General features: G+C 36.8%; 2 protein-coding genes across 2 annotated transcripts; both read right to left on the bottom strand.

Moving 5' to 3' along the window:
• Positions 1-5,199: 5,199 nt before the first annotated feature.
• LOC149244039 (protein WEAK CHLOROPLAST MOVEMENT UNDER BLUE LIGHT-like 1) lies at positions 5,200-6,138 on the bottom strand. Its single transcript, XM_089371385.1, has one exon. It carries the CDS (start codon positions 6,136-6,138, stop codon positions 5,200-5,202), a length of 939 nt encoding a protein of 312 aa, XP_089227511.1.
• Positions 6,139-6,432: 294 nt separating this feature from the next.
• Positions 6,433-51,767, bottom strand: LOC149244040 (disease resistance protein L6-like). The gene is made up of 6 exons (XM_089371386.1): positions 51,392-51,767; positions 50,992-51,146; positions 50,782-50,891; positions 36,064-36,602; positions 35,462-35,945; positions 6,433-6,870 (listed from the first exon to the last, which is right to left on the bottom strand). The coding sequence occupies exons 4-6, from the start codon at positions 36,537-36,539 to the stop codon at positions 6,433-6,435; spliced, it is 1,398 nt and encodes a 465-aa protein (XP_089227512.1). The 5' UTR covers positions 36,540-36,602; positions 50,782-50,891; positions 50,992-51,146; positions 51,392-51,767.
• Between the last annotated feature and the right edge of the window lie 20,322 nt (positions 51,768-72,089).

Genomic DNA, 72,089 nt, shown 5'->3' on the forward strand with positions numbered 1-72,089 from the left:
GGAAGAAGGGGAGGAAGAAACAACCGATGAAGAAGGTAAAGGGACAACTTTAGGATCAACTGTGGTTTTTTCTAGGTGGAGGAATACTTGATTGCGGAGGAATCCCGACATTTTGAACCAAGGAGGTTGAAAAAAACCATACTAAAAAACCAATGGTAAATCCCGGAAGGGATAATGTAGCCATATATGGAGCACCAATATTTCTAAAAGGAGGAAAAGGATTAGGATTCCTATCAAAAGAAATTCCTTGATCGATGGACTTTGGAGTTGTTGCCATATGTCTCAACCTAAGATCAACTACGATGTGACATGGAGGATGTTATCCATGGTCAATTAATTTTATTTTAATCAAAATAACATAATGAAACAAAAGAGGGATAATCTAGGCAAAAGGATTACCAATTAACTGTGAACTACAATATACTGCCTCAGTAAACCAAGGACTTAACATACGTGCAGGAAATCTCCCCGAATGTTGTTTACGGTGTATCACAATATACAAGGTGCCTGACTCAGTTACCTATGGATGGATAGAAACCTAATGTAGTCCTCCCATATATACCTGAAAGTACATGGAGGCCCAATCCGTGTTAGCGCTGTCTAATGCGAAACTGCACAGTGAGAGCATTCCTTTATACTTTTTGTACTATAATACCGCCCTATATACCCGAAGGTACATGGACAAACTATGATATACTTACGTACATGGAATGAGGTATCACACTCAGAATGTATCGCAGACAATTAATGACAGCTGCTATGTTTTACGATGCCGGAACACGTCTCTAGCCTAGAACCTCTAAATGTTATGCGTTAAGTTACAATGCTCCATTAGGTTAATTGAGATAACTTTTAAGTTGATCTTGTTTAGGAGTTTGTCTTTCAAGTTCATCGCATGATGTCTTTGAAATTCCTAGAATGCAACTATGATGAGAAACATTCTTTTCATTTGATTTGAATAATGAAAACCTTAACTACAAGGGATAGAGCAATCATAATCTTTAATCAAAAAGCATAGAGCACATATAATGAAACTTTCCCTATACTATTCCTACAAGCACACACAAAACTCTAAATGCATAATGCATTTTTTTCTTTTCATTTCCCTTAATGTTTAGATGAACAAAAGGAAACTAAATGTACATACAATCAATTAATATTTTTCGCAAGAAACAAAAACTTTAGGACAGTTCCTTTTTCAAAGAAATGAAGACTTTACGTCACTTCCTTTTCAGAAAATACTAATTGATTATAAGCTATCTTTGACAATGAATTGATAATGATAAAGAAATCATTTAAGAAACACTAAACAATCAAGGCCAAAGTAGGGCTAGGAGGAGAAATACAACTTGATTTCAGAACCATAAGAAACATTGATCTTTTAGCAAACAAAAACAGAAGCAACTTTGGAAAAATCAAGCCAAAGGTGGGGTTTTTAGCCTAAGAGGGATCAGCGCAGGCTAGAGTGGGAGATAGTGCACTGCAGTGCATTGTCTCTAAGCTAAGGCTGCTTTGTAGTGCACTTTGTCAAGACCAACACTGTGTTAGTTCCAGAGAATCAAATCAAGAGACATTCGAGCACACTTTTTGACCAAAAGCACTTCAAAATGACTAAAATAAGATCAATGAAATCCAAAAAAGTCTACTAGGGTGTAATATGATGAGGGTAAGCTACCCGGAACGACAGTTGTTCCCTAGTATGGTCGCCATTTGTTATATGGAATTTGTATCTACGGATAAACACATTTTCCCTAAGTAGGTAGCTACACTTAGAACAAGAAAAAGAATGTAGTTTAACCTTTTCCTATAGTCGATAGATGAGATGAAGGAACTTACTTGTAGTCTTTCACTTCCTTGATCTCCTTTGAATTTCTCTTGTTGCTCCCAATTGAACTGAATCCGCTCAATTGGTACCTATGTCAATAGAAACAGAAACGACAATGATCAAAGCATACATGATCTATCTATTATAAATCAATGGAATCGAAGACATTGAAACACATAATCATAATAAATATGAACGAGAATATGAGAAAAGGAATAAACACTTTATTAATGTATAAGGAAGAGTTTCACCCAATACAATTCAATCCTGTGCCACTCATCTAGCTTCAGTCCAACCCTCGCCACATCAAAAGCACACCAATCTAGCAGCATAACATTACTTGATATGAACTCAAATCTCAAACCAACAGTATTTCCTTACAAACTTCAGATTCTATCCCCTTGATCACTATGATGAGTGCTCAATTTATAGGGAAATGAAGGTGGTTTTGTCATAAATGAGGGTATTGAATGGCTTTCCAAACTTGGAGTTAGTTTCTATGGAGCAAGGGATGAGAGGATAGGAGGTTAATTAATCCTTAGCCTATCCAAATTGGAGCTCATAGGAGGAGATAAGAGATGGGATCCTTCTATAATGATCTATAATTAAGGAATATTCCCATAACACTATGCAAATTTCGCTCAATCTCGCCCAGCGTGGGTCAAAGAGGGCCTAAGTGCACTGCAGTGCAGGCCTGAATGGGCCTACTTGCTCTGCAGTTCAGTTACCCCTGACCAAGGCTGCGTTGGTGTCCCAAGGAGGCATTTTAGCAAGGTCTCCGGCTAGGAAACTTTCATGGATGGAAGCATTCAATGAGATGATTTGTCCAGGGCATGTAACAACTAAATTAGGGTTTGATGAGCCCTAATTGTATTGATATGAATGTTGGGAGTGATGTACCCAAATAGACCTGTGACACTATGAAAAATGGAAATTCCTCAAGGTTGGATGGTTTTCCTTATGAAGTCTCCAAGTTCACGTGGGACTTTATTGGGGATCATATTTGTTGTTTAGATGTAGATTTTTTTTTTTTTTTAAGGTTCCTCTTTGAGTTCCTCAAGTCTCAATTATGGCTTAATGAAGCCTATTCCTAAGAATGAAATGAGAGACTCTATAGGTGTTTGGTAGCTTATTACTTTTCTTACCATTGCTTACAAATTTGTGGCAAAGGCTTTTTCTTTGAGGATCTGGTGAGTTTCCAAGTATGTAGTGCGACCGAAGTGGACTAGGTTTGTCCAGGGGTCTGGTCAGCCTAGGAGGCAATGGAGTGGGCTAGAGAGATAGGGAAACAATGCCTTAAGTTGAAGATTGACTTTGAAAATCCTATGATCGAGTTGGTTGTTCTTTCATCTTTAAGATACATTGATGTTCTTAGGTTATGATTCACAGTGTGTGGGTATAATGAGTGATCTTTTCACCAATTCCTTGGCCTTCGTTTTGTCATAAAGCCTTATCCCTATGGATAGTGTTACATTAGTTGATTCAATAGGGCCATCCTTTGGTGCCTTATGAATGAGGTAAAATTCTTCCCCACATAAAACTTCAATGTGTTAACAAGAAAAAATAAGGAAGTATATATATACCAACATAGGAGCCCAAATGACACATATCAGAACTAGGAACAGACATATGCCACTGCAGAATTTCCTTGCCTTACTTTGCTTTTCACCTAGCTGATGCTCTACTCTAGAAAGAGTTATATCACACTTGACCAGATACAGACTTGCATAAATATCTTCCAACTGAATATCACACACAAATTCATTGTGTCATGTTTACAAAGTAATACATCAAACTTTTGCATGATCTGTCATGAATCAATGAGATGACAAATGTATAACATATAGAAATTTTCATGACTGATATCAAAATATTTAAGGAAAATCTTTGCATCTTTTAGAAATAGGAAAAGGTTGTCTCTGTAGTGAAGATGACTTGTGCATAGCATAAAAACACTTCAAAATCTTATATGGGGATTACTTTTGAGAATATTTTTCAAATTTGTGTAACTATTTATATAGAAAACCAAATGTGATGAGTAGCACCAATGTGATGGAATATGAAATCTAATTTATCTTCTGTAGATAATTATGTCCATTTTTCCCAAATATAATATTTTACAAGAAACACAAAATTGAGGAAAGAATAACTAATGAAAAAATTAAAAACAGATGTTTTTAAGTCATGAAGAATTTATTATATGGAAAATAAGAAATGAATATCCACAGTTAAAAGGCAACATAGTTTTCCTTAAGGCTAACAAGCATGTTTCCATGTGATCTACACTATCTATAAAAATAAACACTTGAAAATATATGAGTGTTTATAGCATCAAACATTGTGCTTTTCGAGGTATTGCATGTGTACATGTAGTTGATCAAAGAACACAAAAATTGGGTGTGAGCCTTTGAAGTCATGTAGGCTCGGGAATCATTCTAAGCACAAGATTATATTTAGTAGGGACCTACAAGCTCTCACTCCTTGAGAAGGACAACCATGCTATAACATAGCTTGCCTACTTGGAATATAGATCAACTGAGCAAGTTTGATAGGAGGAGATTGAATTTCTTATTGCATTTTATGTTAGACTCAATTCATAAGTAAAATACTTCTCTTTAAAAAAAATGAAGTATGTTTACAGGAATGGCCAGTCAATATAAAATTTGGAAATTTTGTAAATAAACACCTGTGACCATCTGCTCTTGGTTTTCCCCAACAGGTATAGACCTTAATGCAAGGGTTAATAGCCTTATTACACCATGCAAGCCTTGAGACAAAAACTTATAAATTTATAATGTTTATGGATTGGGGTGTTGTATAAAATTATGGTCTGTAAGGAATCAATAGATATTCCATAAGACCTGTAATACATATTTCTTGTTATCATGTTTTAACTACCCGAGTATGGCAGAGAAGGGTATCCCATTCCTTGGGTTGTGTAGGTTGAGGGGAAAGAGAGATGGTGGGTTAGAATTGTTGTAGGAGTTAACATATTGTGATTTGCTAGGAAATTGGGCCATGTGAGAGGACTATAGCCAGCCATAGGATAAATTTGTCCTTGTGGACTCACCATCCCATTTTTACTAAAAAATGCATCCGTGACCAAATGAAAGACCCAGTGACCTTGATGGCCCATGCAACGAATTAAATATAAGTAGCCCAATTGTGCTTCTAAAATAGGCAAACTATCATTTTATTTCAATGGATGTTTTTTCTGCTTTCCCAAAGATAATGCAAACCGTGGTTTCCATGGAAGCTTTCATGCTCAACACTTGACCCAATGATGTTATTGGCATGACAGGAATATTTTCTTGCTCATTGCTATTGTCCAGATCATTTGGATCGGAATATGCATGGTTTTTCCAATTACTGACTCAGTTGTGTAGCGCACCATATCTCTTCACTGTGGTATCTAAATCACCAGCTTTTATATGCTCTCCCTTTTGTGCTCTCCATTTTCTGAGTTGATCCTCAACTATCAATTTCGATGCATTTTCCCTCTTTGCCTTCTGTGAGGAAACTTGAAGAGCCTCCCTCCTTTCTATTATCTCTTTATTTGCTTCTTCCAATCTCTTCAATATTTCCCATTCACTATCCTTAGCTGCATCTATTTGGGCTACAACAACTGCCACTCGCTTGTCAGCAAGTTCCTTAGCTTCACATGCCTCATTGTTCAGTGCAAAGTACTCATTAAATGAAAGTGTAATTGATAGAGTCATGGCCTCGGAATATCCAACAATTGACTCACTCTGATTCATAGCATCAATCCTAGCAAGAGCCAATACTTCTGATGCCCAAGCTGCTTCTACCATTTTTATAGCTGCTTGTAGCCTACTCTCTGCAGTTCTAGTACCAGCCTCTGATTGTGCAGCTTCTTCCTTTGCTTTGCGCATATCCTCTCTAGTTGCTTCAGCTTCAATCTTGGCTTTATCTGCCTCAGCAGCTGCTTGCTGTAAAGCTCTTGAAAGCTCTGTCATAGCTTCCTTGGATTGCCTCTCTCCATCTTGCCGTGATTTAATTTCTTGTCTTGTTTGATTCAATTCAGCCTCCAAAGAAGCAACTACTGCATAAGACTTTTCTACCCTTTCTCGTGTTTCTTCTAGCATTGCACTTTCCCTCTCCAACTCTTCTCTGAGTGGCTCAATGGCACCTGCTAAATAAGTTACCTCCTGTGTGGCTTTGTTTAGATTTTCTCTCATCTTCTCTAGTTCTACTAGAGTTATATATTCAACTTTAGTTTTTTTAACCTCTTGACTCTTTGCAAGATCCAGGTCATCCACTGCTTTAGAGAGGGAATTTTCAACTGCATGCATCTCTTCTCCTAGTTTAAGTTCTGACTCTTTAACAACTGCTAATTCTAGTTTCAAGCTCTACAATAAAGAGGATGAGGCATCGAGCTTTAACATCAGATCCTTAACAAGAACTACTTCATGATTCATCCTAATCAGTTCCTGGTTGACATGCTCTATTTCTTTCCCCTTCTCCTCAGACTCTCGGTCTTTGGCCATAGCTACAACATGTTGCTTTTCTTTTGTTTCCATATATAAGCTCTGAGCTATATCCAAGAAATTCTTTGTGGTCATAAATTCTATGGTTAGTGCATCTGCCTATTTCTGCACCTCTTCAGAAGCTGCCAATGCATCAATTGCATTTTCAAGAGCAATGTCCCTCAATTTAACTGAACATAGGTATTCTGAAATATCATGCTCAAGCTCCTGTTTGACAGCTTGTAGTTCTAATATTACTGATGCATTTCTTTCCTTTTCAACCTCTAGTTGTGTCTTCGTAATGATATTTTCTTCATCCAAATCAGCATTGTCCTTCTCCACAACTCTTGGCCTTGCAAATTCAGAGTCAACTATTACTTGCCTTTCTAAAGTGTTAGCACTCTCCAAATTTAATGTTAATTCCTTTATGAGACACATTGTTTTGTCCATCTCCAATATAGCCTGTGATTTTTCATATTTTGTTGCAATCAAAAGTCTTTTTAGTTCTATAAGCTCTTCCTCCGTCTTTTGAAGCTTGGCTGCTACATACTGGCATCTCTGTACAGACAGTTTTTGTGTTATTTTGTACCACCTAATATAAAGACTAGAATCCCATCTTGTAAGTCAAAATTAGAATAGTTGCAAGAAATAATGTTGAAGAAAACATATATTTCATGAAGTTCTTTTTTAAAGTCATAATTGTATTCACTCATAACTACCGTATTACAGGTTACATGAAGAGTATGAAGTGATTTCTTATCTATAAGATACAAGCTCTATTCCAGTCAAAGTGTTAATAACAATAATACCAACCATGATCAATAGTGTCCCTTTATATGGGCTTAATAGAAAGGCTTATACTAATAGATAGTGTGATTTCCTAATATAGCTTATCCATATTTTCAAGGTTACAGCTATGTTAACTATGTACAAACTTGTGAATACGGGTTGTGGGTTGTGAAGATCATTGATTATGGAAACTAGTGTACTCAATGCTTATAGTGGTAAATCAATATGGCATGATTGAGCTAAGTGTATTGAGCTTGAGCTATACTATCATCCATAAGGGTACTAATCCCATGCCTATGACTACTCTAATACGCTACCATAATTGTGTCACAACCTTACCATGATTGACTAATGATAGATACCCATATAGAATAAGGGAAAGCATAGGATGGCTTGTACACAATGTAATAAGTATTAGTACTATTCAACAAGGTCATGATTATTCCATAAGATTAAGTGCATAGATTTATATCATTATAGTTGTTAACACATAGTCTAATATGCATAAGCCACTAGCTTGATCATATACAAGATATCCTATAGGTATTGATGATCAAAGTGTATTCTATTATGCTTATATTTTCATATGCCTTCTTGTCACATGCATTCTTATATTCATGGCAGGGTAGTGGAGAAATTGGTATCAGAGTAGTATAGAAAAATGAAAAAAATGTAAAATTCAGAAGTACCCCCTATCCTCAATGGTTGATAGAGGGTGTTGGGTATGTTATAGATGCAATTTTAAGAAGCAACAATGAATCATACATTTCTCTTGATTGTTAGCCACTTGCCCAACAATAGGTTTGAAAGAAATAAAATGTTTTTCATTCAAGAATGGGATGTCCCCTGCTTCACACATACGTGGGGATCATTGACACCATCAAAAGATCCCCATGCCATATACAAATCTATTTCTGAAATTTTCAGAGTTCTAGGAATCTTTATGTTAACAGGTTTCCAGATTCCTCCATAGGAAAATCTAACTTGAAGACACACTTGGATTGGAAGAATTTCATTGCTTTGAAAGGCCATTTCATTAGACTTCTCCCTAAGTTGATGGTACCAATGGGAATAGATATTTTTCAATCTATCTATGTCTTATTTGTTCTTTACTACTATTAATTGTCACTAGTGGTACCTATTGATAGTTCTTTGGGTTGACATAATCTCTTATTGGTATGCCAAGCATGGAATTTAAAGCATGCAATTCAGTCCATATAAGCTGGGTGTATGTGTGATCAGCGTGGGGAAGGGAATTGTTTGTGAATGTTTAAATATGGGTTGCCAGGCTAGAACTAAAGACTACTTGCAATGAGACAATCCACAAGATGGAATCTTTGGAGAAAATGAGTTTGGATTTTGGAAAGATTATTATAGACATGTAGTGTGAAGGAGAAAAGCTACAGGAGAACAAGAGGATGTGGTTGTTTATTACCTATTCTTTTGTTTGGCTATGTTTTGAATGCTTCAGGAACATGGTTGGAAGGGTAGAGAATCAATATGTTTTGGGAATTTCTTTGTTATTAATGTAGATTTTAATAAGATTGTTTGAACATATCAATTGAAATACATCTCAACCTCTAGTTATTTGTCTTAGAGGCGATTCCTCCTGTAATCATAAGTGCTACCTGTTAGGATATTCCGACACATAGGAAATAGTTAAGTACAACTTGGTCTAGTATAGAGTTAGGTATAGAGTTAGGTAAAGTGTGTTTCTTTACCTTGTACATTTTGTAGCTTACAATCTGACGGTCACGATATGTAGTGATCCAACGGTTCATTCTCTCCTCGGTATTACCGACACTTGATCCGTGGCTTAACACCCGATTGGTCCATGATTTCTAATTAAAGCGCATGGAGGGTCATTTGTAGGGTAATCCGTCTATGAGAGAAGCATATGTAAATTTTCATTCTTTTATTAATAAATTGCCTGAAGTGGTCGCGTTGGCTCAGGACGTGGACTGTTTCCCTCTTTGAGGGTTTTAACCACGTCAAAAATACTGGTGTATTGATCTGCGATCTGGTTGTGAGCGGTGTCCTTTGGTGTTCTGTCTGAGGAACTTACCCTGTAAATTCCTACATGGTATCAGAGCTATTTGAGGGCCGCGTCCGTTGGTGATCCAAATCTGAAGCCAGTAAAATTGCATCCGACTGTTGTTTCCCATATTTATTGTTTCTGACTACTTTCAGGCCGAGAGGACTGCTCTATTGTGTTGGAAGCATCTGTTCCAGTGAGGAACCCCTTATGTTTCACGCGAAAAGGTTTTCGGTAGCCCTAGATGCGTCATTTTTAAGATCTGTAGGTATACAGTGTTTATTTACAGTTTACAGTTATTTTCTCTCTGTTTATTTTGGTTTCAGTTTATTTAGCTTTTTTTTATTACCGGATCTATACCTTTCATTTTTGCATATGCTCTTTGCCCTACGACTCTGTGCGATCTGGGCAAATCAGAGACAGAAAGGAAGGATTTTTCTCATGCGTATACTCTTTTCCCTGCGCCTTAGAGTGATCTCGGAAAATCAGAAACATTGAGGAAAATATTTAGTTTCCGGCTAAAGCTAACTTTGAGCCGTAAGGTTCATTTTTGAAAATATTTAGTTTTTCGGCTAAAGCTAACTTCGAGCCGCAAGGTTCGTTTTTTTTTGTATGTCCGTGTTGGGTTTTGTGTTTTTTGTTTTGTAGGGAAAAATAGCCTTCTCAAAGCAAGCACGCAACCCAAAGCATCAACCCCCCCCCCTCTCTCTCTCTCTCAAATTGTTTGTATAGCTCAATTGGTTCAAAGCTATTTTAAGAGAGTAGAGGTCTTGGGTTCAAATCTCCTTTTTGTGAGGGCGGATTTTTCATTTCTGCACAGTCTCGCACTTCATCGGCATCTTCAACAACGTTTTTTCAAAAAGCCATAACTTCTTCATCCGGAAGCCATTTTTTTAAACCAGCCTAATTTTTCGAGATCTATCCATTGGAACACTTAGTTTCAGCATCTTTAGCTTCAGTTTCCATTGAAATGGAAAGTCAATACCAAGTTACCCTTGACAGCACCAACTACTTCCAATGGTTGTCCTACATTGAGGATTTACTTAGAAGTAAAGGTCTCTACAGAATAGCCTTAGGCCAAGAAAAGAAACCAAAGGATGAAGATAAGGCTGCTAAATGGGAAAATAGGCAAGATCAAGCACGTGGATTGATAGGGATGTCTATTTCTCTAGATCTTAGATTCCATATTGTAGAACTTGATACTCCTGATGAAGCAATGAAACAAATCAATAAAGTTTTTGGGAATAAAAATGAACTTAGAGCCCATCAACTTGAAAATGAGCTGCTTACATTGGACCCTAATAATTTTTCTTGCATTGAAGATTTCTTGTCCAAGTTCAAGACCCTTAGATACCTCTTGGAAGGTGTTAAGGTTAAGAAAGAAGATAGTAACCTTATCTATTCCATTATTACTAAGTTGGGACCAGTCTACTCTGTGTTTGTTTCCACCTTCCATTCTACAAGAGAAACCTTCATTTCTCAAGGAACAGACTACAAGTCCCCTTCCTTTGACTCTTTTTGTGATTCTTTAATAAGAGAACAAGAAAAACTCTTACACATTGGTCTTCTTAATCTTGGAAACTCTTCCAAGAAAGCGTTAGCCGCCCAGCAGCAACCAAATTCAAAGAATCCTAAGAAGTCATATCCTAAGAAGAATGGTCCTAAACCAAACAAGGGTCCTAAGCAATCTCAGCCTCAAAATGAAAAATCATTTCAACAAAATGATAAGACAAATAAAAGCAAATGGAAGAAGACTGATAGACATTGCAACTTCTGTAATCAAGATGGCCACTTAGAATCCAAATGCTTTAAGAAGATGGAAGCCTTGGAAGCAGCGATGAAGAAACATAACATCCATTTGGAGCAATCTTCAACTTCAACTTCATCTTCAGGAATGGCACTTTCTGCATGTGGTTGTCAAGCATCTCGGTCTGGCTATGCACTAAATGTATCTTCTTCTTCTCATTCTCATGAGTGGCTCATTGATTCTGGAGCTTCTTATCACGTGGCCAAAAACAAAGCCATGTTTTCTTCTTTAAATGATTGTAACACCAAAAATATATATGTTGGTGATGATAGATCTCTTAGTGTTGTAGGGACTGGAACTGTTCATCTAGGCAATGGTCAGTTTAATGATGTATTACGTGTTCCAACCTTATCCTGCAACCTTCTATCTGTATATCAGATAACTCATTCAGGTGAAGGTAAAATCGTTGAATTTTAACCTCATGATGTTGTAATCAAGGACCTAAGAGATCCTAAACAGATTTTAGCTACTGGCATTGCTGATGATTCTACAAGGTTGTATAAGTTTCACAACTTTGGGTCATCAAATCTTCCCTCAGTATTTGTTGCTCATAACGATGAAGTGAGCAAACTTTGGCATGAGCGATTTGGTCACTTAAACTATCGCTCCCTTCAGCATCTATGTACAGAAAATATGGTGATAGGTCTTCCTATGGTATCTTGCAGAGATGGTGTTTGTTCCGGATGTGTACTCGGAAAACATCATCGGGACAGTTTTGAAAAACGTGCCTCTTAGCACGCCTCAGCCCCTTTATAGCTTGTGCATAGTGATTTATGTGGTCCACTTCCAGTTGTTTCATTCTCTGGCTGCAAGTATTTCTTAACTTTCATTGATGATTTCTCCAGACGCACTTATGTATACTTCTTAAAACTCAAGAGTGAAGTATTTAACACATTTTTGGCCTTCAAGGCCTTTGTTGAAAAACAATCTGGACATCAAATTCTTAAGCTAAGATCTGATAATGGTGGAGAATATGTTAAAAACACATTCATCAACTTTTGCACTGAGAATGGAATTCAAATGCAACATACTGTTCCATATACTCCACAACAAAATGGTGTAGCTGAAAGGAAGAATCACACCTTAAAGGAAATGGCTAATTGTATGCTACAATCTAAAGGACTTGGTCTTAGTTTTTGGGCAGAAGCAATTAACTGTGCAAATTACATAATAAATCGCACTCCTACTAAGGATTTAAAGAATATCACTCCAGAAGAAGCATGGAGCTCAATCAAACTAGATGTAAGTCACTTTCGTGTTTTTGGAAGTGAAGCATGCGCCCATATTCCAGATGAAAATCATAAAGCTTTAGAACCTAAGAGTGAAAAATGTACTTTTGTTGGATATTCTGAAGATGTCAAAGGCTATAGACTTATTCCATTTAAGTCCAAAAATGTTATCATTAGAAGAGATGTAAAATTTGATGAAAATATATCGGCCTGCGAGCCTAGTCCGGCAGATGTGCCACCTCTCCCTATCTCTTCTACTTTTGAAAACATTTCTTCGTCAGATGATGAAAGTGAGGATGACAATCCTCCCCCACCATCTCAGGATCCTCCTTCAGCTCCTCGACTTCCAAAATGGGTTCGTGCTACTCGAGATGCAGCAGGTGATCTTGCCGGTGATCCTACAGATCAGTGACGCACACGCTCTTAGTTTGACAGAGCCTCTTCTTTACTGGCTCAAGCTCCAGTAAATTATGATCCTGACACCTTTGCAGAAGCTTCAGGCCATCCAGATTGGGAAGCAGCTATGAATGAAGAATATCATTCATTATTGGCAAATGATACATGGGATCTTGTTCCTCTACCAAAGGGACGAAAACTTGTTAGATGCAAATGGGTTTACAGAACCAAGTATGGACCAGATGGGAAAGTTGATAAACATAAAGCTCATCTTGTTGCTAAAGGTTTTTCACAGGTTGAAGGCATTGACTACACTGAAACCTTCTCCCCTGTTGCCAAAATGAACTCTATCCGCCTTGTTCTTTCCCTTGCTGCCTCGTTCAAATGGGAAGTCCGTCAGATGGATGTTAAATCTGCCTTTTTGCATGGGGACTTGCATGAAGAAATCTATATGGAACAACCTATTGGCTTTATACAAACAAACTCCAGCCTTGTATGTCGGCTTAAGAAATCCCTTTATGGTCTCAAGCAAGCTCCTCAAGCTTGGTATGCCAAAATGGATAACTTTCTTTTAGAATCTGGCTTCTCTAGGTGTCATTCTGACAATACTGTCTACACCAAGAAAGTGGGCAAGTCTCTTATCATTCTTTTTCTTTATGTTGATGATCTTATCCTGACTGGTAGTGATCCCAACCTTATAAACCATGTGAAGTCTAGCCTTAAAAGGAAGTTTGAAATGACAGAGTTAGGACACTTACATTATTTTCTCGGTCTTCAAGTCTTGCAATCCAAGGAAGGTATTTCCCTTTCTCAGTCCAAGTATGCCTGTGATATTCTACGCCACTTTCACATGGAAGACTGTAAGCCAGCCCCTTCTCCCTTTCAGTCTGGAGTCAAACTTTCAGTCACTTGTACTTCTCCTGAAGTTGATGCTACCTTATACCGTCAACTTGTAGGAAAACTTTTCTATCTAACCCATACTCGTCCTTACCTTTCCTTTGATGTTGGTCTTGTTGCTTGGTTTATGCAAAACCCACGTGAAAGTCATTGGAAAGTAGCTAAAAGAATACTTCGTTATGTTCGAGGTACAGTTCAGTTTGGGATTCATTACAGTGCCGAAGCAGCTCCTCTATTGGTTGGTTTCATTGATTCTGATTGGGCTGGTGACCTTGATGATCGGAAGTCTACTGCCGTTTATGTGTTCACTCTTGGTTCAGGACCTATTACATGGGCTTGCAAGAAACAAGGTGCCATTTCTCTTTCTTCAGCAAAAGCAGAATATCGTGGCGCCGTAGAAGCTAGTAAGGAAGCCTTGTGGCTTTGTCAGATCCTATCAGAGTTTGGCTTTCAGCAGCAGCATCCGACTACACTTCGGTGTGATAATCAAAGTGCCATTCAGCTATGCAAAGATCCAGTCCAACATCAGCGCAGCAAACACATTGAACTGCACATGCACTTTATCAGAAAGCTCATTCATGACCATGTTCTTGAAGTGCAATATTGTTCAACAGATGATCAAGTTACAAACATCTTTACAAAGGCTCTCACAGAGGCGAAGTTCACTAAACTTCGATTTATGGTTGGAGTTCAGGAAGTTGTCACTAAGGGGGGATAGGCTCTAGTGCCTCCTTCCTTCTCCTATTGTGTCATATTTGTAAATCCTTCAATCCTATCCCAAGTTGTTCTTAAGGGGGGATGTTAGGATATTCTAACACATAGGAAATAGTTAAGTACAACTTGGTCTAGTATAGAGTTAGGTATAGAGTTAGGTAAAGTGTGTTTCTTTACCTTGTACATTTTGTAACTTACAATCCGATGGTCATGATATGTAGTGATCCAATGGTTCATTCTCTCCTCGGTATTACCGACACTTGATCCGTGGCTTAACACTCGATTGGTCCATGATTTCTATTTAAAGCGCATTGAGGGTCATTTGTAGGGTAATCCATCTATGAGAGAAGCATATGTAAATTTTCATTCTTTTATTAATAAATTGCCTGAAGTGGCCGCGTTGGCTCAGGCCGTGGACTGTTTCCATCTTTGAGGGTTTTAACCACGTCAAAAATACTGGTGTATTGATCTGCGATCTGGTTGTGAGCGGTGTCCTTTGGTGTTCTGTCTGAGGAACTTACCCTGTAAATTATAGACATGTAGTGTGAAGGAGAAAAGCTACAGGAGAACAAGAGGATGTGGTTGTGTATTACCTATTCTTTTGTTTGGCTATGTTTTGAATGCTTCAGGAACATGGTTGGAAGGGTAGAGAATCCATATGTTTTGGGAATTTCTTTGTTATTAATGTAGATTTTAATAAGATCGTTTGAACATATCAATTGAAATACATCTCAACCTCTAGTTATTTGTCTTGGAGGCGATTCCTCCTGTAATCATAAGTGCTATCAGGCGTGACATGTGGGTGTCTATATTATGTAAGAAGCTTAAGGATTGATGGTACCAAGTAGGTTATAACAATAGGACATGATTGTTGTAGTTCAACAACATAATTCTAAAATTTGTTATTCCATGTTGAATGCAATCAAATTTTTAAATGTGTTGTGACTAAAGTAGCTTATTTACTTTCATAAATAGGTAGCTGAAGGGAAATTTCCAATTATTGTAGCCTGTGGGTGAGTGTTTAAGCCTCAAATATTTTTGTGCATGTATGGATTTTATTTGTCTGCGATCTGAGGCTTCCCTTCTTGTGTAGAGAGGAGAACATAGCATACAAGGAACTCGATCCTAGTTCCCGGGTGTTGATTTTGAAAGCACTATGTGAGATTCGGGTTGAGGCATAAAACATATTTTCATTTCTATTTTGGTGATTTCATCAAAATGAAATGATTCCATTCATCATACGTTGTGACCAAGTGTAAAGAAAGGCATGAATTTTCCGGTATTTTACCTTTAGTGTACTTTTGGTGATAATACATATTTTTAAATATTTTTCCTAAGTAAAATTGTTCTTGGTTGCCTCATAATCAACATCACAGTTCTGTTGTAGTGCTTCCAAAATAGTTCATAGATAACAAGATCTTTGTTTTTGCATCAAAAAAAACATTGGGTGCCTATTTGGTGGTGTCAATACTTGCAAACAATTACATCTATATCCGTGTTTTTTCATATTCTCTTTAGTTGCATATTTTTCTTACATTTAATCTTTTTTAGAACAACTAATTAATGTGACCATTATCTTTTGGCCTTTCATACATGATAGCAAGAGGAAATTCAACCCCATATCTATAGTTCCCTTAAGCATGGAGTTCATATCTCAGCATTTCGTAATGAGCAGATCGAGGGGGATTCACATGGAACTTCCTACTGGTAAAGATGTAGATATTATGGAGTCTTTGATGTTGCATTATTGTTTATAGAAATGTTGTGATTCTCATGATTTGAAGGCCATCTTAGCCTTATTATGAGTTCATTTGTTACAATTTTAGAACTTATACCCTAAGCCTTTATTTTTATAAGGTGGAGATTTTGGAAATAGATTGCACAAAAGAAACAAACTTTTAAGTATGTGGGTGCCTGCTTTGCTGAGTGGGACCATAGGTAGGATCATGACAAGTGGTATTAAAGAGCCACAACTCTAGGGCTTGTTCTATCGAACTTGTCTTTTTGCTTCTTTTTGCTTCATTCCAGGTCTTTTTATTCGAGTATTTACTATTGTTATAATCGATGTGTCCATCGTGTTGTATTCTTTACTTGATTTGTTTAGGAAGTTGTCATAAATTGATTCTAATACTTATATGTTGGATTGATTTTAAGGTATGAGGATGATTCCATTATTGGTAACCATTTATACAGGGAGATTCGGAAGATTGAGGTAAAAAATAAGACTAGGGTAAATGTTGTTTTTCCTTGCCAATGGGAAACCATAGAAACCAATTTTGGTGAATTTCAAGCTGTAGCAGTAAGTAATTTAGTATACAGACATCTTATCCTGTTCACAATTTTTATGATATCCATTGCAGTCATAAGTTTGAAGGTTCAGATTGTGAATAATTGTTGTGTTATATAATATATTTCATTGCATGAAGAATAAAAAACTTGAAATGATAAATAAATAAGTCGCTTCATAATGTTGGCGTTACAAATACTACATGCAATTTTTGCAGCAGAGGTGCATCTCCAACTGAGCATGTTTAGTGGAGATTCATGTCCACCAAGTGTTGAGTATGGAGCATGATTGTTTAGAGGTCTTTGTTTCAGCTAGATGTATACCCCAGGAAGTTTGTACACCCCTCCACGCGGGGGGGTGTAGGGGGGACTTGTCCCCCCCGTGGGGGTTCGGGGGGGCCGATCCCCCCCGACTGGGGGGTCCGGGGGCTAGCGGTCCCCCGACGGGGGTTTCGGGGGCAGCGCCCTCGAAGCTAAAAACATATGTAAAATTTCCTTGTAAAAGTATAGTAATTTCTAGTTAATGTGGGCCGTTCATTAGGCCGATGATCTGATGGTAGAACTTATGGGGTTTTTTGCCCTAGAAGGAAACCTCTCTCTTTGTATGAGGGCATTGTATTTGAGGCTGTGTAATAGATGTGTATTCTCTGAGTGAGAAACAGAGAGGTGAGACTGTGAGAGAAAACAAAGGATATTACAGCAGATCTACTGTAGGTTGTGTCTCTCATTTTGCTGGATAATAGAAAGGAACGACTGGCTGTTTGGGGTGGACGTAGCCCAAACTGGGTGAACCATGTATATCTGTGTCTCTCTTGTTTTATACGTTTTTTGTGTTTATATTTCTGCAATATTTTATGTGTTCCGTTGCTCCGTAATATATAATTTTCTAACAACTAGTATCAGAGCTGAAGGTCTATTTGGCTGATAAACTCATAGGAAAGAAGGGTTCCTGGTTCGAGTGGGAGCAATGGTGGAAGATGGTAAGTTTAGGGTCGAGAAATTTAATGGCTAAAACTTCTCGCTATGGAAGATGCAGATGGAAGATTATATGTATCAGAAAGATCTGTACCTACCATTGGGCAGAAAAACAAAGATGCCGACAGGTATGACAGATGAAGAATGGAACCTTCTCGATAGAAAGGCACTTAGAACAGTACGGTTGTGCCTCGTAGCATCGGTTGCCTTCAACATTTCGAAGGAAACAACGATAGAGGTTTTGATTAAGGCGTTGTTGAAACTATATGAAAAACCATCGACCTCAAACAAGGTATTTCTTATGAAACGGTTATTTAATATGAAGATGTTAGAAGGTGGATCTGTTGCAGACAGAACACCAAAGGACACTCGGGTAATGCTTTGAGTGCAGAGTCTAGGGGAAGAAAAATGGAAAGAGGAAAGGGCTCAGGATATCGCAATGAATCAAGGAAAGGCAGATCCAAGTCCAGATCAGGGATAGTGTGCTGGAAATGTGGAAAGAAAGGACACCTAAAGAAAGACTGTAGATCTCGGAAAGGAAAAGAAGGAGATGCACATCAAGAAAACAATCATGAAGCAAATGTGACAGGTAAGGTGTTACAAGATTCCTTGATTATGGTAGATTCAGGGGCCTCATTCCATGCCACACCTGATAAGAAATACTTTCATGACTATGTTCAAGGAGATTTTGGACAAGTTTGTTTGGGTGATGATAAACCCTGTAAAATTGTTGGAATGGGTAAGGTTATTGTAAAACAGCAGAATGGAAACCAATGGCTATTAAAGGAGGTAAGGCATGTTCCAGATCTAAATAAAAATTTGATTTCAACAGGGAAGTTAGGCGGTGAAGGTTGTGTGACAACTTTCACAGATAAAGCTTGGAAGGTCACCAAAGGAGCCCTGGTAATAGCAAAAGGCGAAAAGGTTGGTACATTGTATTTATGCAATGGTATTTCTAACTATGTTAATGCTTTAACTTCCAAAGGAGCAAATGCAGCATTATGGCATCATAGGCTCGGACACATGAGTGAGAAGGGGATGAAGATCCTTCACTCAAGGAATTTGTTACCGGGTTTGAAGAATGTTGATTTGGACTTCTGTGAGAGTTGAATTTATGGACAATAGAAGAGAGTCAGATTTCTCAGAGTTGGGAAAGAAAAGAAGAGCGAAAAATTAGAGCTTGTGCATACAGATGTCTGGGAACCTACTCAAGTATCATCTCTCGGTGGCTTTCGTTATCATGCTACTTTTATTGATGATGCAACTAGAAAAACTTGGATTTATTGTATTAAGAATAAATCTGATGTATTTGATACTTTCAAGAAATGGAAAACTTTGGTTGAGATTGAGACAGGAAAGAAATTGAAGTGTCTCAGATCATACAATGGAGGTGAATATTGCAGCAAATAGTTTGATAGGTACTGTTCAGAGCATGGAATTCACAGAGAGAAGACAGTTCCAAGAATACCACAAGAAAATGGTGTGTCAGAAAGGATGAACAGAACAATCATGGAGCATGCAAGGTGCATGAGATTGCATGCAGGATTGCCTTTACAATTTTGGGAAGATGCTGTAGATACTGTTGTTTATCTAATAAACAGAGGGCCTTCAATTTCCTTGGATGGTGGTGTTCCAGAGGAAGCATGGATAGGTAAAAAGGTAAACTACTCCTGTTTAAAGCCTTTTGGTTGTGAGGCCTTTGTTCATATTGATAAAGAAAATATAACAAAGCTTGAGGCAAAGTCAAAGAAATGTACCTTTATTGGATATGGTGTTAATGATTTTGGTTATCGCTTATATGATTATGAAAATCACAAAATCATTAGGAGCAGAGATGCAATATTCAATGAAAAGGTCTTGTATAAGAATCAGTTACAGGAAAAGAAACAAGAAAAAAAACAAGGAATACAGAGTTCTTGATGAAATCACTGAAAAAGTAAAGGTGCCTGAAAATAATAATAATCAACAACCACAACAACAGCAACATGCATCCCAAACACCTGAAAGTGGTGTTAGAAGATCTATCAGGATAAGTATACCCCCTGAACGATACTCTCCTTCATTATATTATTTATTGTTGACTGGTTCTAGTGATCCCGAATGTTATGAAGAAGCAATGTAGGTTGAAAGTAGGAAGAAGTGGGAGGTAGCCATGGAAGAAGAGATGGACTCCTTAATGCATAACCAGACTTGGGACTTAGTCAAGTTTCCTATAGGAAAAACTACATTGAAGAATAAATGGGTTTACAGGCTGAAGGAAGAAGATGGAGGAAAACAAAGGTACAAAGCTAGACTTGTGGTGAAGGGGTTTGCACAGAAGAAAGGTATTGATTTTGATGAAATATTTTCTCCTGTTGTTAAAATGACTTCAATCAGAACTATTTTAAGTCTAGTAGCAGTTGAAGATTTGCATCTTGAGCAGTTAGATGTAAAGACAACCTTTCTCCATGGGGATTTGGAGGAAGAGATATATATGCAGCAGCCATAAGGATATGAGGTAAAAGGGAAGGAGAAACTAGTGTGCAGGTTGAAGAAGAGCTTGTATGGCTTAAAACAAGCTCCAAGGCAGTGGTATCTAAAATTTGACAAGTTTATGTTTGAACAAGGTTATACTAGATGTCACTCTGATCATTGTGTTTATCTGAAAAAGCAAAATGATGGCAACTATATTATATTGTTATTGTATGTAGATGACATGCTTGTTGCAGGGTCTAACATGCAGGAAATAAATGTGCTCAAAAGAAAATTGGCAAATTCATTTGCAATGAAGGATTTGGGAGCTGAAAAACAAATCCTTAGTATGAGAATAACTAGAGACAGGAAAAATCACAGATTAACATTGTCTCAGAATGAGTAATACAAAAGGTGTTGAAAAGATTTAATATGCACAATGCAAACCCAGTTAGTACACCTTTTGCTAGCCATTTCAAACTTAGTAAGGAAATTTGCCCAACGACCCAAGAAGACATGGATTATATGTCTAAAGTTCCATATGCATCAGCAGTTGGAAGCTTAATGTATGCAATGGTCTGCACAAGGCCTGATATTGCACATGCAGTGGGAGTTGTAAGTAGGTACATGAACAATCCAGGAAAGGAACATTGGATGGCAATAAAATGGATTCTTAGATATTTGAAAGGTACCACAAATCAAGCATTATGCTTTGCTGGTTCAAACATTTCTCTACAGGGATATGTTGATGCAGATATGGTAGGTGACAGAGATAACAGAATGAGCACTACAGGATATGTATTTACTGTAGGTGGTACAACTATTAGTTGGGTTTCAAAAATCCAAAGTGTTGTTGCACTTTCAACAAAAGAAGCAGAGTATGTTGTTTCTATAGAGGCTAGTAAAGAAATGATTTGGTTACAAAGGTTTATGGGTGAATTGGGTAAGGAGCATGATATGGGCACGTTATACAGTGATAGCCAAAGTGCCATTCATCTTGAAAAGAACTCAGCATTTCATTCCAGGACTAAACACATACAGATCAAGTACCATTTCATACGATCAGTGTTGGAAGATGGAGAGTTAAAGCTGGAAAAGATACACACTAACCAGAATCCTGCAGATATGCTAACAAAAGTTGTAACCAGGGAGAAACTGAGAATATGCTCAGTTTCAATTGGCCTTCAAGGATGACGATGAAGATGATAAATAGCCAGGTCCAAAGAGGAGTCATTTTCCAGCAAATGAAGCAACGATGGAGTTGCTACAATCATTCTCCAAGTGGAATATTGTTGCGTATGGAGCATGATTGTTTAGAGGTCTTTGTTTCAACTGGATGTATACCCCAAGAAGTTTGTACACCCCTCCACGTGGGGGGGTGCAGGGGGGACTTGTCCTCCTCGCGGGGGTTCGGGGGGGGTGATCCCCCTTGGCTGGGGGGTCTGGGGGCCAGTGGTCCCCCGGCAGGGATTTCTAGGGCAGCACCCCCGAAGCTAAAAACAGATGTAAAATTGCCTTGTAAAAGTATAGTAATTTCTAGTCAATCTGGGCCATTCATTAGGCGGATGATCTAACGGTAGAACTTATGTTTAGTTTAGGGTTTTTTTCCCTAGAAGGCAACCCCTCTCTTTGTATGAGGGCATTGTATTTGAGGCTGTGTAATAGATGTGTATTCTCTGAGCGAGAAACAGAGAGGTGAGACTGTGAGAGAAAACAGAGGATATTACAACAGATCTGCTGTAGGTTGTGTCTCTTCATTTTGTTGGATAATAGAAAGGAAGGATTGGCTGTTCGGGGTGGACGTAGCCCAAACTGGGTGAACCATGTATATCTGTGTCTCTCTTTTTTTATGCGTTTTTTGTGTTTATATTTCTGCAATATTTTATGTGTTCCATTGGTTACCCTAGTCTTATATGTTGGATTGATTTTAAGGTATGAGGATGATTCCATTATTGGTAACCATTTATACAGGGAGATTCAGAAGATTGAGGTAAAAAATAAGACTAGGGTAAATGTCGTTTTTCCTTGCCAATGGGAAACCATAGCAACCAATTTTGATGAATTTCAAGCTGTAGCGGTAAGTAATTTAGTGTACAGACATCTTATCATGTTCACAATTTTATGATATCCATTGCAATCATAATTTTAAAGGTTCAGATTGTGAATAATTGTTGTGTTATATAATATATTTCATTGCATGAAGAATAAAACACTTGAAATGATAAATAAATAATTCGCTTCATAATGTTGGCATTACAAATATTGCATGCAAGTTTTGCAGCAGAGGTGCATCTCCAACTGAGCATGTCTAGTGGAGATTCATGTCCACCAAGACTTTTTGAGCATGATTTTAGGCCGAATCTAATTTTTTTCTCAGTCTTTCTTCCTTGGAAAGACCCTCTCGTTAGGGACACTTGGATAATTACAGACAGCTACAATGTTTTATGGCACACAATTTAGTTGGGGGATAATGGCTTTGTAGAAATCTAGGTGTATGACTTCTTTTCATGATGAACCTTCCTCCCGTAGTTGTTAGGGGAATTGAGGCTTTTTGAGCAGGAATTGGCCTTGCTTGTAAATGCCAAATTCAAAGTTTTTCATAAATATGTTGAACACCTTCCTTACATATCAATGATCTAATTTAAAAAAAAAAAAGTTAAAAGGACATATATTAGAGCTTTCAAAGCAGGCTCTGAAAGTTACATGCTTATCACAAAACATGTGAAATATATCAACAAACAAAGAATGTTCATGGCTTTATAAAACAAAAATACATCATTGGAGAAGTCTGTAGAGAATTTTGTAGCTAAGGTTCATGAAATAAATCATTTGTATGCCATGCTGAGAAATGGAAATGGTCCAAATACCCCACCCCATCCCCAATGCTTCTTTTGAAAGGTCATCAGCTACATTGTTATTATCCCTGTATTGTGAGACAGTTGGGTCTCTCTCTCTCTCTCTCTCTCTCTCTCTCTCTCTCTCTATATATATATATATATATATATATATATATATATATATATATATATATTTATTTATTTATTTATATACACATATATATACACACCTCGTGGAAAGCCTTTCAAGTACTTTTCCATGATCCATGGATGGTAAATTGGTTAATGCAGTGGCCCCATTTAGAGATCTTAACTGCTAGGGGATCACGAAAGTTGAACCCGTAACCTCCCAAACTTTTGGTCAGATATCTCACATGTGTCTCATGACAGCGTTTCATACATGCCTTACATATCAATGAACTAATTTAAAAAAAAAGTTAAATGGACATATATTAGAGCTTTTAAAGCAGGCTCTGAAAGTTGTGTGCTTATCACAAAACCTATGAACTGTATCAACAAACAAAGATTGTTCATGGCTTTATAAAACAAAAATACATCATTGGAGAAGTCTGTAGAGAATTCTCTCTCTCTCTCTCTCTCTCTCTCTCTCTATATATATATATATATATCTATATATATATATATATATATATCTATCTATCTATCTATCTATCTATCTATCTATCTATCTATATATATATATATATATATATATATATATATACACACACACACCTCGTGGAAAGCCTTTCAAGTACTTTACCATGATCCATGGATGGTAAATTGGTTAATGCAGTGGCCCCAATTAAAGAACTTAACTGCTAGGGGATCACGAAATTTGAACCCGTAACCTCCCAAACTTTTGGTCAGATATCTCACATTTGTCTCATGATAGCTTTTCATACATGCCTTACATATCAATGAACTAATTTAAAAAAAAGTTAAATTGACATATATTAGAGCTTTTAAAGTAGGCTCTGAAAGTTGTGTGCTTATCACAAAACTTGTGAACTATACCAACAAACAAAGACTGTTTGTGGCTTTATAAAACAAAAATACATCATTGGAGAAGTCTATAGAGAATTTTTTTGCTAAGGTTCATGAAAGAAATCATTTGTATGCCATGTTGAGAAATGGAAATGGTCCAAATACCCCGCCCCATCCCCAATGCCTCTTTTGAAAGGTTGTCAGCTACATTGTTATTGTCCCTGTATAGGGTCTCTCTCTCTCTCTCTCTCTCTCTCTCTCTCTCTCTCAATATATATATATATATATATATATATATATATATATATATATATATATACACACTTTTTTTCCTTTTTTTCCAAGGAAAACTTCATGAGGAAACCCACAGGATACTTCTCCACATTGTCATTGAAATCTTCAAAGAAATCTATCTGGAGGTCATGTGGCTTAACCTTTTCCAGATCTGATGCTTTATCTTTGTCTTCTTACTGATCTTATTTGCTTTTGATCTTCTCCCATGGGATTCTGCATGTCTTTGCATATGCCCTTTTTTCCATAGCAAACGTAATGAAGACCATGATTGTGCTTATCCTCCTTGCCTCTATCCCTCCTTGTCCTCATGAGTACATGAGCGCACCTCAAAGGCATAAAGACCTAAATATCCACTCCTTCATCTCTTCAGAGTGTGCCCATGTGCCCTCTTTGTCTCCTTGAGTACATGAACACACCGTGAAGACCTGAAGGCCCGAATATTCAACCCTTCATCTCTTCAGAGTTTTCCCTTGAGCCCTTGATGGTATATCCCTCTTTCTTAAGTGCATGAGCACACTTCAAAGCCTCGAATGACCTTTGAACATCCCTTCATGCTTTGAAAGTGTGCCCTCCTTACTTTTATGCATATTTCATGCCTGAACTAGTAGATATGTCACATCGTGGATAGATATATGATTTCAGTTACACTATATGGCTCTTTGAATATGATTTTCTAAGATATTTCTCATAATAGAAGAATATTTTGTAAATCTAATCATTGTTGCCATGAGTGTGCTTCCACAAACAGGTGTTCGAGTTTCAAGTATTGTTACTCTTTCATCATCTGTTGGAACAATGCCTCCCACTGCATGTCGAGTGGCCTCCAAAGAAGATTCAAAAGAAAGCATTGAGGAAGAAGTTGGAGTTACAAAGCCTACCATTCCCATCTATGCAGATACACAGTGCTTTATAGATAAGTCTACAAAAGTCAGATGGAAAGACATTAAAGACACATTCATGCAAAAAACAGTTCACTGAAAACTTGGAAAGACTTGGAAGGATACATTAATATCAAATTGTCCAAGATGCACAAGATCTCATGTAGGTTCCCAGTCATCCCTTGTGCAGAAGTGATTGAATGGATTCTTACACACATGGATGATTCGTATCTAGTGCTTCGTAGCGAAAGTAGTAGTCAACTTGCCACCTATTATGGAGAAGATATGTAGACCTACTACAAGATTCAAAGGCCCATATAATATGCCAATAATATCTTTTACACAAGATGGGATAACCTTGACACAATCGACATCATTAATTCTTGGTGTCGAGAGCCCAATGAGTTCCGTCACTACCCATCTGCAGTTTACCCGACCATGATACTCAGGGATATATATCAATATCTTAATGCTATGTGTTGTATACTGCATGGGAGAAATAAAGTTGAAGTGTTTGAAGAGAATTGGATATATATGCTCAACATGGTGGTTACACATGGAAAAGTCTTCAATTGGGTAGATATTCTCTCTTTTGAGTTGCAGTGTCACGTTGGGAAGGAAAATCATATTTAAGGTCAAACCAAGCACTAGAGTTCTACATGTCTACATTTTTATTAGATGGAATTTGTGCATAATATGCATTCCAAGGAATGTATTGGAACTCGACCGTGTAGGACAGGTTTCCAGTGTACTTTCAACCTAGGGTGTTGTCTAACTTGAGTTTCAGAGGGGCATGTAACAGGTTAGCAGAGAATTTCTTCGGGTCATATTCCATATGATACATGGGATCAATCCTCCTTGCATGGCCAACCTTGTGAAGGATTCATTACATGATACTGTGGATTGGTTTGTCACGCTTGAAGCTACATACATCTAATTCTTTGGATGTTAGATTTCTTTGCACCTCATGTCGCGATATGTAACCAATAAGGTGGTCCTACAAGAAGTGGCTTATCAATTGAACAAAGGGTTGTTAGGAGTCCTTCACAGAAGGAATAAATCCCCATGGCCCAGTTTCTCATTTAGGATTGGATTGTATGAGTTGAAGAACCATAAGGAAACGGGGGTAGAAATACAGGTGTTGGACTGCTTGCACTTTGCAGTTAAGTATTTTCATGGTAATGATCCTAGGAGAGTGTGCAAGAATCATTGTGAAAGGATTGGCTTTGCTTTGACATATTCATCAATGTCTACAACAAAGGATGAGAAGATAAAGAATTGGTAAAATGCACTCAGGAAGACACATTCAACAATTGAGGCCAGTTCTCCCCAAACTTCACCAGCTCATAATGTCTAAGAATAGGAGGAACTTCAAATAACAACTCAAGGAAAGAGTACAACTCCGAGGAAAAGGATCAAGCATGATTCTACAGGTGAAAGTAAAATAAAATGGAAAGTTGATCCATTGAATCAGGAAGATAGTCAAGTCAAACGGGAGGGGAGAAAATTAGAGGCAAAGATGAAACAAGAAGAAGAGGACAAGAGGAGGCAAGAAGATTTGCTTCGGAAGAAACATGAAGAGGAAGAGAAAAGAAGGAAAGTTGAAGAAGAACAATAAAGGTAGTCCCAAGAGGAGGAAGCAGTGTAGAGGCTAGAAGAAGAACAAATGACTCAGGAGATAGAGGAATATGATACCATCCATTCTATTGATGATGAATCTAGCTCATCAATGGAACCTCCTCTTATAGGTGGTAATCTCCCATTCGATGAAATGGCAATCACACCTCCACCTAAAGACAAAATCATAGATGTGTGCATTGTCACATTTGATCAGCTTAAGAAGAGGATCATGCAGCAAAGGAGATACTTCCCAAATGATCCTCAGGATCCAGTCTTAGTGTCTACAGAAAACGTGATTACTGCTAATACCAAGAGGAATCACAGAGTAATCATGGCGACAAATGTTTCTTTTTCTACTACAGTGCAAGACATTTAGAACATCTATTGAATGAGAATGTGTGACTAAGAAAACTGTTAGATTCAATGAAGAAATAGGCGAAACATCTCGCAGCTGAGAATCAATGCTTATCTTCCAAAGTTTTGACATAGCAGCATTGTAGTCACCTATACAAGAGGAATTGGGGCCAATGGAGGATACCATGACATAATTATATGATGAAATGGTACTTCTGTAAGTAGTGAAAAACACCTTTTATGAAATCAGGTAATACATTGAATAGATCAAGAAAGAAACAGAAAAAAGAAGACTTGGATATCACTAAAGACATTATTCTAAAATATGTCATAGCGTCAGCAAAATCTCACATGAAGTTGTCATGGTTGTGGAATGGTGTACAATCAAGCTCCAATAACATATTCACATAGGAACTGGAAGTAAAGATGTGGTTTGCAGCGGACTTGCCGATAAGGGTCAAAGTCATCTCCATGGAGTTCAGAGCATGGCACACATACCTTACCAATGAGCTTCATGTTGAATCAAATAACTTGTCAATTTGATGACATTTTTTGTCCCTTTTAGTAGTTTTGTCCTATATAGCCACCCTTTTTATGTAATTTTTTCCTTTGTAATAAGTTGTATGTAAGGAAGTGCAAGAGACACATATGGAATGCGAAAAGTCACATGTGGAATTGTAAGATATTATGTATAAAATATGAAAAGTGGTAAGGAAGCCCATAGGTCATAGGAGTTGAAGAGTCATGAAGAAGCTCAAAGTTCATTTCCATATATTATAAATGGCTTCTCATAACGCAAGTAAAGGGGATTATATTATTGGAGTCTTGCCTTGGCTTCTCTTGTAGTGCATCAGAGATAGATCATTCTTTGGAGAAGCAAGTAGTGGCTTCATGTTCCACTATTGATTCTATTGTTTCATTGATGTAACAGTGTAGTTGCAATATTTCATTCATAATCAGAAGCTCTATGAGATAACACTTCTTCGTGCATGTATCATGGATGTAATAGGACTATTCTTGTTATGTTTACGATATATGTTGGCTTAGTTACATACTAAGTTTATCATGGGTGTTGTTATGTTTTCATGATTGTTGTTTATCATGTGAACTAATTTCTAGGTAATCAATAAGCTTTTCTCTCCACTCTTGGGTCTCCCTTAGGATAGTACTATTACTTCCCTAACCGAAGGCTCATTTTCCTTTATCAGCCATGGAATTTCCCTGTACATCTTTTGTTTGGTGTCACACAAAGCTTACATACTTGTTTCCACAAAGAGGTGTTTGCAATATCTTATGTATATATTGTAACCAAGGTGTATCTTAAATCCTATGTAATGGTGGTCGGACCATACAACCAGATGGGACTCCTACACCAAACAGTGTGATCTCTAATTGGGACTTAACTTCAAGGAGATCCCCTTACATGTTGGAAAAATCGAGTATTATCAACATTTTGGCACTAGAAGGAGGGCCACATGACAAGTTGAGCTTGTGAAGTCTATTTGAGCCTATTACATTTAATGGCTTCATCCAAAATCATAATCCCAAGATGCTTTTCTGAAGCTTTATATCTTTCAATCCTATTGGAATTTTTACATAACTTGTCACATTTGAAATTCGATGGAAAGGGTACAAATACCATCCTTAATTATGTAATTGAGTTTGTTCAACTTTGTTTTTTAAGTGGAGTTTATTCTGAATAAATCCTCATGAATTTGTTTACCCTTACCTTATATGGTTGTTCCAAGCAATGGTGTTATTCTCTACCCACTACTATGATCTCATATTTTAAGCATTTGGTTAATGAGCTTCGTTGAGTTTTTGACAACTATGAATATCAAGATGTTTTTAATGAAATTGATTAGCTTAGGATGGAATCGAATGAATCTCTTGAACATCTTGTTGATTGGTTCCTTCATCTTTGTTATGAATTCTCAGATGAGGATGTGGACTGGAAATTTCTAGATGAGAAGTTTCATTTCTTAGTCAAGATTTCAAGAAGATATTTTGAATCAAATTCATCATACACTCTCATTCAAGAGGAACTTCGGCATCCTAAAGAAGAATCAGATATTCCTTTTGTTCCTTGTCCCCCTCCTTTTGATGTTTTGTGCTTTGATCCTAAACCGATAAGTAAATTGGAAGATCAATTTGTGGAAGAATAAATATTTTTTATTTCACATCTTTCTCTTGATGATGATTTATGTCTCTATGAATCAATCAACTTTGAACCTTGATAATCCTCTTGTCGATCCTACACCTGTTAATCAAATCAAATCTTTGAACAACCATGATCCTGATCATTTCCTCTTTTCTGAATCGTATGGTGATGATTGTTTAAGTTTCATGGATGAATCTTTGTTCCCACGGGAACATTCAAATTTGTGAAAGTTTCAAACGGAGTCTGACATGGCTATCAAATATTTTCTCTCAGGTATATCTCCTTTTTTATCAAGAAGATGGCATGCTTGTTGTTAATTATTTTTGTTGTAATCTTGAAGATCTATTTGATGAACCTTAATTAACTATATGAATCTTATGATTTGAATGTTAGATCTAGTCCAGACAAGTAGTTGACCGTGTTATATCGATTTAACTTTCAATATTTTTAGAATTTTAGGTCAAGTCAGGCAAATAGGACACTTCAAACCACGTTGATAGTTATGGCAAGTTCCTGCCATCCTGAAGATACTTGTGGTCTTGGTTAGTTTAAGAGTTTCTCACAAAATCTTGTCATGAATGTCATCTAGTGGGATGATGATTCTCTCTTAATGGATTCTCGTTCCCTTCATGTTAAATTTTTAAACCCTTAAGGTAGAAAATTTAATTTGGCTTTTGAACTTCAATTGCTACATCCCACTTCATGCAAATCTCTAATTAGTAATGTGGAAACAAATAATGATCTTAACAATTGTCAAATCCTTTAATCTTGATTTAAACATGAACACAACAAATTAAAGATATAACCAAAAATACAAAGATGCAGTAAAACCAACACTTCATTTCATGAATATCAAACACTGAAATATGCTTACAAACAAAATGGAAATAATACTACCTCGGGTGATGGTAGCTTATCTCTGAGAAGATATGTGGTGGCTACATGCCTTTGAACTGTGTTAAAATGAGGCTCAAAGGCCTATTTATTATTGAGAAACAATTAGAAAAACCTTAAATATCCAAAAACCTAACCCTAGGAGATGAAGCGCCAAACTATGGGCCTCGTTTCGGTAAATTGATACATCAACTTCCCAGGGTCGTAACTTTGGCATATCATCTCCAATGTTGGTCTCATTTTTCCCAAAAACATCGTTTAGGGCCTCAAAACGGCTCCGGAAGTTTAAGACCTGAAAAACTGCTAAAAATAGTAAATTGTGGTACAAATCAAGAAATTGAAAAACTGAAAGAAACAATGGTGGGGGTCTAAGTGGAATAGGCGGGAGGCCACCAATATCCACTTAGATCATGGTATCAGAGTTGACTAGTTGGTTGAGAGATTCTTTCCAACTAGTTAGGCTCCTAAATTAGTGTATGGTTGAGATATTTACTCAACCAAAGTGATTGAGTGTCCAAGAGAGACCCTGTCTTGAGACATACTCTTGATGTATTAATATTGTATCATTCTCATTATTTTATATAGAGTGTAAGAGATAATATACATTAAGGCTTACAATACATTTTCGTCATGTCTCTGGTGTCTCTTTCTCATGATTTAGTTTTTCATTGGTTTTTAATATCCTTTATTTGGTATCAAAGCATCAGGAGGAGCTGGGTTTGCTTTCCATTTTTGTGAAATGTTTGAAGCAATTGGAGAGCGCGGTTCGATTGAAAGATTTGATGGAGCACTGTTGGAGTGTTGAACATTTGGTGACCCATCTGCCTTGGGCCGTGAAATATTAAGAAGGGTGTTGTTGAAGCGTCATTCGAATGCGGAATATTATTTACAGACAATTTCCTTTTGAGCAGCAGGTATTGATTGCACAAAGCTTTCATTTTTATGTGGTTGTTCGATTTTTGTTAACTTCTAGAGGTAAAGTCGTGGATCAGTGTCGGAAAATGTAGCAGCTAGAATGTATGGTTAGAGGAGCGACCAAAGTATACCTGCATATTATCATTTATCTTTTGAAATGTAAGACCTTATGGCCACTGTTGATCACTGAATTTTAAAAAAAATCAAAAAGTCTATCCAAGCGTTATTAGAGAGGAGTGTCACTATCTTGTCACTAAACAAAGAGTATTTCTCTAAGACCCTACTATATATGAAGAGTAGTGTTGGCCGCGCAAAATACAGAGTATGCTTGAGACTGTTTAGGCTAGCCGTGTGATGTGTTTGTTGTTAGTCGAGGAGTTTGTTATGGAACTAAGTGTGTTGCCTTAAAAAAGAAAGTAGTTGACACATTTTTTTTTTTAATTACATCGGGCCATCCATCGCTAATTGCAGAAAGGTGCACCACCATTCTAGTTGAAAAAGAGTCACAAAGGAGAAAGACCACGTGTGAGAGAATCACGCGTAGCCATACCATCGTGCATTGAAATTTGTGTGCGAGGAGCTGAGTCATAAAAAATGTGTATGAAGATGTTTTATGCCTGTGAATCACTTGGAATTGAAGACCAGATGTATCATGGAATTCACAATATGGCCACAAAGATTTAGTAGAGATCGAGAAGCAAGATCGTAATTTGACGATGAGGAACATGAGACAATTCTCTCTCTGGAGTTCTAATCCTTGTCCCCTTGACATTTAGAAATTTTTTGGAGTGAATGTGAAACTTTTGTGTGAGTGGGCCCTCCAGAATTACGTAGCAATTTCGTTGGAGGTCTGCATTAAAATTCATGCCAAGCCATGTTTTGGCCTCTACGTTGGGCTACAATGATTGAAGCAACAGTTAGGTTATGTAAGCAGAATCTGGGTTGAAGTAGAACATATTTTGAAGGACACTGCAAATGCCATTGAATTAAAGGATGTTGTGAATGCAGTTGTGTGCTAAAAACAATGATTTGTAGAGTTGGAAAGCACCTGTATCAACATAAACTAGCTACATTGTCACCCTACGCATGGACCAACAAAGTCAAGCACCATATTTGTATTCAGTCACTCCTTATGAGACAATTATAATATATTTGGAACCAGGTGGATTCTGGAAATGAAATTTGATGATTTAAAGTTTTGGAGCCTCATGAGTGGGAGGACGCAGTGAATTCTCTGGTCTATGAAGCATAAGATCATTTGAAGAATCTTGTTTATGGGTGTGTTGGATTGATCTTCATTCTACAGAGACAATTGCTCGCTGCCCAGCAATTGTCTCTATAGAATGAAGACCACTGATCACTGCCCATCTAGATCTCCTTCGATATACCTCTGTCGCGGAGCTAGTTCTTAACCCACATAGTCCATGCTCCACGTTGGCATCTTATTCCAAAGTTCACATGGAGAATGCGTAGAGGAAGAATTGAGGGTGTCTGCAGCTTTTGGTGCAAGGAAAACAACAAATATTGTGGCCATTATGTGTGGCATAAGGTGCATAATTGAAGGTCTAAAACATGTGCAGATAATCCTCTTGAGAGCAGGACAGAAGCATCCAATGAACGCTGCATATATTAAGAAAATTCCAGGATAGAAGCATCCAATGAACGCTACATGAATTCAGAAAATTCCAATGGAACAAGCTACAACAATAACATCTGGACGATGGAGTTTGAACATTCAAGGCCCCAATCAAAACATTCCCGGAGGTGCTTATCGTTGTCGTTATCCAAGATGGACAAATTAAAGGAGGCTTTTGGTGGCATAGTATCTAACATTGGGGTTCGTTGTTTATGTCTTTCGAGTCATATTTCATTGCTTCTCTTAAATCCTGTTCAATTGAGAAAGTCAAATTAGTTTGCGATTAGTCATTCATAGTTCACAATATTGGAAGAGCACATATCAAAGTCCTGAAGTAATTAAATTAATGTTAATGAGTGCGATACAATCATATGGTGTGATGAGTATTGCAAGATGAGTATTGCAAGAGTGCAATCATGAATTACACAACACAATTAAAGTGTTTGAGTGGAAGTTAAAGCAAAATCAAAATTTAATGAATCATATGACCAACAGATTAGAAGCAACAAAAGATTTTGAAACTGAGCTAGATATGAAAGAACAACTCATTAATGCACTCCATATTAAATTAAGTGAAAAACAAGATTTACTTGATGCACGATGTACAAAAAAGATAGATGCAGTGTGTGATACAAAATGCCTCATTCAAATAACAAATGTAAGTTGTGAAACAGATGACCTCATTCAACATGATGAAAGTTGTGATACAGATGATCTCATCCAACAATTTGTGCTACTAAATTATGCAACTAGTAATATTAAAGATTTAATTTAAAAGTTTGATGCAACATGTGATACAAATGAATTGTTAATAGAGATGATTGATGCTTGGTGTGATACAAATGACTTAATGAATGTCAGTAGCAACAGCAAGTGTGAAGAACAATAACAAGATGATCTTTCCAAGAAGGTGATCAGACATTGAGAATAAATTTCTTTCAACAAAGATCAACATGGCTTGGGATACAACAAAGAACACTTTTTATGTTCCAGATTTCTCAAAAGCAGTTCATTTTGTAAGTACATATTTTCTAGAAAATAACCAGAATCATGTTAAGTGTATAACCATTGTAAGAGAAAAGGTCATATGGAGAGCAAATGTTTTGACCTCCATCTTGCCACCATTGTGGCAATAAAAATTATCTATGTGAGAAATGTCGAATGCAGAAGAAGACTAAAGTGACAGTTAACTATGGCCTTTTCTTGCATGGCTCCTGTCTCTCATAATTTCATTTTATAATTTTTATTTGTTCTTAATTTTCTTTACGACAAAACTAAAATCATGATAATTAAATCTAAAAAGATCACCCATGGAAATTTCATCTATGATAACAATTGCTTGGAACAAGTCTCTTCTTATAAATATTTGGGTATTGACATTCCTTATCAGCTCAACTGGAATTACAATATTGAGAAAAGGATTATTGGAGGCTAGAAAGCTTATTATGAGCTTGAAAACAATTGTAAGGTTGTCAATCTTTGTATTTGGAGTAAAAAAGGTTCATCTTTAAGACCCTTGTCACCCTTGTTGTCCTATAAGATTGTGAAGACCTGGGTTGCAGTATATCTAGAGATTCATGGAGAAAGATTAAGATTATTCAAAAGCAATTCATAACCTACAATATCAAGATCAAGGGAAATACCCCCTATCCTATCCTCCTGATCGAAGCTGGCCTCTCCCTATTGAAAGCAGGGATATGTTTAAGTATCTAATGTATAAGAAGAAGCTTTAAAACATGGAATCCAAGTGGCTTCCTAAAATTATTACTTTAGTCAAAACCCCCACCTTTGCCTGAAGCGTGGGTGGCATAAGGATGCCTAGTCTTGGCTCAACCATTGGGGGATAAATGAGGAGATCATCTTGGGAAGCAAGGATAGTGTCAAAGATACTATCACCTCCAAATTTAAAGATACGCTATGGGATGACAAGGAGATGGAGAGTAAAAGGAAGATAAGATATTATAAGGAGGTGATAAACCCCACTCTTGAGAGCTAGAATTATCTTTCTGTTTTTACTAGCTTGAAGAAAAAGGTGAATATCGTTAATATTATAACTAATTCTCATGAGCTTTGAAGTGAAACCGGATGCATATATTCCCAAGACTCCCTCAGACGATAAAATTTGTCAACTTTGTGATACTAAGAGGGGGGAGGATGAAACGTACTTTCTTTTAGACAGCCCAACCCCTACTCACATATGCTCTCATTTCCCTAACATCTGTGACACTTGCCTAACATCTATCACACTTCCAATCTTCTTGACTTGTTAAGTCAACCCAACTATAGTAATCTTGGGTGCTTCATTCCCTTCTTTTTTAGCATAGAAATAAGATTCTAAAGAATTACAATTATATTCTTCTTCTTAAGGTGTAATAGACCGTATTGGTTTTAGTGGACTTTAATCGTCATCATCATCATAATAATTAAGTTTTAATATTATTATATTACAATTATAAAATTAATTGCAATCTATAAAAATAGGGGTAATCTAATTTATAGATGAAACGTCTTTTTTAAAAGCTTAAGTTTAAGTTTTCTAATCTGTATAATTTGAGTGCGTGGTTGTTAAATCTATTTATGCATTCAAAAGACATTCTTTCTTGAAATTGTTGAGATTCCAGTAAAAAAGTCTATTTTATCAGACAATGCCTAATAAATATAATAATAATTAATTTCCACATACACAACGACATTCATAAATGTGGTTGATATAAACCAATAAGCATATATCAACCACATTAATAAAAATTTAATAATATTAATTAATCTATAATAATAATAATTAAATTTTAGTATTGTTATTATGTAATATTAATTATAATAATTATTATATTAACTAACCTATATTTAGTGAGTATAGTGTTGGATTTTAGAATTAGGGTTTTAGCGTAGGGTTTTAAAATTGGGAAACAAAGATTTTTTTCAAGTTTTGAATTAAAATAAATGCTTTTGAAAACAATTTTCAACCAAAAATATGTGGTTATTAAATTTTACTTTGGACAACATGATGTTAAGAAAATAAAAACTTTTCGAACCACAATGCTTTTGCCAGAAATTTTCACGAAATTTGTCAACAAAGTCAGCCCTCATTTTCATGGAAAGACGCTTTCCTTCGTCGATACTGTCAATCTGCTCGAAATCCTGATTATAGCAGAGCAGATCACGAAGGAGCTTCTTTTGCAATTTAGGCAACTCATTCTTTCTGACATTAGAAAGAAAACATGACCTGCCATTAAAACTCAGACGTCTCAAGTTGTATAAATATTTAGCGAGAGTTGTTTTTCCTACTCCGCTCATTCCCACAATACCCACAACCATCGTGTCGCTAAGATCCCCTTGTTTCAGAATTTTATTGATCGGGGGATCCTCCGCCGCATGGTCGAGGCCGACTGGGTATTTGGCGACATATAATGATCCCCATTTAAATACCTCTTTCACAACGTCGTCAACAATTTTCTCCAAAATCTCCCCATGGTCACTGAAAAAAGCAAACAGAACAGATATATCGACTCATTATGGCTAGAATTGATTAAAGTAGATAGGAATTTTTTATATCAGTTAGATTCTGTAAAAAATGAAAAAAAGGTAATATTCACCTTTCGTTCAGTTTAAACAATATGCCAGAAATATCCGCGGCCTCGCTGAGGGCCTTCTTCCATTTTTCGATCTCTTCCAGGGAGACTCTTCCTTTGCTTTGGTGTTTATGAAAGGCATTGTTATAACATCCGCTCTCAATGTGACGAAGGTCTGCAGGCTCAACATCACAGAACACTGGAATAACCTTCCTGTTTTGCTCATGATATGATCTTAAAATCCAATGTAGCTCCTCCAGACACCATCTCGATTCAGCATAGCGTTCAGAAAAAATGGTAACATGAACAGAGGCACTCTGAATGGCGGCGTGGATTGCATCTGAGATAGTATCTCCCATGCGAATCTCATTTTTATCGAGGAAGACACGAAGCCCGTGACACTTTGTGAGGCGATTGTAGATGAGGCTAGCAAGGCGTTTCTTCACGTCGGGTCCCCTGTGATTTATGAAAACGTGGTATGCAGCTGGCTGTTGCTCCATTGGAAGTATGACGTTCTGCAGAAGGAGATGTGGTGTCCCGGATCAAAATGGGGAACGCTTAGCCTGCAAGAGAGATCGATGATAGCAATGAGGAAAGATTGACAAAAATGAGCATTTGTCATTAATGAATAGAAGTAAGCGTTTACCATGATTAAGGTTAAAAGAGAGCGAATTTTAACTTTATAATAGGCAGTTTAAGAGAGCGAATTTTAACTTTATAATAGGCAGTTTATTTTTATTTTTTTTCCGAAGAAAAAAAGCTATCCTTTCATTAATATATATAAAACAAAAAGACCCTTCATTAATATAAATAAAATAAAAAAAGATAAAAAGAATACTATATAAAAGGATACGACATATTTCAGTTTGCTTTTATCTAGACTCTTATTTGTCCAATCTATTATATACATATTAGCACCACTGTGTTCATTTTTTTCACTTTCTGATATTGTCTTACTATCCTTGCAAAAATTACATTCTGCTATTTGAGTTGCATGACAACTTACTAGGACTAAGTACAAAACTTTATACTAGAGATTTATCTAAAAAATTTGTTCCATACTTAGAGTGATTTAAATAAAATCAACATTTACCTAAAAGCCTACGAGTGATTGAAAAAACCAGCGTTTACCAGTGATCCCTGTTCAATAGGCAGTTTACTTGTATATGTAGTATTTTTTTTTGAATTTAGCGTCATTATCCCACATCCCACTCCTACATGGGCATGATTAATAAAACATACTATTGAACAATTCCACAGCTATGTAAACATTTTGCTTTTGAAACTTATGCGCGATAGGCTGTGCAGGTGGATTTAGGAGAGAGACATCTTAAAATTTTCAAACTTAACATTTATGGCACAAACCGCTATTCACGATTCTATTAGGTTTACAGTTTTAATCTGGAAAATATAGGTACTAAATATTATAGCATTAATAAATATTTCATATAAGCAATAAGCTTCAACTTAATATATAAATCTAATATCAAATATTAATATGTTAACTATTAAAATTTAAACTTATATTTTACTCGTACATTTCACATACTTTGATTTTTCTAATATACTTCCAAAACATAAAATTCAACCAACAGAGTTGGATGCTAAACCAAAAAACCTGACAGATTCAATTTCAACCACCTTAACACTCGGTGAATTAAATAATATTTAAATTAAATCAGACATTCTTTGATTTGAAATTCAAAATCTTTTGAATACTTTTCATTTCATCTGTTACATAGCCCAAGAATAGATTCTTGATATTAAATTTTGCATATTTAATTATTAAAAAATCAAAATTCCTCAAATTCAATTTCAATATAAACCACAGGATTTTACAATTTGTTGATGCAATGTAATCATCACTTTATAAATAAAAAAACACATTTTACACTTATTTAAAATTAATTAGAAAATAAAAATATAATCATTATTATTTTCTTTTAATTTTGGTTAAATTTAATTTCTTATTTTAATTTCTATTTCTTAAATTAAATTTACTTTATAGTCTAACTCATCTCAATATTTTAGAAACCTAAATTTAAAAATATAAAAAATATTTTCATACCATATTTAAACTTTACTTAAATATCTAAATTTAAAATTAGTAACTAAAATAATTAAATTTAAAATTATTAACTAAAATAATTAAATTTAATAGTGTATATATATAAAACATAAATTAAACATCAAACTTAAAATAAATTTATGCTTGAATATGATAATCCTGCTGACAGAGATGTGTTGTCCCCGATTGAATACGGTGAACGCCTGGCGTGAAAGAGAGATCGATGACAGCAATGGGAAAAGATTGACAAAAATGAGCATTTGATATTAATGAAAATCAGTGTCTTCTACGAGGAAATCTTACTCGCTAGATGGTGTCATTACAGGTCAAATCATGCTTCGAAACTATGTGGACCAAAAGTGTTTTTTGTATATGAATTTTTTTTCTCCTGCACAGGTGTTAAAAATATTTGGTAAATTTAATTTTCGGGGAGCTTTCGCGAAGCTAGGTTCGCGCACTGTGGCGCTGATTTCACGCACCGCGAAGCTGATTTTGCGTACTTGGATTTCGCACATCCCGGAACCATTCCAGAAACTTGATGAATACTCATAGCAAAAATAACAAGATAGGTTTGGAGCGACACACTAAAATTTAGTATTCATTTTTTAAACATGAAAATACATTTACATGACACTGCAGCGCATTCACCAAGTAAAAGTAAAAGTTTTACAGTGATTTAAACTTACGCGGAATAACACACAGTAAGAATAATTGTTGTTTTCACGCGCCCAACAAAATTTGCTCCACCATTTTCTCCACAGAGACTTGCCCTCTTTTTCTTACCTCTTACTCTCTAACCTATTACAAAACGACTTTTACATTCATATATAACTCAACATACAATTTTACATTTAATTCATGACATAGCGAAATTAATATGATGTTGTTGTTGAGTGTAATATGATGTTGTTGTTACCCGGATGCGGGTGGTAGGATTAGTGTTAATGCTCAAGCGAGCGAGGAGGGCAGCTGGCGTCCTTGCGTCTTCGATGATTGAATGCATGGCAGAACATTTAATTCCCTTAATGCCTCACTCGGCTCACGGCAGGCGGGATTTGTTTATCAAGATGGTTAGCAGGTTCAGTAAAGCATTTCTCAGGGAGCCGACATTCCTTTGGCAGCACTCAGGCAAATACGCTCCTGAGCGAATAGTTTCGCGTGCTCCAGAGGCAGAGTGGCGCACTTGGAAACCTCCCTGGTTCCATAGGCGCAAACTCCTAGCCAGCTCAATTACTTGGATCACGACTCATAGGCTTTGCATCTGGTATGGTAACTATCTGGTATTTTGGTTTCTTTTTGGAATAGCTCAAGTCTCTGCTCTCGGGACAGTTGAATATTTTCAATTTGGGCCAAGATTTGAAGGATTCAGGAAAGATTTAGAAGTTCAGAGTCATAGTTGGGTGAAGTCTTTCCTGGGCATCCACTACTCCGGGTACTGGTATAATTGGTGTCTGTTTCCCTTTTGCACCCAAAGTCTGGTTCGCCCCCTTGCAATGGCTCCCCGAAAACGCGGAATTCCCCGAAGAGGCAGCAATTATGGAGGTCGTGGGGGTAATAGGGGCAGAGGAGAACCTATTCCCCGTCGTATCGTCCCGCTCGCCTCCATCTCTCCGTCATCCCCTTCTTCTGAACACTCTGGCCCTTCTCTGCACAGTTCCCTTCACTCCTGTCGGTTCAAATTCAAAAGCAAATTACACAAGCCCTCCATTTCTGCCCTGCTCACTGTTATTTTTTCTGAGGAAGAAGAGGATTCCTCAAGCTCAGATGAACACATCAGGGACAGTCCTCTCTCTCACAATCCCAGTAACTCTCAAGGAAGTGAAGCCGGTGACATTCTCAATGCCCCAGACCCGCTTCAGACTGAAGAACAACGCGAGGATTCGCCCCATCATTCTATCTCTGCTAATGAAGATATCATTCCCTGCGCTCCAGCGTCTTCCTCAGGCAACATATTGCACATGGTGTCTCCTCCGGATCGAACAGAAAGGGATAACGAGGATAACATGGGGGTCGAATGGGTCAGTTCTCCAGACCGCGACATGGATGCAGATAATGATATGCCACCTCAGGCATAAGCTTTCCGTCTCAGCACGAAGTCTCAGAATGAAGGTTTTGTTTTGAACTTGTTCACAGTGGTTTTCTTCCAGAATTTTCACTATGGCGCACTATTATCTTCCAGTTTATAAGTCTGCTTTTCTAGTTTTTTGTAATAGCCTCAGAACTGTAGGATGGCGGGAAACGCAGGATAGATCTATTTTGGGGTTAATATATTTTGAAAACTGGGTCTTATGGATTGTAATCAGACATATCAGAGCTGTATGCAGCAGACTTTTTGATAGAGGGCTGGCTGTAGCCCCCTCAGAGGTCCATACCTCTCTGTAAATATTTTTTACCTTTTTATTTAATAGAATAGTCTTTACTTAGAAAAAAAAAAATATGATGTTGTTGTTGAGTGTGATCAGAATCGCGCACGTGTTTCTGAAGTGTGGTCAAATGTTGTTGAATGAATGCTTGCCCATATCTGTTTACCAAAGTACATAACTTCTTTAAATGCCTTCGCTGAGTTTCTGAATGTTTCACGTTCGGTCCTTCTATCTTCAAGCAAAGACACAACCTGCAAAACTACGTTTGACAGGTATGGCTGCTGTCAAGCTGTTTATTGCGGTGGTTGGGATTATTATTTCCAACCACTGGTGCATACAATGCTACAGGTCATACAAGTGCTCATATTTTCTCCAGGGAAGGGACTAATACTAATTTATATGATGGTTGTTTTATCATTACAACAACAAATGACGTATGATGTAATTCCTTACAGTATCTTGCCATTGTATATGCTCCTCTCTGTCACATCAACTCAGAACAGTATCATGCTTATATGTAGTGTATGCTGCTCAAATGTGTTTATGGCTCTCGTTTTTTTTCCAAAGTCACAATTAGTAGCTGATATCTTGTGAGCTGTTCTTAGTTATCTTTCCTTGAAAATACCAGCATCTGAAAAGATGATACATGTAGAGTTCCTTCTCATATAATATATATATCAGGCTTTTTTCATACTGGAAAAGAATGAATAGAAGTATGGTTTACCATGTTTAATTGTAAAAGAGAGCTAACTTTATATTTAACAGTTAACTTGTATCTAAAATAATACTTTTTTTGAATTTAGCGTCATTATCCGACATCCCATTCCTCAAGGGGCAGGATTAACAGAACATACTATTCGACACTTCCACAACATGTATATCAGCTATGTAATTTTTTTTGTTTTCAAACTTAGGTGCGAAAGGTTGAGCAGGTTGACCGAGGAGATACATACCTGTTTTAAAAATCCAAACACAACATTTACCAAACATACCTCTATTCACGGCTATACCAGGAAACACAGCTACTAAATACTAAAGCACTAGGGTCGGTAATATTTTACCAGTGTTGCGGGGGAGCACCCCCTCCCCTGAACCCTCTCCCAATCCGCGCTCCAGGCCGGAGCGGCTTGGGAGCGCGCTCTCGAAATCGCTCCCGGGAAAAGAAATTGCGCTCCCTACCAAAACAGGGAGCGACTTCGAGAACGTCACTCCTGTCGCTCTGGGAGCGAAAAATAAAGCCCGGGAGCGATCCCGATCGCTCCCGGGCTTTATTTTTCGCTCCCGGAGTGACGCACGCTGCCGCCAGGAGTGAATCAGGCGGAAAAAAAATCTGTGCGGTAAAAGAAAAAAAAAATTAAGAAATTTTTTGTTATATAAAGGCATGGAGGGCTTTTTTTAAGTCATTGTGACTTGAGTGAGCCAAGGAGAGCCAAGGAGCAAGGAGCGAGGAGTGAGGAGCGAGCACCGAGGAGCAAGGAGTCTTGGATTTGAGGTAGGTTAGTAACCTAGTAATTTATTATTTACTCCTAATTTCTAGAATCTAAATAAATAAAATTAATAAATACATTTTTCTCATTCCCATTCCCATTCCATTTATTAAATTTTACAGATTCAAAACTACAAATTTCAAACATCATGGACCTGGTTATATTTCTTGGCATTTTCTTCTTCTTGGTTCTTTTTCTGGTTATTATGGTGCTAGAGAGTAGGAAAAGGAGGGTTCAAAATGAAGAGGGGGATGAAAAAGGGGGACAAAGTGGATTTGATGAAAACCCTGGTGAGGGGGAGCTAGAGGAGGGTGAACATGATTCGACAACTAAAAAAACTAAACAAGACCAAACCCCATTGTGGAAATATGTTAACAGGGCTAAAGCAGGGAAAGGGGGTGGAACCACTAAATTTCATTGCCCCCATTGCAACAATAATTATACAAGTTCATACACGCATGCCGGAAAACGCCTCTACGGGAAAAGGCCATGGGATGGAGATAAACAAATAGGAATCAAAACTTGTGCAGCAGATAGAGCCAAATACATAAGGGAAGAGGAGGAAGCCCAATACAAATCTAAAAGATCAATGGGTTTCTTTGAACCAAGCTCACAATCACAAGCACAAATAACTCCTTCAGCATCCTCCCAAGGCAGTGGATATGGAGGCATAGGGTCACCAGCATTAAGGTGTAGAACCATATCAGATTTTCTTGATGAGGGGTGTAGGAATGATGTGGATTCAAAAGTTTACAGGTTTCTCTATGCATGTGGAATACCATTCAATGTTCTTCGCTCACCTTATTGGCACGAAATGGTTTCTACCATAAATTATGCCCCTAAAGGATACAAGAGCCCTGGGTATGACAAGGAAAGAACTGTTGGACTTGATCATGACAAAGCAAAAATATCACATTCTTTGAATAGAATGACAAATTCTTTGACTGACCATGGGGTGTCCATTGTATTTGATGGATGGACAAATGTAAAAGGCAAGCCATTGATAAGTGTTCTTGTTATCTCTGTTAGTAGTGCCATCTTTCTAAATGCATATGATTACTCAGAGAAGTTCAAGACCGACATCAACATTGCGGAAGCATTACTTGAAACAATTGACCATATTGGGCCATACAATGTCATCCAAGTGATCACTGATAATGCTCCTAATTGTAAGTCGGTGGGAGCAATTATTGAGGATAAATACCCCAACATATTTTGGTATGGGTGTTTGGTTCACACATTGAACCTTTTGATGCATGATGTTGTTAAGAACAAAAATGAACAATACAAATGGATTGGTGATTTGTACAAGAAAGGAAAACAAATGATAAAATTTATTACAAATCATAGCAATACCCATGGCCTTTTCCGCAGTCACTCAAGATTGGAGTTGTTGAAGATTGCGAGGACTAGATTTGGTAGCTATTACCTCACCTTCAGGCGCCTTCTGAAGGTAAGAGAGTCATTGGCTAGCATGGTATCAAGTCCACACTGGTAGGTATTAAAGGAAAGGGCTACAAACTGACAAGCGAGGTTTTGAACTGGTGGAGGAGGCCGCTCTTGATGGTATGTTTTGGGCAAGTGTGAGGCAAGTATTGGATTTCACCAAGCCCATTTATCACATGATTCAATTTGCAGATATAGATAAACCAGTGATTGGTGAGGTGTATGAGCATATGGATACCATGTTGGGGCAAATAAAAGATATTGTTCATAACAATGATCCCGACTTGTACAAACTGATTCACGGTTGTGTGTGTGTATGGTGGAATAAACTTAATCTTCCACTACATTGCTTGGCGTATATCCTTACGCCAAAATACTACTCTACATCTTGGTTGGGCCAACTTGCACTAGGGGGTGGGGTTAGGACCATACTCCATTTAGATGAAGAGGTATCTAGAGGATATTTGGATGCATTAGAAAAGTTGACACCTGACAAGGAGGAATGTGCTAGTGTGCGCCTTGAAATAGGCAGATACTTCAGTGGCACTGGTTTGTTTGGTACCTTCCATGCAATAGAAGACAGAGACAGATTTGATGCTCTCACATGGTGGGATTCATATGGCGGCCAGGGAATTTTGCCAAAATTGGCAAAAAAAGTTCTATCACAGGTTGTAAATACTTCTTCTGCAGAGAGGTGTTGGAACACCTACAGCTTCATACATAATGTGAAAAGAAACAGACACAGTTAAAACCAGGCAGAAAGCTTGGTTTATGTGCACTACAACTTGAGGTTGTTGAGTCATTACTGTGATCGGGCTTATGAGGATCCAACATATAAAATTTGGGACAACCACCCAGAGGATGACAATTTGGAGGATGGCACTATACATCTTGAGGAACTGAAAGAGGAACTTATAAGGGATGAAGATGAAGCAGCTGCAGCAGCCATGCCACCTCCACCATCTAGTAGCAGTGCTCGAGTTCCGAGTCTTGTTCCTTTGTTGTCGCCACCTCCATCTACACCCTCACATGGAGGGCATGTGCCTTCTAGTTCTGGTCGTCGGTCTGTGCGGGAGACTCCTAGAAGACCACCACGACCTGCTCATACAGTAGACTTTCGTGGCAAGGGCCACATGCAATAGTAGATAATAGATTTACACTTTACTTGTCTTTTCTAGTTTCTAATAGTTTTCATAACTGTTGAGTCTTGAGCCCTTGACTCTTGACTCTTGACTCTTTCATGTCATAATGATATTTTTTGTAAACAATATATGATTGTGACAATGAAAGTTTGAAGTTTAAAGTTGGCAATTATAACTCATTGGTAATGATTGTGAATTATGAATAAGATGCTTAGTGAAAGACTAAAGTTGTTTCATTTAATTTCATAATTCATTTTATAACATTTCATTTCATGTTAACAGTTAAAAACTTAGATATTATTTCTTGTAATAGTTAAACTTAGCTTACAAGTACAACTTTGGTGATCAATGATGATAAATGTTATATATTGAATTTTCAATTTTGAAAGCTTGAAGTTGAAACTTTAAGATTGAATTTGATGAATCATGATTCACAAGACTCAATATGTTGCAGTTGTAATATGTATGTTACTAACTTGTGGACGTGGTTGATGAAGATTATAACTTCTAGATGATTGATGTGATATGGTTCAATGACCAATCTATGTTTTTTTATGTTTTTTATATCTTATTCATCATTCTACATGTTTTTGTTGACATATATGTATCAAAATATAAAAAGTATAAAAATATATATATATTTTTAAAAATTCGCTCCAGGATTCACTCCCAAACTGGGAGCTTCTAAAAATGTCACTCCCACTCCCGTTTTCGCTCCCGTTCCCTGCTTTCGCTCCCACTCCCAAGTAACCCTGTATTTTACAATTTTGAAAGAATTCGACATTGATGCAATGAACAATCACTCTATCAAGAGGGTACTTTAAACTTATTTAAATTTAATTCGAAAATATAAATATAATTATTATTATATATTTTTGATTTGGGTTAAGATTTACTTTATTAGTCCATGCCTTTTGGGTTAGGCATCACAGTAATAAGTGTATTAATGTGTTAGGGATTATATTAATCTATTTTCAACTCTGTATTAATGTGCATGGTATCAAAATTATTTTGGAAATTTTAAATCAAAATTTAAAAATTATATAACTTTTAAAAATTATTATAATGATTTTAACCAAAGTTATTTAATGAAAGTCTATGCTTTGAGGTTTTATTTGGCCTCTTACCAAGGCACCAACCCATATTAGTTTAGTGTCTAAAATTACTAGAACTAAAACATTCCTAACTTGTTTTTTTCTCATTACTGCCAAAAATGTTTAGCCATAAATTTTTAACTCCATCCATTTTCCATTATCGATTTTCCATTCTTTCCATGCTTATAACATGTGAGCTTGATAACCTTCCATCTTGATGGCATATGGGCTTTGTCATCACGAGCTTTATCATCACTTGTCATTTCACATCTTTGACAACATATCTGAAAATGCTTAGCAAACACGAAAACTACTACACTGGTATAGTTGATGCAGTAGACAGACGATCCTAAGATGATCCCACTGAAAATGTTTGGCAAACACGAAAACTACTACACTACTCTAGTTGACGCGATAGACAGACGATCATAAGATGATCCTACAGGCTCAATTTGTTGCAAGAGTTGCAAGATATGTAGTTCCAATTCCAAATACAGGAGCAACATAACCCGTATAACTACCCTGATTGGCCAAATGTTAAGGGAGGAAGTGGAATACCTTCTATTAGAAAACACAACTACTTTTGCAGCGACAATCATATCTTGGTAATTTCGTATCCTGGTAATTTTGTATCCTCTATTTGGTGTAAATTGAATGATTGAGCCAAGATTGTGGTAATTTCGTATCCTTCCCCTTGTATCCTGGTAATTTCATATCATTCCTTTTTGTGAACTTCAAACGCAAATAAAGAAAGTCAAACTGGGTGACTTGGCATTGGTAACAGCCTAATTCACCACCAAATATACACCATAATAGAATGGAGTGGCTAAACAAAAGAATTAGGTCATGTAGGAAATGAGTATGCTTAAAGCTAGAAATCTATCCAATGATTTTTGGGTTTAGGTTATTGCTTATTCAATCTATATAAATTGAATATATCTCTAACAAATAGTGTGAAAGGTAAAGTGTCTCAAGAAGTATGGAGTGGCACAAAACCAAGTGCTTCTCATTTCATATTGTTTGGTTGTATTTCCTATGCACATGTCATAGAAAAGCTAAGGAAACTTGATAAAAAGAAGTGGAAAATGCATTTTCATTGGGTACAATGAATAGTCAAAATCCTATAGACTAATCCAATTACTAAGAAGTTTGACATGTTCGAGAAGAGCTAAGGAAACTTGACAAAAGAAGTGGAAAATGCATTTTCATTGGGTACAATGAATCTTCAAAAGCGTACAGACTAATCCAATCACCAAGAAGTTTGTGGTGGGAAGACATGTAAAAGTCGTGGAGTGATCAAGATAATGAAGGAATGTATAGTAGAAATCCATCTCTACTAATAGATGAATAGGTGGAAAGTTAAATATAGAAATCCCCTGCACCAAGATTTTAGAGGTTACAAGAGCAAAGACAAGAAGACAGTTCTTCCAACACAGAGTCAACAAATTCAATGAGAAACTAGAGAAATAGTCCTTCCAATTGTGAGTCAAAAACTTTAGCAAGAAATCAACAAAATATGAGAAGGGAAATATATGACTAATGCGATGACATGGATCGATAAGCTCATTATTTCTTATTATCTTATCAGCCTACTTACTTTGAAGAGGTAGTGAAAGAAGAGTTTTGGGTACAAGCTATGAATGAATATATTGAAGCTATTGAAAGGAATGAGAGATGGAATCTTGTTGATCTCCCAATAGATAAAACCAGCATTGATGTTAATTGGGTGTACAAGAAAAAAATGGATGAGAAAGGCAAGGTGGAGAAATATAAGGCAAGGTCAGTTGCTAAAGGATTTGCTCAACAACTAAGTATTGACTATGGTTAAATCTTTGCTCTAGTAGCTAGGTTTGATAGTATTAGAGTTGTGTTATCCATTATATCCTAGATCAAAGGCCAATTTACAAGATGGGCATGAAGTCAACTTTCTTAAATGGCTAACCAAAAGAGGAGTTTTATATAGATCAATCACTAGGGTTTGAAGTAAAAGGCCAAGAGTACAAAGTTTACAAGTTGAAGAAAGCCCTGTATGGTTTGAAGGAAGCTCCAAGAGCTTGGTATAGTCAAGTTGGTTCATATTTACTCAACAACAAGTTCAACAGGAGAAATAATGAGCCCACTCTCTATACCAAATTAGATTAAGTTAAAATGATTATAATGTATTTATATTGATGGCATTGATATATACCAGGAATCTATTGATATATTATTTCAAAGTTGTTATGAAAACATAATTTGAGATAGCAAAGCTTGATCTCATGGAGTATTTTTTGGGAATTGAATTAAGGTAATATGCTTGAGGGATTTTCATATGTCAATGAAATTATGCTACAAATATCTTAAAGAGATTTAGGATGGACAAATGCAAACTAGCACAGACAGGTAATATGCTTAAAGGATTTTCATATGTCAATGAAATTATGCTACAAATATCTTAAAGAGATTTAGGATGGACAAATGCAAACTGGCAGAGACACCTATTGCAATAGGAACAAAATAGGACAAGCTAGATGATGGACCAATAGTTGATTTAACATTATATAAGAAGTGTGTAGGCAATCTCATGTACGTTACTACAACTAGTCCTAATGTTATGCATGGAATTGGTTACATATCTACATTTATGGAGTCTCCCAAGGAATCTCACTTGAAAGTTGGAAAAAGTATTTTGATGTATATTGCAAGTACAATTGATTATGGATTTTGGTATACAAGTTCTAAAGACAACACACTTACAAGATACTCAAACAATGATTTTGCTAGCAATATTGATGATATGAAAATAACCTCAAAATATGTTTTTCATATGGACACAAATTTGATATTATCCATTTCTAAGAAACAACCCATTGTCTCCATGTCTTCTATGAAAGCAAAAGATGTAACAATTACTATAGTAGCATGCCAAGAAGTAGGACTAAGAATACTTTTGAACGATATTACCCCTATAGAAAAGGAACCAACTTCCTTTTTGGTGGCAACAACTCAACAATTGCATTATCAAAGAATCATGTGTTTCACAAGAAAAGGAAACACATTGACATTCTTTGTGACTCAAGAATTGCATTATCAAAGAATCATGTGTTTCATGAGAAAAGAAAGCACATTGACATTAGTTGTCACTTTATTCATGAAACAATGGTGACATATTTCCTCAAATTTGAAGATGTAGAGATCAACTAGGAGATATTTTTACTAAGCCTATGGGAAGATTTCTGTCACTTTATTCAGACAACAATGGTGACATATTTCCTCAAATTTGAAGATATAGAGATTAACTAGCAGATATTTTCACCAAACCTATGGGAAGATTTCTTTTAGAGTTTCAGAAACAATTTTTATCAATAAAAATATTGTCAATAAAATATTTATCTCATATATATATATGAATTGACTGATTTACCTTCGACCAAAAAGTTTTTACAAAATTTATCCATTAAAATACAATTAATAAACTATTTATCTAAAAATAAATAAAATACTTCGACAAATTCACCCTCATAACTAATAAAATATTTATATTTTATTTAAGGAAAAATTATTCCTAGAAAACTTATATACAAATTATTCTATGCTGTAGGCTAAAGGAAATCAGGATTGAAACTTTTAGCATATTTCAGAGTTAAAATCTCTGAAAAAAAAATTCAAATTTCCGATTTGTAACTTCACAAGTAATTTTTAATTAAATTACAAATGTTATAATGACCATGATTAACATTGCTACACAACTTCTATTTGTCTCAATAATTTGCTCGCCTCAACGAATCAGTGCCTAATTTACCCCTACGCATTACAATATGTCATTCTTATATCAGAACATAAGTGGACGTATCCATTTTACATCTTCATGTTACAACTTACAGTGCGTCATTCGTACAGAGGCATATATTCGACGGTTTTAAAAGATTCTATTTGAGAACACTAGGGTCTTTATTATTATTCATTGGATTAACAAGATTTGCTTTATTGAGTTTTATTCTACAGTCCGGGTAATTCTGTAAAATTGGGTAATTCTGTAAAATTGAAATTTTATTATTTTTAAAAATAAAAATAAAAAAAATTAATTATACAAAATATTTAAATAATATTAATTTATAAAAATATTTAAATTTACCTCTAAAGAAATTGAATCTCATTTAACTCATATTAAATCTATATTTAAAATAAAACTATAGTAATATTAATATATGTGAAATAAAACTGAAAACAAAATGTGTTTTTTTTTAAGACTAACCTAAGTACTCACGGGGATTTGAACCGGTGAACTATCGCAAGGAGTGTTATTCACCGTCAATCCAAAGCCCGGTGGACAACTGAAAACAAAATGTTAGAGAAGAAAACATACTCTAAATTAATTTGTTCGACATGCACAGATTCAATCTGTTGAGACGATTTGTTTCAATGATCAAATTTGCTATTGGTATAACCTATACTCTGTAAATTACTTTGTTTGACCTGCTCAGATTCAGATATCTGTCAGAGGATATGCTCCGATAATCAGATCTGTTATGGGTTCACATTATGTTTTTAATTACAGTTTACTCTAATATTTCTATTATTTTTGGGAGTTGTCTATAATGCGACTTTTTGGGGATTCCGTCACGGCGGAAGAAATTGAGGTTAAATCTTGATTTGTTGCAGTTAAAATGGTTTTTTAATTACATATTTGGATTCAGCGCCCTGAAAAACCCCTGCGACGCTTTCATTGTGTAGAAACTAGCTATCAAACTTGCGATTCCAATAAATTCCTGCCCAATTTTGACCGAAAAAACCCGCCGGAAAAACTTTCAAAAAGTCGCGTTATAGACAACTGCTTATTTTTGCAGCTCAATTTTGATTTGCTCCTAAGCTTGATACTATCATCCATGACCGAACTGCACAAATTGATATCCGTTTCGTTATATTAAAAAAATCACCACTCTTTTGAATGGAAAACAGCTAACCGATGCAATTGTGAATTGATAAGTACTTCAATGTCTACAAACCCTACAAATATCCCTGCTTGCCAATCCAACCTACAAATCTATACTGTTTGCGAAACAGAGTATGCAGTTAAAAGCACTTGTCCAATCTTCTGATCGGCAATAATATTGGAGAACGGCCACAACAAAAACAAAATGGAAAAAAACATAAGAACAGTACCTGATATTGTAAGCAGAACTGAGAAAACCCCAATATGGATAAATATTCCACGGCATCATACAAAATGTCCAAAATTAATTGGAATTAAGAGAAAGGATGAAGATAATTGTCTGCCAAATCATACAGATCTCATAAACAAGTCTCTTCGGTACAGATTCAATAAACAGTTATCTACTAGAGATGTCTATAGCAAGCAAAATCTGAACTTACAGATCGCCGCTGTTTCAAGTCCTGCCGACGGTTCCGTTGCCCGCGATCGCTGGAAGTTGCACGGATTCGAACCAACGTATCCAGAATGTGCAATCCAATGGAAACTTGCGGAACCGACCGTCAAAGAGTTTGCAGGCGCGCTGAAGACGATGTAGCTGAAATCAAAAGAGAGGGCTGCCGAAATCGTAAGGCAAAACAGAGGAATCTGACTCGTAAAAAGAATCGTAAGACAGAACAGAGGAATCTGACTGGTAAAAACAAAGATTACAATCTGATCTCAATCGGCAGAAATAAAACTTACAATCAGCAAAACAAGAAATCCATGGAGATCCAGAGACGGCAAACAAAAACATGATTCACACAAAGGAAATATGAGTTTTTGATTTCGAAAAGGGTATACCTTGTTTACAGAACGAAAGCTCCTGACGCACAAAAGAGGGTCTACACAGCGCTAAGAAGGTAAACCACAACAGAAGATGTGTGTATGGGTTCACAGTTTTCAGCAAACCCACAAAATGCACAAATAAGTATATATATATTAAATCAATATGCTTGGAAGGGCCTGGAATTATAAACCACAGTAAATGAGAGCAGGTGGAGGCTCAGAATACAAGCTCAGCTCGTGGGGTTGTAAAGCTCTTGCCGCACCTGTTTGTTGCCCTCTATATCTAGGCAATGGGAGCTATAATGAATATAAAGCAAAGCACAGCTGCCCAGTCGAACCAGGAAAGTGGCGGGTAGTAGGGTTGGAAACATTAGACCAAATATTACATCAAATTTGACGCTTCTCTTGACAATTTTATTAATTATTTTGTACAGATTATAATGAATAGAAAGCCAATCACAGATGAGGAAGGTGGATGGTAATAGGGCTGGAAATTTGAAAACTAAATAATATGTCAAATTGGAGATGATGAAAACTTTATCAATTATGTTAAACAAAGAAAGATGATTTTTTTTGGGATGGATTTAAAAAAAAAGAATGATGATTGTTTGAATGGAATTTTGATCATATTTAATAAAAAATAAGTTGATTTAATTTAAATTTAAATTTTGATTGCTAAATGGAACTTTGATTATATTTAATAATAAATTATATAATTTAAATTTAAAATTTGATTTTTAAATACTTGAAAAGTGAATAAAATAATTATAATTAAAAAAGATTTAAGATTACATAAACATGATATCTAAACATTTAAGTTATTGGTTATAGATTTTAATAATTTTAATTTTAATTTTAATTGTTAAATAGAATTTTGATTATACTTAATAAAAAATTATATAATTTAAATTTACATTTTGATTTTCTAAATATTTAAAAACGGAATAAAATTAAATTAAATATTTAAAAACGGAATAAAATAAAATAATTATAATTAAGGAAGATTTAAAATCACATAAACATGATATCCAAACCTTCAAGTCATTGGTCATAGATTTTAATAGCTTCAAGTGAGGTTTATAAACATTCATTTTGCAAGTGTATTGTTTTTATTTCAATAAATAGTTTCAGTGTGTCAATTGTCACTATTCTAAATTCAAGGATGTGTCGGTCTTTGTTTCATAATTCTGTGTTTTAATATTTAATAAATAATTAAATTATTGATTTTAAAAAATTGAGAAAAAAACAATGAGTCATAATATGGATAAGATAATAGAAGATATTATCTGTTTGGAAAAATTGAATGCTATAAAAATTTTAAAATAAAAACTAAAAACTAAAGGAACCATGCTAAAATTATATTTGTAGTTATCAATGCTATAAAATTCTTATAATAAGAACCAAAGGAGCACCCGGCGTGCATGATGGGGTGGTTGGGGCGGTTGGCTTTCGCACCCCCCAACCACGTTCGAACCCTGCGCCCTCCCAACCACGCGCGATGCGCATTGTTGCTGATGTGTGTTTGCGGATGACGTATTTGATGATGATGAGGTATTCTGCTTGGATGATGACGTATTCTGCTCGCTTCGGCAATAAATATTATATGATGAATCTGCTCGCTTCGGCGATATAAGATGTATTATGATTCTTCAACGGGGATTCTCTCTCCCACTGAAAAAAAGAACCAAAGGAACCATGTGAAAGAACTTGAGCAATAAAGTGATGAATAAATTTGTATGAGTGAAAAATCAAAGTGAATTAAAAAAGAGGAGAATTAGACATTTTCTTTTTGCTAAGTTACCATATCTATTTTTACCATCATGATAGAAAAGACTTGAGATTTATAAAAAAACTAAATAATTATTATATTAATAGAGTGATGATGCATGATGAGGTATTCTGCTTCGATGATGACGTATATGATGAATCTGCTCGCTTCGGCGATATAAGATGTATTATGATTCTTCAACGGGGATTCTCTCTCCCACTGAAAAAAAGAACCAAAGGAACCATGTGAAAGAACTTGAGCAATAAAGTGATGAATAAATTTGTATGAGTGAAAAATCAAAGTGAATTAAAAAAGAGGAGAATTAGACATTTTCTTTTTGCTAAGTTACCATATCTATTTTTACCATCATGATAGAAAAGACTTGAGATTTATAAAAAAACTAAATAATTATTATATTAATAGAGTGATGACGCATGATGAGGTATTCTGCTTCGATGATGACGTATTCTGCTCGCTTCGGCGATAAATATTGTATGATGAATCTGCTCGCTTCGGCGATATAAGATGTATTATGATTCTTCAACGGGGATTCTCTCCCCCACTGAAAAAAAAGAACCAAAAGAACCATGTGAAAGAACTTGAGCAATAAAGTGATGAATAAATTTGTATGAGTGAAAAATCAAAGTGAATTAAAAAAGAAGAGAATTAGACATTTTCCTTTTGCTAAGTTACCATATCTATTTTTACCATCATGATAGAAAAGACTTGAGATTTATAAAAAAACTAAATAATTATTATATTAATAGAAGAAAAAAAAGATTATTACCTAAAAAAATATATAAATAATTTAAAGCATCAACTACTTTGTATTTTAAAAATTTAATGATAAAAAATTACACCAAGCTACCCATCAAATTCCCCATACCGCACACTAAGTGTGTTACCCATCAAATTCCAGTCTCAAATGAAATTCCACTACGCTAAAGGCCCTGCGAAGGAGTACGACGCACGGTCTGCAACGTCTTGCGTCCTCTTTACTCCATTGAATATATAAAGAAAAATAACAAAACAGTGTACGTTTCATTTCGCGATCATTGAATGGCCACATACTCTAAGATTTGCTCAATCTTCTGTACATAGTCTTTCTTTATATTTTAGAATTGTAGTTTCCTTCCATCCATCATGGTTGAGAATACAACAAAATTCATTTGTACAGTTCCTTTCCTGTTCATCAAAGGCTGGGTGGCGGGGCCAATCATTTTACATATTATTTTTGATTGAATGGCTAAAGGGATAAAAAATTGTGTTTTTTTTTAAAGGTTTAACATTATAATTTAGTAAATAATAATAAAATATTTTAAAGGATAAAAAATATTTTGTTTTTATTTATTTAACTTGATGTCAAAGTCTAGTTCTTCATTTTGTCAGGATGATCAATCAAATTTGATGATTCGAAATGGGTTTAATAAAAAAAAATATGTGATTTTTATTTAAAAATCTCTCAATATTCATAATATAAATCACAAAAGCTTGAATTCAAATAAGGTAATTATTTATTTATGATTGAATTAATTAAAAAACTGAAATGATTATTTCTATGATGTTGTAAAAAAAATTCAAAATAAATTAAATATGATTTGTATTTTATGTGTTTATTTTGAAATAGGGTTTTTAGGATTTTAATTTAATTATCAATAATTATTAATTGGATGGTAGAGATTTATTCTCCATAGAATATTCTAGAATATTTTTAGTAGTATATACAAATGAAAGGTTAAAATTTATCACCAAAGTAATTATGTCATTTTTGGTTATTTAATTAAATTGATTAATTTAAAAAAATGGCATATGAAGTGAGTTATAGAATATTCTTAATAGTATACACAAATCAAAGTTTGAGATTTATTTCAAAGAAGTTATGAATAAGTTCTTCCCATTTAATTAAAATAATTAATTAAAACAAAATTTTCATTGTGAACTAGTGGTATATGAAGTGAGTTATAATTTTATGGGCACGTGGTATTCCCACAGAGTCTATTTAGAGTTCACATATTAAGAGTCTCCATAATAAAGTGGAGGTGAATTTTCCGAGTATTTAGTTTTTATGAATCCCCATGATAAAATGAGAGTGAATTTCATAATATCTAATTTCTTTACCACATAAAATGTATCATAAAATAAGTGTTTTGATAAATTAGTGCTTATCAATATTTATCAATAATTACACTAATTTTAATAGATTTTAACTAACTAAAACTATACTTAAAAATAATCATCAAATTCAATAATAGCAAATTTAATAATAGCTAGATGTCGAATTCAATATATTTAAAAAAAAATAAAAAAAATTAATGTCTTGAATATATATATATTCTTATGTACACTATTCACCATAAACTTAAATTGACTAGAAAATATAATGAGTCAAAACATAGAAAAAATATTATTGTTATTATTATTATTACTTTGTTTTCTTTAAACAATAAAATATTTTATTATGAAGAATATTAAAGGGTTGATATTGAAATATATTAGTTAACATGGATATTAAGATAGTTTATTTAAGTACTATATTAAAATATTTGTATTTATACACATTAAAAAGTGAATAATCAATATAAAACTAACACAACCATATTTATATTAATATAAATGTAATTGATAAAGGCCCATAAACATATGATATAATTATTTATATTAATATTAAGATTAATATTATTATTAATAATAACAACTTAAAATAATTTTAGAAATTAATAATATCACATATAAGTAAATATTATAAAAAATAATTGAACACAATTTAATAAAACAAAGCATGAAATTAAATAAAAAAATATTAATAAAAATTAATAACCTAAATATATAACATTATTTATAATAGGAAAATATGATAAAATAAACAATCAAATTAACAATGAGATATTAATAATAAAAATTAATAACCTAAATAGAAATACAAAACCATATCATTAGCCAATGTGAAATGTGCTAAAATAATATTGCTAATTAAAAATATAAAATAATGTTGCTAATTAAAAATCTAAAATAGTTTTCGTAATTGACAGTGTTAATAATGAAGGATACTAAACAAAATTAATACACAAAAAATACCAGATACATAGAAATGGCGGAAAAGGCCCCGACCTCACTGTATTCCTCTCATGATGCAATCTAATGTTTATGATACATATAAATACATGATCAAGTTGGCTCAAGATAGTGCGTCTATTTTGAACAAACTTGGTTGAGATACATTCTCAACAAAACACTAATCTAAGAGAACTAGGTGGAGAGAATCTCTCATCTTAACTAAACTCCCTAGTTTGAGGAACTAACTCCTAATTCTCAAGATTTGATTTATTTAATTATAATTTTCGATATATAATTGTTTTATTATGACAGTGCGGCTAACATTCCCCCCCAATGATAAATCCAAAATAAGAACAAGGAACCCTCTTCCAAGTTCTCAAGTTGATCCTCAAAAAACATTTGCCTGAAAAACCACCAAAGTTGGATGCTGAAGAAACTGCAATATGAAGAAACCATGAGTCCACTGCATGTTTGATTCATCTCTGAATGCCGCTTGACAACTCCATCATGTGCCAAGCTGCAAAAGGATCCAATTGTCTTTTGCTTGAAATCAGCATCCTGTGTCCACTGAAAAAATTTGATGAACGCCCACTAGCATATTTGTTTGTCCACTGACAAAAGTTGATGAACGCCCATTGGCGAATCTACTGATGATGATCGTCCATTGGCTGATGACGTTGAACTCCTCAATGCTGACTTTTTTATAGATCGCCCACTAGCGAATTTGTTGATGCTCACTCACTGATGAAAATGCCCACTAGCTGCTTTGCTGATGTTGTCAAGACTTTGAGTCTGACAACTAATGTCAATTTCATTGACATTTTCCCCCCTTTGTCAGCTAAAAGGAGAGACAATCTTCTTCAAATTATTTATGAACTCCCCCCTTCAGATGTAGGAGTGTTTCACTGGTGTGCTCCCCCGTTCAACTGCACGAGAGTACCATCATCATTTTTACTGTTGGCTGCAATATGTGTGAGTAAATTCGATTGTAAAACTTATACAATCTTCTGACCATGGATGACCATTCCCAGGGATCAATCCATGAATAATTGATCTTCAATCTCATTGATTGTTTTTGTTTGTTGCATTGTGCTGATGAATTATTTGACTTGCCACAATGGTGACAAGGATGGAAATTAGAACACTGATCTTCTAGATGACAGGTTTTTTGGCAATGAAGGCATTTTGGTTTGACAACAACTTCAGTTTCCGCGCATGTTTGTTTGTCTGCAACTTCAGTTTGCGTGTATTTCTATTTGTCTTCAACTTTATCAGAACTAGTCGATGTGATTTGTGCAAGAAACCCTACACTGACAAACTTAATGGGCCTTGAATAATCTGGGACATGCAAGTTGGCGTCATCTTTGACATAGCCTAAGCCTCATCGATTTCTGTTACTTTGGATTTCTTCCCATGGCTTGATTATTGGTTTGGAAGAAAGTGAACTAGATCAGGGACCACTTCGACACTTGAAGTTGGTTGGATCAATGACTTGGAATTATCAGTTGTATTTGTATTGTTCAAAGACTTGGAAGCATCACTCTTCTCTAGCAACTCAGTTCTTTGCAGTTGCAACTCCAGTTGAAGGAACTCAATCATTTCATGTGCATGTTGAAGATGCACTTGAATATCAACAAGAGTTATTTTGTTGATGTTCACCATGTCACCAACTGATGATAAAATCAAATTGTTAAGAATTTCGGACAGTTGAATGTGTGTCACCATGTTAGCTTCCTCACTTTGCATTCAGGCTCGCTTGTAATGTTGCTTATTGTTGATGCTTTAAACACTTTCTAGATTTTTATAACTTGGTTGCTTAAACGCTTGATTTCATGCTTGCTTGATGATGATCGCTTTGCTTGAATGCTTCACTGACACTTTGTTAATGCTTCAATCAACTTCACATTGGCTTGTTTGTTGTAGATGTCGTGCTTTGAACTTTTGCACTTGATCTTGACACGCTCACTTGCTTAGTTGTTTGAATGACATGCTCACTTGCTTTGTTGTTTGAATGACACACTCCCTTGATTTATTGCTTATTGCACTTGCATTAAACATTGGCTTGATTTGATGCTCACTTGAAGAATAGAATACTAGAATTCACACTCATTTGATGATGATTGCTTGCTAGATGGCTTGCTTGAACTTGCTTGATTGATTACTGACACTTTGTGCTTTCTTGAATGTACTCACTGAATGTGTTGATTTTAAAAAAGGAAGGGTGTCGAACACTGTCGAAAATGCACCCAAGAGACAAATGACAAGTTCAATATTGATGACTCAGTTGAAGACTTACTTGACTTAATGTATTCACCTTAACAATTCAAATTAGGGTGTCGGTTACAACCAAGAATGCACCCGTACAATTCAGTTAAAAAATGTTTATCTGTAAGTGATACAAAAAGTGTTGATGATGTTGATGTCATCTTGGCTTGAAATGCTTGATTTTGTAGCATCCTTAACTTGATTTCTTTGATTACATGATGTGAAATGTGCTTGCTTGGAAGATCATCTTATCAAGTTGATGATGTGACGCTTTGTGCTTGTGTACTTAAGCTTGATTATAGGGGCTTGATTAAGTGTTCTTATATTTAAGCTTGCTTATGTGCATGTAGTTGTTTAAGCATAATACAAAGAGATTGTATTGATACTATGAACACAAGTCATGCATACACATTCATTACACACGGTGTACCTAAGATCCCCTTATTCAGTTTCGAGCGAATCTAGGACACATGCACCACAAAAATTATGATTTTATTAATTACTGGAGTACATCATTCTTCAATGTCACAACTTTATTGTGGAAACTTCTCAATGAGAATGTCACACTTGCAAACTTTGGAAGAAAATTGTCTTCAAAAACTGCCTGCACTAACTCAATCGCTCTCAAAGTAAAATATTACTTTGAATTACAATGATGACTTTCACTTATCACTCCAAATACAAATCACTTATCACTCCAAAATTCAAAATACTTTCACCTTATCATTCCACAAATCATCAACCTTATTCACCCTTATGACTCCCAAATAAAAATTATTTTGTCCACTCCTAGTTTGCTAAATAAAACCATTTTTTCAACCAAGATTGAAGATGAATGATAATTTTCAGAAATTAAATTCTACAATTAAGACATAATGTGGGAAGAGCGAAGACCCTTCAAACCAACAGATTTTTAGATGAGCAATACACCATGTACCTCTAGTAACGTGAGATTTTTTTCATCAGATACCAAGGTGCATTGATATTCTTCATGCCCATTGTTGTCCTCGAAAAGATAAAACTCAACCACAATCTTTACACTTTCACAAAAAACTTTGATTGGGAATTTAACTTCAAAATCACACTTTTGTCTCAGAACTATAACTAGTCTTTGATGTTTCATGATCTGGACATTCCTGGTTGTTAGCAGTGGTAGCCTTTTCTGACACCTTTTTATTTTTGGCAGAAAAATATTTTGCTTGATTCTCAGCTTTGCTGCCCAACAATTCTAAAATCTCATGTCTTTTTTTTTGTTCTCTTCAAACCTCTTCAAGCTTTTCCACCTAAAGTTTTCACGCGCAGATTGACATCTGAGAATTAGCGTCACATTTATTGTGTTTGGCAGTGGACTCACTACATAATAAATGATCAAAACCTATTTCTCCAGTTCACTAACTTGTGCATAAGCCTTGGTTATCTCTGCCTCTCCTTTTTTCTGAATTTTATCAATCTCATTTTGCAATATGATAATATCTTTAGACTTCACTTCTAATAATTCCTCTAAAACATTACTTAATAAAACAATATACTTATCTCTAGGTCTAGAGATGGAACTGCATCAAACTGGTGTTCATCGCGATTTCACGCAACAGGTCCTGGGATTGAGTCTAGGGCACAAAAATATGATGGGTTGTTCTTCGTCAGGTGTGAAGGTAGAATATGTGATTGATGGGCTTCTGGTAAATGCTGGGTATACTGTATAGGCCTCTGATTTAGCCCATGTTGCACAGAGGCTGGAGCAACTAGAGAGAATTATGGGGATGGATCAAGACCCGAGAATATCTCATTTGGCTTTCGAGGCTGTGCATTATAACCCCTCGGATTTAGCTGGCTGGATCGAATCAATGTTCAGGGAGCTTAATCCAGGCGCAGACATGCCTGTTCCATTTGGGGACAGGGGATCTCTGATCGATTCTTCACAGGTTCATAAGCCGATTTAGGATGATCCCAGTCTTTCTACTATGGACTTGGCGCTCATTCAAGAATATGGCTTGCAGTTTAATGGAAACCAAGCATCTAACCCTCAGGGTTTTTCCTGGATTCTGATCCCTCTGTTAGATGCAATATTTTCTCTGGACTGCCTCTGCGTTCTGGGGATTCTATCACACACACGAACTTTCAGGCGCGAAGCTTTAGTGCCCAGTCCAGTGACGAGGGTTCGAGTCTCTCTAGTACCCGCTTGGGAACCACACAACAGAGCATAGATAATGGAGCGCAGGATTCAGGGATTTGCATGGTGCACTTGCTTATGGGATACATGGCGGCTATATAGAGAAACAATTTGAAGGTAGCCAACGATTTAGTCAGAGAGATTCGAATGACGGTGAATGAGCAGTTGAACACATAGATATGGTATTGAACAAGGCTTCCAATAGAAGAATGATGCTTCAAAAATTGCCATTGCAACTGCTTCGATGATTCCTGGATCTGCTACGACTACCAGAAATCTGAGATCAATCCTTTTAAAAGGAAATTTCTTTCTTGGTTATGTCATTTCCTATACTTTGACTAAGTTGATTCTTCATTTGCAAGAGGTGCAACCTTCTGGAGTGGCAGTGAATAAGGCAGCTGCTGAAGCACTGTTGATAATGGTCTCTATGCTGCACCTTGGTCAATCTTCCGTTCTTGCGCATCCAATTGATGATGACTCCTATGATCGGATTAGTCTCTGCATACGCATTCTAACTTGCTTTCATGTACAAGTTGCTACACAGCTTGAGGAGCGCTTGAAGAAAGATTTGGAGGACCTTAAGAGGAAACAGGCTGCCATAAGAGAGAAGGAAAATCGAAAATTTTCTATGTGTTTGGAGCACATAAATTCTGGAAACAATATCCAGACATTACTTTGATATAATTGAATCTGGATCGATCCCTGAAGATTTGGAATTTGTGCTTCAAAGCAGTACAAGTGAAGCTTGTGATCCCGTTGGAATCTGTTAGATACCTATACCAATAGGTTTCATATTTCATGATTGACAAGGGAAGGTCCAAATATGCTCTGCTTTGATGTCACAAAGATCCCATATTTTCTAGAGAACAAAAGATGTGTAAAGTGTTTCAATGTTGATCACCTTGATTCAATTTTGATGGATGATTCAACAGTTTAATCTGGATCATGCCATGTTTTCAATTTTCAGTTATAGAATAGAGAAAGCAGTCTGTCCAAACTGTTTAATCTTGGCAGACAAGCAGTTCAGGTAGAGAAGAAAAGGCTCCCAACAGCTTAATCTGGGACCTTGGAGGAAATAAGGGTAGAAGTAGATAGAAATAACAAAGAAAAAGCCAAAGAAAAGAAAAGGCAAGTAAGGGTCTGCAAGTTCAAGTGCACCCTCCAAGAAGAAATAAAAAATGCTAGGCAAAATAGTTGGGTAGGTAGTGGTGGTTGCAAAAAAGGCTACTTTCACCATTGCAGGCGTGGTGACTATGATTACCAAGGCAAAGTCTATCAAGTGACAAGGTGGGCATATTCATCAAGTTGCAGCAAGGACCATGACTAATTTCCCTCATTCCCCTCCAATTTCATTTCTAACATTCCCCCATCAGCTAAGATTCATGGAAAAGACTAAGGTTTCATGGTGGTTCTTAATCTTTAGAAGCCACATTTCTTGTCTAAAAATCTTTTCATTTTGATCTACTCTCAAAACCAAGTTTGTTTCACATAAACTTAATGGTTTCCCCTCCACTTACCCTCTCATCCATGCTAACACTAACCCTATTGTATAAATCCCTTATAACACCTTTTTCCCTATTATTACTAACACCACGGTGTATAAACCCCAAAATCTTATAAATATTCCCCCTTTTGGTATTATAGCCAATAAAGTCTCGAGTCAGGGATCAAATGACACCTGGTCATATTGATGAACCTATGCCAACTACCCCTTCCCCTTCATGAGCTAATTCCTTTATTTTAACCCCTTTTGCACATAAAAACCCCTAAAAGGCCTAAATTCCCACCTTCACCCGCTTCAAAGAAGCAAAAAACATGAGAAACCCACTTTCTGCTATATAACCAAGGTTAGCGCATGCAAATTGTTTTTTTGAAATACATTGGAAATTCGTTCAAAACATGTTTATATGCCTCCGCCCGTTTCCGTATACACTGGCCATCTCACCTCCCCGATGACCGTTAGATCAGGCCCTCCAGATCCGACGGCCTTGATCGTGTCGGAGTCCTTCCGACGTCCGCGGGTTATGCGTACTATCTCCCTGTCACGTCAGACATCCGACCACCGTCCGATTATCCGCTGCAGATCCAACGGCCGCCATGACGTCGGAGCTCATCCAATGCCCGAAACTTACCTCCCGAGGGCCGTATTTTGAGTACGTCACTCCGTTGCCACGCGCCCTCACCACAATGCGTCGGAGGTACAACTGACAAATACCGCCCCCGTACCGGAAGCGGTGCGATACGAAACCACTGCCGGTTTCCGGTTTCCTCATCCCGCTCGCTTACGCCCTCGCCGCGTCAGCAACCTGTCAGCGCTCCGTCACCCAGGTACGCTGTCTCGTCATTCCCTTGTCCTGCCATTGGTCCACCTGTCCTCCCATCTCACTGCCCCTGTGGACCAACCAGACCCCGCCACGTCACCCGATGACGTCAGCATGACGTCATCCGACCTTGACTCCACCAATGACGTCATGCTGACGTCATCGCAAAAAGGCACCAAAGTATTAAAAATCTATATTATGGCCAAAAATCGCGTTTTTACGTTCTTTTTCACTCATTCGTCGTTATTTCTGCCTCATGCGCTCGCGTCCAAGTTTGCTGTCAACCTGCTAAATCGACCAGGAGACCTCCGGAGTACGAGTCCAACCTGCATCTGCGACCTTTGCTCACTGTTTTACCAGGTATTCTTCATCATTTGTCCTCTGTGCGCCTGCAATTCTCTATAAATCACTCCGAAGGCTTAAAGAACGTTAAAACTTATGAATTCACCACTGGATTCCTCTGCATAGCTTTTAATTTCCAACTACCACCTCGAAAAACACCAGCCGAGCTTTGTTCTACCTACATTCTGTTAAAAACTAGGTTCTGTCTGCGCAATCGCGGCAGGCTCATTTAAACCAAATTTCACCATTGAGAGAGACAAGGAAAAGCCAAACATTGGTCCCAGTTGCTATAAACAGTATTAAAACTGCTGTAGACTCTGCATTCACCCTTTTCCTCAGACATTTTCATTTTTTGCAAAGAGAACTCTGGTTGTGTTACTCTGCATAGTAACACAGTCCTTGAAGAAACAGAAATCCTAAAGGAGAACAATGGACCCCCCTGTAGCTCCTATAGCCCTCAATGTAGCTCCCCTGAATGCCCCTCACAGAGCATTGGACTGGAAAGCATTAGCTGACTTAGATTATAAGATATCAGAAGAAATGCTAAGCAGGAGCAGGTTTCATCTCCAAATACTAAATGAAATCAAAATCCAACATCAGAATGGGACAGACATCTTGGGAATTTGGGATTCCTCTCTCCCAATCTTCAAGCTACCACAGGTCAACCAATTCCCAGAACTCATCCACTTATGTGCTGAGTATTATGATGCATCCCAGAGGGCAGTGCTTGATTCTTCGGGCGCAATTTTGTTTTTCATTACCCCTGAAGCCATCAGGGAGATGCTGCAGTTCAAAACAGATAAGAAGTTGGTCCCTCTATCACTAGCTGATTTGATTATGGAGGGAGCCAGAATGACAGAGGCCCAGATTACAAAACTTAACCAGTTATTCATCAAAGCTAACACTGTGCAAATCCCTCCCATCAACTATGTCTACCTCAACCAATTGGGCCTGGACCTTGTTGACATGATCAGTCCCATCCTGGGATATGATTCAGTGGAGTATGTGGATGAAACAGTTATGCACATAATGCTCATGTTTTCTCCAGGAAGAAAACCAGTCTGCTATGACTATGCCACATACATCTCAGACAAGATGCATGAGCAGTTGATGAACCTATCAAGAGATAGGGTATTTAAATATACTTCTTACATATATCATTTGCTTTTATACTTCCAGCATGAGAAGTTCTCCTTCCCAATGAAAAGAGAAGATGCACAGGGAAATTTGAGATCGGTGGTGTACTGGACATCTGCTTTCCACCTCAATTTCTATTCTCCATACACCTACTGTGAGTTCATTGATAACTTCATTCATCCAGCCATGACTCTACTTTTGGGCTCACCTCCTCCCAGATTGACAGATGATATGCAAAGACTCCTGCATTTATCAAAAGCATACAGCATTGGGGATTGGTACTTCTACCAACACCACACCGTTATTAGAATATATGGGTGTGAGTTGCCCCATTTAGACTACCCAGGTTTGTGCCCATGAGACTATTTGCCTTAGAATACTTCAGGCAGTTTGGCTTTGTGGACATGTTCCACTTTTCAGGCAAAGGTAAGAAGGCACAGCTAAAAGTCAGAAGTCAACTTGGCCATTTCCTCTATAACGAAAGGGATGAAGGGTGGAAGGAGGCAGATAGAATACTTGGGGGCCTTGGTCTCAAATACAGCTTCCTATGGAAACCTTATGACCCTAACAACTTCATTACCATGAGGAGGCTTAAATACAAATTGTCTGCTTATGATCATTGCAGCCTTCCTCACATAGAAAAACATGCCAATCAAAGTAAATGGAGGAGAGGGACTTTAGAGGAAGCTGTTACTCAAGAAGAGCTTAATCAAAGAGCTCAAAGAAACATAAAGAAAATGGCTGACCTTGAGTTTTATTCACAGGTCAGCTCACTACCAAGCATACAAATTGGAGCAGCAGCATCCTCCTCAACTGCCCAACAGCAAGCCACGAGAGTTGCTGGAAATATATCAGAGAAGGGAAAAGAAAAGGTGATGGAGATAGAGCCAGAGCAGCAAGAGAAAGAACAGGCAGAGCAGCAGCAACAACAACAACAAAAACAGCAACAGCAGCAAGGAGAAGGGCAACCTGAAACACAACAGCCCTTACACCAAGAAAGAGTGGTAGACACCCCAACTACCACTGAGCAGCAGGCCCAAAATGTAGAACACTCAAGGCCTGAAAACATTACTGATGCCTCGGTCCTTCAAACTCCACAGAAGGAGGACCTAAGTAGAAAAAGGGACAGAGAAACACCCATGACTTCATCCATCAACCAAGATGAGAAGAGACAGAGGTTGAATGACTTCTCAGAGGATGATGCAGCAATTAGACAAGCAATGGGTATGGGCCCACCCAGCAGGGAAGCCTCGGTGAGTTCCTTTCACCAAGAACAAGACAGAACCATGGGAGGGGAGGTCACTTCCTCCAGCCAGCAGAGGGAAGGAGAGGTAGGCATCAAACAACAGTTTATAGACATCAAAAGAAGGAGTGAACCCATGAAAGTCAAATTATATAACCATTTGTTGAAAATGGCTCCCTCCAACCAACAAAGATTAATGGCTGCCTTTGATGTGGACGAAGGCAAGTTGACTATGAGTCACTTCATACCCACCGCGCTCCAGCCACAATCTACTGCAGATTATCTCAGGACTAATCTAGAGGTCCTGGCCAAGGACATCCACCCAATGGATAAAATTGAGCTGCACAAGCAAACTGGTGAAATGGTGTACACCTCCTTGGCAGACAAAACGTTGGAGAATTACAAATTAACAAGCAGCCTCAATGCTACAGCCTCCCAACTAGAATTGGAGAGGGCTTCATCTCAGGCCAAAGACAACAGGATAAGATCCCTAGAGGACATCATTGTGGAAATTGGGCATAACCCCAAGGACATCAAAGGGATACAGGAGATCTTGAAACTAAGGGATGCTGACATGGCTGCATTAAGGAAGAAAGTCAAACTCCCAGCTACCATTCACCCCCAAACAGATGAGGTAGCCCAACAAAGGATGGAAAAGGATGCCACAGACCTACTAATATCTATATATAAGCAGCTCCTACAGACACAAGAGAAATTAGGAGAGTCTGAGGCCGCACAGGTGGCACTGCAAGCAGCACTAAAGCAAAGGGAAGAGGGCCAGACCTCTCAGCCTCCCCCGGTCATCAATCTTGAGAACACTGCTCCTACCACTGTGCCTCCACCTCAACAAACTGAGCAAACAGCTACATCCACTTCAGCAGCACCTACAAGTACAGAACAAGCACATAGCCTAGACATGCAGAAACTGAGGAATGAGATACAAGTCCTGGAAGCTCAAATGACAGAGCTGCATGAGACCAAGGAAAAGCTGGCCAAGATCGATGATAAATATGATAAATCAAAAAGAGAAGTGGCAGAAAAGGGCAGGGAGATCAAGGCCCTTAATGACAGGATTAAAGAGCTGGAAAAGCAGCTCAGATTGGATAAGATTGTATCTGAAGTCAGAGCAATGATATGGGCCAATATTGGCCAATCTGTTACAAATCAATGGCAATACATTGAAACAATCCATGAGCAATTAGAGCTCATCCCAAAAGCACAAAAGGAGGTCCATAGAGCAAGAGCTGCATTGAGCAATATGCCTGAAGTGGCCACCAGAATGATCAATGTACTCAATAATAGGACAAGCTCTCAGTTAGCCACCATTGGAATCACAAACAGAACTGAGACTATTCAAATGATCAAGAGGGTGCTTACTTTGAGAAATTTGGTGCAAACACTGGACAGAAGAACTCAGGATATGCACACTGAGGTAAACAGGTTCATGGAGAGATTTCAGGTATTGCAGAACAGAGGACTCCCTAGCTTACTGAACAGCAGAGGGAAATTATTCACCCATGAACAGTATGCTAAAAGAGTAAACATTTTTGCCTCAGCACAGATCAATGAGAAGGCCAGCACTTCAGAAGACATGGGACCTATTACAGGGCAGGATTTCTATAGTAAAATAGAAAATCTATTTTTTATAATGAATGAAATTAATCACTTGTTTGATGTAGCCCCAAATTTTTTCAAATATACAGAGGCAGAGGAAACAATGGAGGCCATTCTCAGGCATCAAATGCCTCCACAGGACTGGTGGGTCAAGGCAATTCAAATGATTTTATGAACAGCAGGCCATCCACTAAATTTCGGTTACAGAAAAAACTGAATTGTCATGCACAGGACAGTTTATTTCGGTCAGCAGGCATTTAAGACGAAAGCTGAGCCAACTCAGCAGAGCCCATAGCCAGCACAGCAAAGGGAAAGCTACAGGTGTCCCAGCCGAGAAAGACAGCGGAACAGCTCCACAACGCCTTCTTCAGCATTGATGCGGATCATTCCAACCGACTCGTTGGATTCCCAAAGCTAAAATATCTTCTGACAAATGCAAAAGCATTTATGTTGTATTAAAGGAAACATTAACTTTTACTCTGCTGTAATGACAAAGTTGGTGAAGGAGTTATTTCTCAGATGACTCAACGCCTTGATATTTTGTAAAGATGTTTTGTATATATAGAGCCCTCGCACTAGAGATAGGGTTGTTGTTGATTTCTCCTGAAGAAGTTCTTATGCTGTAATCCTTTTCAGAAGTTAATAGAGCAAAGCAATGGAATTTCTCGGATTTCTGAGGTGTTGGATGCGTTCTGGTGTCTGTTGATAACTACTGGATCCCTGTGTATTTCATCATACAATAAGTCTCTGTATCTCTCTCTGTTATTTAGTTGTTTGTTAAAATCCATATATGTTATCTGTTTTCAGTACTAAGCAACAAGGAAAAAGAATAGCTTTCAGGATTTATTCATTGAGTAACCTGAGTTCAATCTGCGTTGTTTATCAATGTTTTCCTCAGCTGTAATCTAGTTAAGTGTAATTCTTAAATGTTGCACTTACGGAATACATCTTTCACACTGGCCTTTGTCTCAGGAATTCGACTTTTGCTCCTGAGCAGTGCCCTCACTTTCATCCCACCAACTTAATAGAAAATCCTTAATTGCTTTCTGTTGGTTGACATACATCACCGTTTGATCTATTTTGTCTGTCTAAATACACAATAGGCCCTGTTGTTTGAACACCACCTATCCAGCGTATCAGATCATTTCACAACTCCAGACTCCATTGCCCAATGGTATTGTGCTGTCTAGACACTGCATCATAAGACCTGAAAGGAATCCTTCAACCAAAACATAAACCAAAACCTGAGCATAATAGCTAGCCTAAAATACCATCATAACAGAGACAAATCATAAAGAGAGAGCCCTCTCTGGTTGCAGTTAGGCTAGGAACTGTAACCCAAAGATTGGTTAGTGGTTACCCCGGCCGTATTCCCTTGGGAGTCATAGGGAACAACCTGGGTGTTAACATTATTGGCGACTCCACTGGGGACCTTTAGATTTTGTTATTACTATCTATCTTCCAAAGCCATCATCAAGCCCGAAACCAGCCAAGAGGCCTTAGAATTGTTTCTGTACCACAGTCACAGCTTTAGGGAAGAGCTAGATAGGGAATCTTCATCTTAACTTTGAAACATATATAGCCATTTCAAAATCTTTATCCAGTCCTTGTATACATAAAAAACTTCCTATAAAATTCTTGAAAAAATAGTTGGAAACTGGCTCCTAAGAAAAATCCTCGGCACACTAGGGCAAATCCTGACCCTAATCCACCCATCGTTGTTGATAACCCAAATACCATCCGAAAAAACATCAGGAAGCAACAAAAACAGGACCAGCCTGCCATTTTGACCTCCATTGCAGACTTTCCTAACCTTTCTACTCCACTTAAAGTCCTCTTTAGGTCTGTCCCAGGTTCTCCTAGTTCACCATCAACATCTCAAAGTCCTCCTCATTCACCTTCATCCACTGCACATACTCCTTTAACCACTTTCCCACTAGCCATTCATCCCCTTAATCCTGTTATACCAGTGATCCCTGTTGTCCCGCTTGTTCCTATCAACCCTCTAAATCCCATAAATATGGCTAACAGGTATGCACCTCTGCAGATACCAGCTAATGCTGCAGCTTTACCTCAAGATTATCAAAGCAAAATCTCATATTTTGACTCCAATGGCTCTCTAACAGCTGTCCAGCATGCCAAGAAGATGCAAGACCATTTTGAGACCTATGAAATAGATGATGACAGTGTCCGAATGAGGATGTTTGTTCAAAGCCTTACCGGGGATGTAAGAACTTGGTTTAGATCCCTGAATGCAAACTCTATTGCAACTCCCAATGATCTGTATCAAGCCTTTACTACCAGATGGGAGAAGAAGAAAGATCCCCTGCACATACTTGCTGAGTATGAAACAATCAAGAGAGGTCCGCAAGAAACCGTTCTGGAGTATTGTGCTAGATTCAACAATGTGTACAATGCAATACCACAAAACCTAAGACCTCCTCCTGATTTGGCCTTGTACAAATTCCCTGATGGATTTGATCCTGACATGGCATATCAGTTGAAGGAAAGAGAACCTGAAACCCTTGAAGATGCCCAGAAGGCTGCTGTCACAGTGGAGGCAAACCTGATTGCCAAAAGGAACAGGGCAAGGTTAGAAAAGAGAAGCATATACAAAGAAGAACCTACAGCCCTTGATCAAAAACTTGATGCAATACTTAATGGTATGAAAAGATTGGGTGATAGGGTAGAATCGGTTGAGAGAAAAGCATCATGGGAGGCACCACAAAACAATCCTCCTAGGAATCCAAATTTTAGGAGAAACCCAAACCCAAACATTGGCAAGCCCAGTGCTGACCAAGACATAAGACCCCCTTTCCAAGAAAATTATGCAGAAACTTCAACATCAACTGAGCCCAATGAAGATCCTGAGATTAATTTAATAGGTCTGGATGGTAAAAGCCAAGTTTTTCTAACACAAAAAGATCAAGAGGATGAGGAAATCGAACTATTCCAAACTAAATCAGGAGAATCCTTTGACTTCAAACAAGGCTATGACACTGCAGTTTATGAAGTCCATAAACAATACAAGCTGAGGAGCAGAACTGTAAATATTAACCAGCCTGAAAAGGAAAAGGAAAATCAGCAGCCTGAAAGAGTCACAGGCACGGAACCTGGTGACAAAATAAATTCACATACACAACAAGTGATTGTTGAAGAGATCATTGAACCATTACCACCACAACAGCAGCCTTTGGCAGCTTCATCCTCTTGCTCTAATCTAAACTCTGTTCCTCATGAGATGAGTGAAAAGGGCAAGCCTAAAAGTCAAGATGAAAACCAACAAGAAGACTTGATCAACAAAGAAAGGACTGTTATCCATAACCTCAAAACCCAATCTGATAAACCTTTTGACTTAGGTACAGAAATTGGCAAACTAAAGATAGCGATTCCCCTCTCAGAATTAGCTAAGCATGACATCTATAAACAACAGATCAAGAAATCACTACAACTCACTAGCAGCAAAGATGATGTCAATGTGCTGGATGACACTCCTGAATTACTGTTTGGCCCAGAAGTGGATGGAAAAATAGCAGCTGCAGGAGTATTACCTTTTTATGTCAGCTTACACATCCATGATAAAGTACTACACAACGCAATGTTTGACTCAGGTGCATCTCACAATCTTATGCCAAAAGCTGTCATGGAAAGACTGAACCTAGACATAACAAGACCATATAAGGACCTATTTTCCTTTGACTCTAGCCAAGTCAAATGTCTAGGTCTTATAAAAGATTTATGTGTATCTTTAGTTCAATACCCAAACAAGACAATCCTAATGGATGTGGTAGTCGCTGACATCCCACCCAAGTATGGGATGCTGTTATCAAGATCATGGGGAGCTAAACTCCAAGGTTCCTTACAATTAGACATGTCATATGCCACCATCTCTGTTTTTGGGCAACCAAAAAGACTATATAGAGAAACACTGATGAAATACATGGTCAGCAGTGAGGAAAAGCCTCAAAATTTCCCCATATATGCTATCCATTCAGACATAGACTCATATATCCTTTTCAATGACACCACAACTCCCTTGCAAGGGGAAATTGAAATCAAGACAATCATACAAAAAAAGGACTCAACTGAAAGTATCACCACCCACGAAACAGCAGCTAAACAAACACTAAATGCTGCTGCTGTTTTAAATCCCAAGCATAGCCAATCAAGTGAGGAAATTGCCCTAGAAGACAAGCTTGAGACAAAACCCCAACTCCTGCTTACATTGCCATCCCATGAACCGATTTTTAAATCCCCTGTCAAGCAAGATATCCTGTGGTCCCTAGAATTTGATGGCTCTGTCAACAAGTTAGGGGCAGGAGCTGGAGTTTGGATACATAACAAAGAGAAAACCCATGCAGAAGGCAGAGCTTATAGATTAAACTTTAGATGCACTAATAACATGGCAGAATATGAAGCTCTGTTACTAGGTCTCAAGCTAGTAAAGGCATTACAAGCTCCTACAGTTTCGATCATGGGAGATTCTGATCTAGTGATTCAACAAGTGAAAGGAAGCTTTGTCACCAATGACAAAAGGTTGAGGTCTTACAGGTCCGCTGTAATTGAAATATTGAACACTTTCTCTGAGTTCCTTATCACAAAAATTTCAAGAAGCCACAATCTCCATGCACACAGTTTGGCGACATTTGCCAGCACTTTCAAATTTCCACTGGAACCCAACAACTGCTTCACTGCCGAGGTCAAGTACAGACCCTCCATTCCAAACAATGTCAAAGATTGGCAAGTGTTTGATGATGACAAGCAAATAAACAATTTCTTGACTTTGCAGCAGGAATTTT

This window comes from Pinus tabuliformis, chromosome 8 (assembly GCF_031772625.1).
Source record: "Pinus tabuliformis cultivar Carrire ecotype Pingquan chromosome 8, CPIR1, whole genome shotgun sequence".
In the NCBI taxonomy this organism is placed as follows: Eukaryota; Viridiplantae; Streptophyta; class Pinopsida; order Pinales; family Pinaceae; genus Pinus; species Pinus tabuliformis.

What these genes read in the sequence shown, in the direction of transcription:
- LOC149244039 (XM_089371385.1), bottom strand. Translation starts at nt 6,138, where the DNA reads ATGCATGCAGTTGAAAATTCCCTCTCTAAAGCAGTGGATGACCTGGAT.
- LOC149244040 (XM_089371386.1), bottom strand. Translation starts at nt 36,539, where the DNA reads ATGGAGCAACAGCCAGCTGCATACCACGTTTTCATAAATCACAGGGGA. An exon ending in TTGTTTAAACTGAACGAAAG is followed by an intron (nt 35,946 to 36,063) that starts GTGAATATTACC and finishes TGCTTTTTTCAG; the next exon opens with TGACCATGGGGAGATTTTGG. An exon ending in TTAACATCATGTTGTCCAAA is followed by an intron (nt 6,871 to 35,461) that starts GTAAAATTTAAT and finishes CTGTCTGTACAG; the next exon opens with AGATGCCAGTATGTAGCAGC.